This window comes from Dipodomys merriami, unplaced genomic scaffold (genome assembly GCF_024711535.1).
Source record: "Dipodomys merriami isolate MVZ:Mamm:240054 unplaced genomic scaffold, mDipMer1.0.p SCAF_263, whole genome shotgun sequence".
Classification (NCBI taxonomy): domain Eukaryota; kingdom Metazoa; phylum Chordata; class Mammalia; order Rodentia; family Heteromyidae; genus Dipodomys; species Dipodomys merriami.
The window spans coordinates 1,537,947-1,610,035 of NW_027204082.1; the positions used below are offsets into that span (position 1 = coordinate 1,537,947).

Sequence of the window (72,089 nt, forward strand, 5' to 3'; positions counted from 1 at the left end):
GTTCAACAGAGCTACAGTACAATATGGTAAGAATAGTAATAAGTACGTGTGTGTGTGTGGGGGGGGGGGTGTCCTGGTCCTAAGACTTGAACTGTCCTTGAATTTTATTTGCTCAAGACTAGTGCTCTTCCACTTGAGACATGACTCAACTTTTGGTTTTTTGGTAGTTAACTGGAGATACAGGTTGCCCAGTCTGGCTTTGAAATCACCATACTCAGCTCTCAACCTCCCGAGTAGATAGGTATTAGCCACCTGTGCCAGGGTAACACACATTTAAAATTGCTGATAGACTCTCCCTCCCCCCCAAGTCATGGGGCCTGAACGCTGTTCCTCAGCTCTTCAGCTCAAGGCTAGCGCTCTAGCGCTTAAGCCACAGCGCCACTTCCAGCCTTTTCTGCTTATGTGCTGCTTGAGGAATTGAACCCAGGGCCTCATGCATGCAAAGCAAGCACTCTACCACTGAGCTACTTTCCCAGTCCCAAGAGGATAGATTTTAACTGTTTTTCCCACCCATAAAAAGACAACATGTTCATTAGTTTGGTTTAGTCATTCTAGAATGTATACTTATTTATAATTTTTATTTGTCAATTAAAAAAATCAGCACTTAAAAGAGACCTGATTAACATTTGAAGGCAAAACCTTTAGAAAACAGTAATAGAAGTCAGTGTCTATAACACAAAGGGACAAACATCATGGTTTTCAATTTTACATTTTATTAAAGTACAGAGTTAACAAGCTTTGAGTTTTCTACTTAGGAAAAGGGGTCAAGTTCAGGTGCTTATAGAAAACCTACAATTAAAAAATCAAATACAAATTCATAACTGGCTCTGTGGCTAAAGGAGGAAAAACTACTATAACAGTTAGCAAAATCTAACCATATCAGACACCTTTATAAACTTCAAACAGTAGGTTTACCACACATATTACATTTTCAAATTCTAATATAGCAAAACGTAATCACAAAATTTAGCTATAGTTAATTGTCTGTGAAAAAATTTTAAAAAATTAACAAAGTATGACTATAAAATTTTGGTAGTTTTTCTTGCAAAGTAAAAAAAAATCTTAAATCTTTACTAAAGGAAAACAAAACAATCTTCTTAAATTTCTTATAAATAGCTCTCAAGACATATATTACGTATCTGCTGTAATCTTTCTTTACCTGAGAGAACTTCCCAGAATCCCCTATCCCACAGGGCAGTGGGAAAGACATCTTCCATCACAAACAAGATCTCATTTCTAGGGAAGTGGATTTGGATATATGCACTTTACTTTTCCTCAATTAAGTTTTATCTGAAATTTGCTTTAAAACAAAAACCCAAACTACCTCTTTGGTAAAAGTCAAATATTTCAAAATGAAGGTTTCTGTGAATGAAGACAAAAGGAGGAGAGGGGAGGAGAGAGGGACAGATCTAAGGTCTGTGAGCAACTCTACTTCCTATGAAGTCATAGGTCCAAAATTAAATAGCTCCTATCTGCTGAATAAAATACTCACTAAACTAGCAAGTTACAGAGAAATCCCCCAGAGAACGCCACAAGCCAAAGGCAAATGCATTGGCCCTGATGGAAGACGTTCAGGGTCTCAGATCAAGGTGAAACCCTTCTTGACTGGGGCTTGAACTCTGGGCCTGGGCATGCTGTCCCTGAGCTCTTTAGCTCAAGGTGAGTGCTCTACCACTTGAGCCACAGCACCACGTCCAGTTTTTCCTGGTGGTTTATTAGAGAACGGAGTTTTATGGACTTCTCTGCCTGGGCTGGCTTTGAACCAAAATCCTCAGATCTCAGCCTTCTGAGTAGCTAGGATTACAGGCATGAGCCACCGGTGCCTAGCTTATGAGACCATTCTTGATTATAGACAAAATCCTCTTTCATTGCCAAGAGGAGACATCAGAATGAGATACTATTTAGAAAGGCAATAAATGAAGGAAAAGGGCCCAGGACATTTAAATATAGGCTCAGGAATTCCCTTTTCAGGGTAACGTGAAGCACCAATGGTGGTGGTAAACCGTCTGGCCAAACATTAAATACATATATCACTTTTAAAAGGCAGAGGGTAACAGAACGAGGAGGCAGGGAATGAACACTACACTGAGGTCACTTGTCACAAAGGCCTCAGAGGAAGTAAAAGTACACAATTCCGTAAGTGGGGACCCCTCTACAGAGAAGAGAACTCCCCAAGACTCAATACCCACCTCGACCTCTCCTTGTCAAATCTACGTACTCTATTAAAAGCTCCAAACACTTCTGGCAAAACAAATCCTCAAGAGGATTTCCCAAGAAACTGTGAGGTTAAAACCAAAACTAACCATCTATTACAAAAGCTTGACCCAGTAAGGGTGTGGTAAGTTTCTTTGATGGATTATGATAGAAAATACTATCAAGTTTTGAGTTGGGTAATGAGTCTAAGCACAACTACACCCCTGTAGGATTCCCCCCTCCCTAAGCTTAAGTGTTTTACTCATGAAAATGAGTGAAGCACTTATTTCCCACAAATGCAGAGCACAAAAGAAACACACCTTTTGTTTTTTTAAAAACTTCAGCTTCCATGACTAAGGGAATCTGACCCAGCAGCTTTGGGGAATGCGCTTTCACAATTAGCTACAAAGACTTGTAGAAAGCAAAGGTGTGTTATTTTAAAAAAGAAAGAAAAAAGAAAAGAAAAAAAGAGTATTAATGGGTTAATCAAATACTATTGTCATCAAAACGCGAAGCAACTGGCACACATTTTCCAGTTTAAGTTGTAACAGCACAAAAGGTAGGTTTCTCTTCCTCCCTCCCTTCCTCCTTTCCTTTCTTGCACTCATTTCTTTTTTTTGTTGGTTGTAGGGCTCGAATTCTGGGCCTGACTGCTTCAGCTCAAGGTGAGTGCTCTACCACTTGAGCCACAGCACCACTTCTAATTTTCTGGTGGTTAATTGGAGATAGGGAGTCTCACAGACTTTCCTGCCCTGGCTGGGCAGGATCCTCAGATCTCAGCCTCCTAGTAGCTAGGCTGACAGGCATGAGGCCAGTGGCACCAAGCTCAAAAGGTAGGTTTCTTAAACTTATGAATGCTGACTTAACACCTGAGTATTGTTTCTTACGATTATAGTTAGTAAAGTCAACTTCTTACATACATACAGATGTACATACGTACTCTCAGCCCTCAGAGAAAATCTTGCCAGTGCAGTAGCGCAGAGTGAGATGGAGAGCAAGTGTAACTCTTCCTCTTGTGCCAGAGATTACAATTAGAAGAGACATATGCCACAGATCAGAATTTACGTAGCTGGAAAAGGAGAATGGGCTGGCTGGCTGAGGAAGGGCTAACAATGAGCGCCACTGGCACTGTCCTCTCGTTTGTATTTCTCTGAACTTCTTTCTGCAGAGGAAATGTGGCCAGCAAAGGCAAGTGTAGCAATGTCTGGCCTGGTCAGTGGGCCTTGACCTAGAATGAGGGCCAGGTCTAAAGTTATATTAGCTGGATGCCAGAAGACAAATCAGGGTTTTACTTCTCATACCACCCCTTGGGCTCTCCATTTGCTTCCTAAAGTTGACTTCAGCTCCTCAGAGCCATCCCCCCAAAGCATTGCCCCCGGACCCCCAGGCCTCTCAGGCCAGGGAAGGACCACATACAGCCCCCACTTTCTGAACCTCAAGGAACTCCCACTCCCTTCCTGCTGCTTAACCAGGGCTTCTCAGGGTTAGCATGAAGCTATTCCTTTGAACCGTTAAGTACAAATCCCTTTGAACTCCTGGTCTATAAAAAGAACTTTGATAAAGGTGACAAACAAAGCTTTCTCATGTGCACATATACTCATACATGACTTTTTAAGACTGAATCTCAAACACTGGCAAATAAGGCAAATGCCCAATGGAATTTTCCCCAATATTCATCCCCTCCTCTTTGGTATTCTTGGCAAGGAGGTCAAAGGAGTAGAAAGGAAGAATTTAACTAATTTTCCCCTCCAGCATTTTTGGCACGCCAAAGCTAGGCTTAGGTGTGTCCCCACTTAGCCCAATGTGTACACAAGAACACAGGAAAAATGTCTGAGCTCAGGAAGAATCTTTCCACCCTATACGTAACAATAATAGAAATATCTCCAATAGACTTCCACAGAGAAAATCTCCTGCTGCATTGAAAACATCAATACTGAAGATGCCGATCTTGTCTGTGGATGTCATGTATGGCTTAATTAAATGCCTTCAACCAGCCACCTTTTCTTCTAAGTATACACGGTCCCTTCCACAGCTTGACTGACAGTATGTCTGACCAGTCCTATTGAGGAACAGCCCCGGGATACACCTCTTCATACATCTACTCCAAGGAAAGCATGTAGACATTAATGGTGTGCTCATATTGCAAGCTCTTTTGCTCCTACAATGCCAACCAAGGACTTGAAGTGGAAGAGAAATGAGAGGCTGACCTTAATACCTGAAAGGGTGGTAGCAGGCTTCAGTCAAGGAATGACTTTTCTTTTAAGGTTCTTAAAGTATTATTAATAGCACAAACAAGGAAGAATGTAGCCCTCTGTTGCTGAGGCAAAGATAATATGAGTACTGTTCCACAACTGGGAACAGCAGCACAGATAAGCGCTTTGCTTATTGCAGTAACTCTGATCATGGAGTGATAATATGGTAGGAACCCCAAGAGCGGTGATAGTAAATTATGCTTTTCACATTATTACAAAAATGCTGAACCCCAAAAGAATGAGGAGACCTCTGGGACCAATGAGGCAAAGAGGGAAGGCTGTGATTCCCAGCATCACAACCTCAAAGGGAAATGCTGGGCGAGGGGGAACACACAGGAAGTGGCACTGAGGGTGGATTTGAAGGCAGGTGCTTCCTCTTGTGCCCTATAAATACCAGGAAGCTGTGAGCTGGGATCCTCTGGAGACCAGGTTCCAGGAGGCAGAGGAGAATAAAGGGGCAAGGGGCCTGGATTCTCTCAAAGGCTGAGTATTTTTAATAATAAGGATGAAAACAATACAGTAATTTTTATCCCTAGGAAAATGTGTTGTGTTCTAAGCTCTATTTTGGTATAAAACACATCTATGGAAAACACTAATGTAACTACTACCTAGTAAGTAGGGAGAAGACATAAGAATACATACACTACCCATAAATTTGAAAATTTCAGTTCCTTTAGGTCAAGTTTCATTTTGAATGTCAGAAAAATTAATCTAATTAATTAATCTCTTGTTTAAAAAAGTGAATACGGGGAGATTTCCTCCCCACCCCGAAACCTTTTTCAGACCCATTTTAGGCAGCCAGAGAATTTCAGCTTTTCGTAAGACAACAGTTGCCGCTCAAACCTCTGTGACACTTGTTCACAGGACAGAATTTCAGGGTACAAGCCTGCTGATCCACAGGCCTGCTGATGTTGTCACACAGAGAACTGCCGAGAAGGACAGCAGAGGGGAGCCACCAGCGTCCACAGGTACAACAGCACACACATCCAGCAGGAGGCCATCTTGACCCAGAAGATGGACCAGCTTCCACTGAAGAAGGTCTCAATGCTGGCACTCTCATAGCTGTGGGAAACAAGACACCCGGCTGTGGTCAGAGCAGGAGCAGAAGGTGGGAGCAGAAGGCTACCAAGTGCCTCCCCATCTCCAGCTCCTAATATCCTTCCTTCTCCTTTCTTTTCAGCAACTCAATGGAGATATAATTCATACTCTTTTCAAAAATACAACTTAATGACTTTTTAATATATTAATGGACTTGTGCAATCATCACAATCAATTTTAGAACACTCTCAGCTGCCCTGCCATTCCTACTACCTCCCATCACTTTGCATTTATTAACCTACTTCCTGTGTAGATCTGCCTTTTTGGCCATTGCATATGCATGCAATCATGTGGCCTCTTATGATTGTTTTTTCTACTCTGAATTGTTTCCAAGGCTCTTCCATGTTGTAGGAAGAGTATCTCTTAACTGAAATGCTTGGGATAAGAAGTAGTTTTTCTGACTTTAGAATATTTACATAGATGTTAAGAGCCAAGCAAGTCCAAAATCTGAAATGTTTCAAAATATTGTTTGACTGTCATGTCAAGATTTCAGAGCAGTTTAGACTTTTGAGTTAGGGACACGTACTCTGTATTCCTTCTTTTTTTTTGGGGGGGGGGGGGTAGGGGGTGGGGAGGTCGGTTGTGGGGCTTGAACTCTGGGCCTGAGCACTGTTCCTCAGCTCTTTAGCTCAAGGCTAGCGCTCTACCACTTGAGCTACAGCGCTACTTCCCGATTTCTGGTGGTTTATTGGGGATAAGAGTTTCACAGATTTTCTTGCCTGGGCTGGCTTTGAACCATGATCCTCAGATCTCAGTCTCCTGAGTAGCTAGGATTATAGCATGAGCCACTGGCGCCTGGCTTCTTTATTCCTTTTTATTGCTAATATTTTTCCATTCATCAGCAGAAGTACATTTTTGGCTGTTAAGAATTATGCTGCCAGGGGCTGGGAAGGTGGTTCAGTGGTAGAGCACTTGCCTTGCATGCTCGAGGCCCTGGGTTCGATTCCTCAGCACCACATAAGAAAAAAGCTGGAAGTGGCGCTGTGGCTCAAGTGGTAGAGTGCTAGCCTTGAGCTGAAGAGCTGAGGGACAGCGCCCAGGCCCAGAGTTCAGGCCCCATGACTGGACCCCCCAAAAAAAAAAATTATGCTGCCAGTCAGGCACTGGTGGCTCACATCTGTAATCCTAGCTACTCAGAGGCTGAGATCTGAGAATCACAGTTCAAAGCCAATCCAGGCAGGAAAGTCCGTGAAACTCTTATCTCCAATAAACCATCAGAAAACTGGAAGTGGCGCTGTGGCTCAAGTGGTAGAGCGCTACCCTTGAACTGAAGAGCTCAGGAACAGCGTCCAGGCCCAGAGTTCAAGCCCCACGACCCCACCCCACCCCCAAAAAATTATGCTGCCATAAGCATTTGTATACAATTTTTCTATGGACATATTTTTGTTTGCATCTTGGGTATGTACTTAGGAATGAAATTACTGAGACATATTGCAACCCTATGTTTAACTATTTACGAAACTGCCAGACTGTTTCCCAACCTGGCTGAATTTTATATTCCTACCGGCATAGTGAGAGTTCTAATTTCTGTACATTTTTTACTATCTGCTTTTATAGTTACAGCTTCCTCCATCCCTTCTTATGAGCCAAAACTGCCTAGGGATTTTCAAAGCATCATGAGAAAGCATTAAAACACATCCTCTCCTCTGTCAGGAAGATGTGTCTCCAGGTCGTCCTCACTGACACCCTGCAATCACTTTGGATCCTAGTCTGTCTCTTGGATGATAAACCCTGGGTGGCACATAGGAGCCACCTCCTGAATAAAAGCAATCCAATGCACAGAATTTATCCTAAATTATTAATCCAGCAATTGTGAAATAACTGAAACTTAGAATCTGTACAAAAGCGTGAACTTCCACAGAGGGATGAGGAATGAGGAAAGTTAGATTTACTAGAAATTTGAAAAATGGGGAGGGGGAAAGAGATATACAATATCTGAAGCAGAAACAAGGCATTGTTTCTCTTTCACAAAAAATAAAGGGATTTTTTTTTCTTCAGTTGCTACTATGTTTTTCAGACTGCCATATAGAGTTAAACTTTTCTTTCTTATTTTATTTTGTTCCTGGGTGGTTGTTTTATTTTGTTTCTGGGTGTTTTATTTTGTTCTGGGATTCAACCCAGGGGCTGAATCTTGAATTTTCACAGCTAAGAATATGCTCTACCACTGAACTATACTACCAGCAATCATCTGTTTTTTAAAGCTGCAATGAGCACCATCAATATCCAGGGTACAAAGGATGTCAATCCAGTGGTAAGAACTCTGAATTATTTGTTAAGAAGGCTGCATATATAGTAAGACCTGCAGAAGAGCTTAGCTGACTCTAGGAAGATGGGCTATTCCACGCTATTCTGGGGGCAGAGAGTAGAAGAACTATAGAGGCCAGCCAGAGGAAACAAGTTCACAAGATTCAATTTCAAGTAATAAAAACTGAGCATGGCGGTGAAAGCCTGTCATTCCATCTACACAGAAGTATAAAGTAAATGGGACGATCATGGTCCAAATTACTTTGGGCATATGTGTGAGACCCTATTTGAAAAACTAAAGCAAAAAGTGATGGGGACATGGCTCAAGTGGTAGAGCATCCCTAGCAAATCAAGGTCCTAAGTTCAAACCTCAGTACTGCAACAAGAGCAACTAAAAAAATCCTAACCAACCCTCCCCACCCAAAAAAAATAGCACATAACTTAATTCTTAATAATCAAATAGGCCACTTACTGGAACCAGTTGGTAACAGTCATCATTACATAGAGGGAAGCCAATAAGAACACAAAGTGGAAATAGGCATAGCTGTAGACAGTGCCTTTCTTCTCATCATAAATGACCCGTGGTCCTTCTTTCACATTCTGCTGCTCTTCCGTTTCTGTGAATCCAAGGGGAAGCAAAGTGCAATGAGTAAACACATGCACCGTTCCATTTTACAATGATACACTCACCCATTGCAGTTCAGGGGCTGCTGAGTAGACATTTGTAACCTCTATCTGTGTCCTGACCACAAGACTGCTATGACACACCTCGGGACTCCTAGACCAGATGAATTACCAAGAACATTTATTTTGGGAGAGCAGAAGAAAGCCCTTAAGACTATAAGCACATCAGAAGTTGGCAGAAGGTAGGAGTTCCCATAGAGTTCTCAAGGACCCGATATCTCTTCCAAGAAGAAAAGTTGAAGGCAAGGGCCCTCAAAATGAGCTATTGAAACAACTTGGTATTTTCTAGATCATTCCATTAAAAGTATATAGATTTTTTTCACTGTATAATTTAATTTCAATATGAATAGTGATTTTTCTGCCAGAAACCAACAAACCCAGCCACCCCTTAAAGAAGAATGTAAAAAGAATATAAAAAACAAGCCAGATTTAAATTCCCCTTCCAGGCAAGCTATTTAAGTGTCTGAATTGCAATTGCCTACAGTGAGAAATACCAGTCTACAGAGCCATGGCAAAGTCTAGAATGAAAGTACTCCACTTACCCTCTCCATCGGAACCAAAGCAAAAACAACACCGAGCTACCTGTGAGATCAAAGACAATTTAGTGAGATGCCTGTTTTACAGTTTCCTGTCACCCCACTAATAGGTAGTGCTTTCTTTTTTCTTTTTTTTTTTTTTGTTTGGTCGATCATGGGGCCTGAACACTGGGCCTGGCTGCTGTCCCTCAGCTCTTCAGCTTAAGGCTTCCAGCTTTTTTCTGCATATGTAGTACTGAGGAACTGAACCCAGGGCCTCATGCATGAAAGGCAAGCACTCTACCACTGAGCCACCTTCCCAGCCCCAAGTTTTTGGTTTTTTTATTGGAATAGAAAATGGTGAAATTGGAGCCCTAAACCATATAACTCATGTCCCCTTAAAAAGTTTGGCTAAGCATTTGTTTTTGTTCTGGTATGTTGAGTACTGGTGACAGGGAATACCATGGCAAGAGGATGTGCCACTCAAGAGCCCTTCAAAGGGACGGGGACTCACTCCAGCTACTGTGATTGCTGGGAGCACAGTCTCCAGATGTAGGCTCTTTTAGACTTGTTCAGCTACAGAGCTGCTCTAAGCTACAGCAAGCCCCTCTTGGGCATCCACCACCAAATAATGAAGAAGGCCCAGCCTTCAAGACTGGACACTCTTGAGAGATCACTATCCCTTGATATAACCCCTGGGATTAGTGAGGCTTTGTTCAGCCTGAACTGCCCTTTCTGTTCATCCTCTACCTGATTCTGTCCCCATCTTCCTCATTCTACTGGTATGTATCCTTCCTGGCACACTCTGCCTCAGTTTCTACTTCTGAAATTCAACCTAAAACATACAGTGGAGAGTACAAGGACCTGCTCTCCTCACACTTCCTTTTAGTGCACTGCTTACCAGGCTGTTTCCTTAAAACCTCTTCAATTTTTGAGCCTAGAATTACTATCCTGTTTGCAACTGAAGAAATTGAGATCTAATTGGTTAAAAGCTTGAAGTCCCAAAGTTAGCCAGTGACAGAGCTGGGACCCAAATGCAGGATGGAGACTCTAAGACCATGACTCATGGTGAGTGACATGTGGTCTCAGCAGGGAGATAGGGAGCAGTGCAGAGTTTGGAAGCACAAGGCCTGCACGTTTCCTATACAGTCAGGCTGCTGAACTGGCTGTGGACATGGCTGGATAGGATTGCTTGCCTCTGAGACATCTTCAGTGCCTTTTAAGTTTTATATCCTATCTTTTGCTTATTCAAAACAATAAACTTAATGAAAAGAAATGAAATTGCAAAAAACAACTACATTACGTAAAGACTGATAGTCTGGGAAGTGCTGGGTTCTTGCTACTTAATAGTAGAAGATATTTGAATTATCAAAAAAACAAAAACAAAAAACAAACAAACAAACAAAATGGAGCCAGGGCTGAGGATGTGGGATCTTGGGCCTTTGTTCCATTTGTACAGTTCAAGGCAAAGCCCTTATTTCCTTCCTGCACAGCAAGGAAACTTGATTGAATAGAGGAATCAGCCTTGACAACTTTTGGGTCATGTGATGTGGCCTACCACTCTGTGAGCCCAAGTGGGCTGAGGTCTTAGTTCTTTTAAAACTTGAATTATCACAAGAAAATATCAACTCCCTCTTTTAAATGTGTATCCTGTGAAATGTAAGAGCAGGAGAGCAAACCACTTCCTTAGAGGGAAACACTTCCCCTCCCAATGAGAACAATTTCCTCTCTTAAATCTAACCTAGAGACTAGCTGTTCTTTGAGCTTGAACTCTGTACACAACAGAGACATTGAAAGTATAATAGCCCACCCTCAGCAGGTGGCCATGTAGTCAGTGGTGAGAACAAGCGCCTGCCTTCTAGAGCCCATTCTCTTCAGTATACAAGCAGCAACCTATTCAAACCCATCCTTTAAGGGACTGAGTAAGCTGGTAAATGATGTTGGCAGAGTGACAAACCTTCATAATGGCCCACTATCTCTGGGTCAGGTTCAGGAAAGACCATCCCCAGACATCCAGCTGCAGAATAAAGACTGTCCTTTATCTGGACAGACACCAGGGTTCTTCCATCAGACAAAGACATTAGAGTAGAGCCAGTGGCTGGATGCCAGGCAAGGGCAACAGCAAGGACCAGAGAGAGCAACTGAGTCCCTGAGCAGCTGGTCAAGAACAGACTCTGGGCCACACCCTGGCAAAAGGAAGTGGCAAGTATAAATCACTTATCTTTTTCAGTTGTCTCCTCAGTGCAGTGAATATTAAAACAACTAAATATGCTTCCATGAGGATTAAATGAAACCACTTGTGTAAGGCTTAGAATACACGGTGCCTGGCACCTGGCTAGTGCTACACATATAGCCATCAGGAGATCTCTCAGACCTTGCCATTCTTGGGTTGATACTTTTTCTAACTTCCTTCACCTGAGTAAATCCTTCTGACTATGGTATATATCCATCAAGAACCCCAGAAAAAGACTTCTGTACAAGAAAGAAAATAAGATACCCTATCAACCCAGCAGCTGTGGACATTCAGGTAAATGGCTCACCAATGTGCTTCTTGTTCTCAATTCTTTACCCAATGACATATGTGCCTAATGGAATTGATCAGAGTTAAGGGGGTTGATGTATCTATTGCAGTCAGAAGCATCTGCATAGAACACACACAGTGCCTTCCTTTTTCTGCCTCTTATCCTTCAGAACTATTACAAAACCTCCTAGACATGCTGTATATGGAGGGTAAATCAAAAACTCTACCCATATTCTATTTCAGCCACAGAAAAGACCAAAGTGAAGCCTGACAAAGTTACCTGAACTCTGTTTGGTGGCGGACAGGCAACAGGATGCCAACAGAGGCCAACATTGTTGGAGGAAAGTCAAGAATTAGTTCATTCATTTTAATACCACAATGTATATGTGGAGCAATATTTCTTTTTCTATACATATTCTTTCTATACATATTTCTATACATATTCTATACATATTCACATATTCTTTCCCAAGCAAAAGAACAGGATCATGGAGTGCAGATTAATAAATAAAAACAAACACAAAAGGGCCTCCTCTGAGAAATGAGTTTTGTGTTGAAGCAGGACAGGAAAAGGAAAGCAACTTACTTCTAGCTCAGGAGCTGCATATCGCCCCTGCAGAGCATCAGAGCTCGATCTTGTTGTTGATGTCAAGCTAAGAAACAAACAAAAAGTCAGCAGGGCACAGTAACACTTTATGTCACCTGGAACAAAGGAGAAAACTGGCTGGCCATGTCCAGTGATAGGCTTACTGCACCTCTAGTCCCCATCTTTCAATGAAAACACATTACCCTCCTTATCCTCACCTGTGCATTTAACCAACCTCAGATAAAAAATATCTAAGAGTATGGGTGGATTCCTTACCAAAAAGGTGCAGATTCTTTTTCCTTGTCCTGTTTTCCCTAAACAATCTAGTAGAGCAGCCATTTACATAATACTAATATTGTGTCAGGTATATAAATAATCTGGAGATAATTTTTGAAATATGAGGAGGGCCAGTTCAATAGCTAGCATCTTTTTTTTTTTTTTTTTTTGTGGAATCATCTTATGCCAAGAGAAGTCTGCAATTAGAGAAAGATATGTCTTGGTCGTCTGTATTGATTTTCAGTATTGGCTTTTGTATAAACTCACTCAAAAGCCAGGATAACTTTCTGATTTCACTTTTATCTCTCCCTCCCTTTGGCCCTTCTCAGAGAGGATTAAAAAATAATGAAGGGGCTGGGAAGGTGGCTCAGTGGTAGCGTGCTTGCCTTTCATGCATAAGACCCTTGCTTCAATTCTTCAGCACCACATAAGTAGAAAAAGCCGTAAATGGTGCTATGGCTCAAGTGGTAGAGCACTAGCCTTGAGCTGAAGAGCGAAGGGACAGTGCCCAGGCCCAGAGTTCAGGCTCCATCACTGACAAAAAAAAAAAAAAAAAAATCCCAGTGCAGGCAGCTAAAGCCTCCTACACTGGGCTACACAGTAAGACTTCAGGCTACACAGTAACACTCCACATGAAAGCAAAGGTCTTAATCATTTCTGTGTTAGTCAGAAGATGGCAGAATAAAGTTTTCCATTTAGAAACTTAACAGAGTAGCAGATATTAAAAGTTTCTTCCCACCAATTTCCCCACCATAAAAAAGAAAAGGTGCTGGTGGTTCATGCTTGTAATCCTAGCTACTCAGGAGGCTGAGAAATGAGGATCGAAGTTCAAAGCCAGCACAGGCAGGAATGCCTGTGAGACTCTTATCTACAATTAAGCACTCCAAAACTGGAAGTGGCTCAAGTGGTAGAGCGCTAGCCTTGAGCTGAAGAGCTCAGGGACAGTATCCAGGCCGAGTTCAAGACCCATGACAGACAAAAAAGAAAATGTTATAAAATTTGGCTTGCAGGATTAAAAAAAATATTTTCCATAAAATAAAAATCAAGAAGACATTTTTTTTCTTTCTTTTTTGTTGGTTATGGAGCTCTGGGCCTAGGCGCTATCCCTCAGCATTTCAGCTCAAGGTTGTGCTCTACCACTTGAGCCACAGCACCACTTCCGGCTTTCTGTGTTTATATGGTATTGAAGAAACAAACCCAGGGCCTCAGGCATGCGAGGCAAGCTCTCTACCACTGAGCCCCATTCCCAGCCCCTCAGGAAGACATTTTAAACAAACAAAAAGTAACAATATTCCAGCTAACTCTACAGACTGATTTAATATTTAATAAAGATCTCTTTGTGTTCTAGACCCTATCTGAGTGCTGGGGACTCACTTGCAGTCTCAAAGCTACTTGACAAAAAGAGCTATGAGCATTATTGCTAATCTGCTAGTGGACAGGCAAGAATTAGGAGTCAAGTCATTTCCACAGATAAGCCTCATAAGGTAGCCTGGCCTTCTTTGCCCAGCCTCATCCTCTTTCCCAATGACAGAAGAGATAAATAAGCTGCACAGAAACAAAACAAAACAAAAGGCTTGTTTGCAAAGGGATCTCGTGGGACCCATGCACTGTTTTGCAGCTTCCTGAAATCCAACAAGCATCACTTTCACATCTGTTTTGAGCAGATGGATGCTAGTCAGGGCTCACTTCAGTCCTCCTTCCTGACTGTGAACCTGGTCCAAGAGAGGATGGGCTGTGCAAGGAATGCATTTATGAAGGCCTATATTTTGTGCAGATGAATCATATTTCATTGTAGTATAAAGTTTCCAATTGGGGAGGATGTAACTTCTAATTTCAGGATAAGATAAGCATCTGAAATTTTCATATGGAAAAATATGAATATTCTTTCAAAGCATTACAATAAATATTCTATTTGATATTTTTTTTTTGGAATAAGACATAGTTGTGGCAGTGCTAGGGCTTGAACTGAAGGCCTAGATGCTTTCTCTGCTAAAGGCTGGTATTCTATCACTTGAGCCATATTTCCACTTCTGATTTTATTTTTTTTTTTGGGGGGGGGAGTGGGGGAAGAAGGGTGTGTGTGTAGTAAATTTGAGATAAGAGTCTCATGGACTTTCCTGCCCAGACTAGCTGTGTAACAAGATCCTCAGATCTCAGTTTCCTGAGTTAGTTAGAATTAGAGGTTTGAACTGAATCTAGCATTTTTGCCACTGCATTTCTACCATAAGAATACATTAAAATGGGGAAAGTTTTATTTTTATTCTAATAACATTATATCCAGTTCAGCATTAGTGGCATGTGACCTCACCTTTATTCAGTCATGGCATTTCCCTATAAAACACTCTTCTTGGTAGCATATCAAGAAAATCCTAGCCAGGCATTGGAGGGGCGGGGGAGGGAAGGAATGAGGAGGGAGGGTGGGCAGGCATGAGGGAATGAGAAGTGAATCACACCTAGTTTGAAAGCTTTTAGGCCAAAAAGAAAATAATCTTATTGTTGGCCTGCAGGCTATGACCAAGATCCACCTGCAGGCTATGACCAAGATCCACCTGGCTGACCCTGCACAAATAGCTATAAAACAATTCCCAGGTTATCTTAAAGGTCTCTTATAGGGCTAAAGCATATGTAATTCTAGCCAATACTTTCTGCAGGGGAGCAGGAGATCACTAGCATTTAGTTGAGGCTTCATCTAATATCTAATATACAATATCTAATGTACCACAGCCAAGTACTTACTCTGTCTGGGCTCCACCCACCAAAGCCTCAGTGTCTTATTACCTGGAGACATTCCTTAAAACATGCTCCCCTCTTTCTCACTCCTCCAGAAACCACTGGGGTACTAAACCTCATCTATAGTGCAGAGAGAGGCTCCTCAGCCCTTCAGCTTCAGGTAATTCTAGAGCTGGTCAAAGTCTTCTGTGTCACAAAAACCTCAAAGAACACATCCAGACTTTTCTAATGGAGATCACAGATCCTGCCCTTCTTGACTAACTTACAGGGTAGGTCCTGGACACATCCCATGACCTTCCAGATTTTGCATGATGAAGTTCTATCATGTTCACATGGCACTACAGCCTGGATTCCTGCATGAGCTGGAGAAGTCATCTCACACTTGTGACAGTCGTGAAGATATTTCACTAGCAGGTTAGTCAGTGATAAGATTCCTGAAATAAAGCCACAATCTACCATACTTCCTTTCTTCTCTTTCTTTCTTTTCTCCTCCCCCCTCTCTCCTCCCCTCCCCCTTTCCTTCCTTCCTTTTTCCCTTCCCCATCCTCCTTACTTCTGGGGATTAAACTCAAGGACTCAACTTTACTAGGCAAGTGCTCTGCCTTCTAAACCACAATTCCAATCCTTTTTATTTTAGTTTTACAGCTAGGGCCTTGCACTAACTTTGCCTAGATTGGCCTAAAAGCTGAGAACCTCTTACCTCCACCTACTAACTTGCCTGAATTATAGGCATATACCATAACACCCAGACCGCCTTCCTTTTTTCTTGAACAGAAGAAATAGCAGGCCCAGAACATACCAAAAGAATAAATATCCCTCCTCAATTTGTTAGTTTTCTTAGTTTAAGCCAACTGTCTCTTGTGCTTATCGTCCTGTTAAACAAGGGCATCACTGGAAGCCAAGTGCGTGCGTGCGTGCGTGCGTGTAGATTTGGAGGAGTCTCCAATATGTCTCTTCATATACTCCAGCAAAAAAGATTCAAGAGAGGATTTTCTGAAACTGGAGTAGAAAGCTACAGAAACTATAGATTGTATGTACAAAAACAAGTGGTCTTGATCAACTCTAGGATCCTGTCCAGGCTCATGGCTTGAGCTTGAAGCCAAAAGAGTGACAAATTCAATCAAATCCAGAGACCAAGGAGAAAGTTAAGAAAAATTAGTAGAGGCTGGTGCTTGTCACAGCAAGGATGCAGGACTAGAAGGTTTGGGAAGGGACCTACAGAAAGAACAATCAGGAAACCCTGACAAGGTGAATGTCACCAAGGCCAAGGTGAGAGGTTACCTGAGGCCTGAGCTGTGGCTCTCCCACAGCAGAACTCCAGCCCAGGAAGGGGCTCTTATGAAAAGTTGCTTATGGGCAGAAAGCCAGAAAGTAAGTTCTGGCTGAACAGTTCTTTCAGGTGAGACAGTGCAGAGTAAAATATATTCTCAGTGAAGAGTCCAATAGCAAGCCCCTAAACAGTTTAGCTGTGTGGGTATGGCAGGAAACCTCCAGAGAGTTGAGAGGCACTCAGGGGCTGAGCCTTCTATAACCTTACAGAAAGTGACACTTACCTCTCTACCCCAAACCATCTGTGCCATGCAGTAAACACTGGTGATCTCTCATTTTTCTTAAGCCAGGGAGAAAAACACAAACTCTAGGAAGTCAAGACTTGAAAAGCCCCTCATTGAGCTAAGCATTTCCTTTCATCAGTGCCTCACTATGTCTGAACTCAGTTCCCTGTGATCTTGAAGCTAGTTTGTTTATAACATTCTTGAAGCTGACTTCTTGTGGGGCTCCAGTGGGTAATGATAGCAAACATTAATCATCAGGCTTCTACATGGAACTTCACTAACTCCTGCAGGGAATTCAACTGCCCATCCTCTCCATAGTGTATAAATTCCTGAGTGTTACAGAAATACACCACAGAACTGGCTGGTTACTCTGCATCTATACTTTGGGGGAGTGCCTTTCTCACAACTCCTTATTCCACGGGCCAGTACAGTCTTGCAGCTAAATTACCAGCATTCAAAAATAATGCTGATTGTTTGGCAGGTAGACAGATTTTTTTAAATAGCAGCTGTCAGCTTAGAAAACTGACATCTTTTGGGCATTATCACATTAGCCTTTGCCACCCTTCACTACGATGCCTCAATTCTGAAACCACAACAATTTATTTATCATCTTTCATACAAAAGGTGATTATTTTTCCCTTAGTACTGGGGATTGAACCCAGGGCTCTGCACCTGCTGGGCAGAGAGGGAGAAGAGAAATGGAAATATGGTGGAAGGGGTGAATCTGTTCAAAGTACACAGTGTGTATATATAAAATATCACAATGAGACTGCCTCATATTACAAGTGTATGCTGATTCAAAAATCAAATAAATTGGGCTGGGAAAGTGGCTCAGCGGTAGAGCGCTTGCCTTGCATGCCTGGGTTCGATTCCTCAGCACCACATAAGCAAAAAAGAAAAAAGCTGAAAGTGGCGCTGTGGCTCAAGTGGTAGAGCGCTAGCCTTGAGCTGAAGAGCTGAGGGACAGCACCCAGGCCCAGAGTTCAGGCCCCACGACCGGACTAAGGCTGTGGAGTGTAAGAAGAAAGTGTCAATGTGCTTGAAAAGACACTATTTATATAAGCTGTCACCCTCAGGATTGTTTGGTTTCGGCAAAAGAAAGATTATAATGTGCCCAGGACAACTTGAATTTCTTACATACTGTAACAAACACAACACAAAACACACAAAGGGAAAAAAATCTATCAGTGAAAAGGTTACTGTCAAAAGGAGGCTTGATTACCAGTGAAACACCTACCAGAATTAGTAGCTAACCATTTTGATCCTTGCCTTTTCTCTTTCCAGGAATCACTGAAATGTTCCAAAAGTACAGTAGCCCCCACCATACGCATCTGAAAACACAGTCTACTTGTATATATCTCACTGAGAAGACCTGCCTCACCCCTTTGCCGGCACTGTGGGGTTCAGCACAGAAAAAGTGGGACATTTCCTTTCTTGGACTGTGCCAGAATAACTTTTTGTGCAGCACTCTATCCTCTTCCCACCATCAACAGAACAAATGCTATTTATTTTGGGTGAGGAAGTTGCCAGAAGATTCTGGCACATACTATCTCTTCCTCACTTTGTGTTCCCTTGCTCTTCAAGAATGCTGCAGCCACTAATATTCAACTGTTTTTTAAGATCATTAGGCAACAGTGCTCCAATGTAGCATGTTTTTATTTTATTTGCCCAATCAACATTCAAGTAAGGTAAATGGAGCGCGGATACATAGAGTTCATGCAGTAGTACCGGCCTGTTACTTCTGTTTATTTTTCTCCTTCCCTGTTTGGCTGCCATATGGCAGTTGAAACTTACTTAAATTCTTTCCCTCTAATTTTACTTAAATTCTTTCCCTCTAATTTCCCTCTGCAAATTGGCTTCAAGAAGCGCTGAAGACTTACCAGGAATATAAGATACATGCAATCAGCAGGAAAGTACCTAGCCCAGTCACCAAGTTTTCATCTCTATACAGGTCTTGACCAAAGTCAGGCACACAGATGGTAACATTCTTTCCATGTTCATCTAGAACTTATAAAGAAAATAACCACAATCAAATTTTGAAAGGACTAATGTAGTTCATAGCAGTGTTCATCTTGAAAAGATTCAGTAAACTGTACTGTGACCCCTTCGAATGCTGAACCCTTACTATTAGAAAAATCTACTCTACAGCACCAATCTACTCAGGCTAGATTTCTGCTGTTTCAAAGTACCATTCATTCACATCAGAATACAAGTGGAACAAGATCCCCAAATTCCAGTATAGTTTTCAAGTTCCGAGAGTCAACAGTCTTGTTCTTTTTCAGCACAATTTGAATTAGTGGTTAAAAACAAACAACAACAACCCCCTCCCCGAAAAGACAAAAAAAAAAAAAAAACCCTAAAGTTGGATTGATATTTCACTGGATTAAGCAGCATCTGAAAAGAGGCATTCAGTGGTGGTCCCCTGATCCACAGGTGCACTGCCATCAGTCAAGACCAATTCTGTAGCAGGGCAGCACCGTCCCACCCAGAGCCTCTAACCCAGAGGGGTAATTATACAAATAACACAGCAGTCAGAGCCTCTTTTAGTCTGTAATGTGGTAACCTCCTTAGGTGGTATGAATTTTAGAAAATAGGAGGCTACATATAAGTATTTCTGTAATATTACCATCAGTGGTAATTTACATTTTGTCTAACACCATGTCTTCAATTTTGATGATACAACCTAGGTCTAATTGCCAACTTGACCCCAAAATAAGGAACATAAACATAAAACAGAACAGTCTAGCAACCATTCTGCAAACATTCACATTCTGTTTGAAGTCAGACTAAAATTAACAGTATTCTCAGTGGAAATAGTAACTAAGATGCTGTGGTTTAAAAAAAAAAAAAAATCACCAGGCGCCAGTGGCTCAATCCTGTAATCCTAAATCCTAACTGCTCAGGAGACTGAGATCTAGGATTGTGGTTAGGAGCCAGCCCAGGCAGGAAAGTCTGTAGGACTCTTACCTCCAATAAACTAATCAGAAAAAGCTGGAAGTGGGACTGTGGCTCAAGTAGAGTGGTACCCTTGAGCATCAAGAGGCTCAGGGACAGCACTCAGGTCCAGAGTTCAAGTCCTAGGACTGGCAAAAACAAAACAAAACAACAGCGACAAAAAACTATTCTCAGACTAATGAAAAACAGTTTTAGAAAAGAAACAAAACACAAGTAGTACCCCTGGAAATTAAAAGTGTTTATTTTTAAGTGACACTTGCTATTTTAAAAAAATACTGTAAGCTTAAACTCTATTAAGAACAGAGATTATTACATAAACAACCATAAGAGAAAACCTTACAGTTGGCGGGAGCACAGCTCAAGTGGTAGAGCACCTGCCTAGCAAGCTCAAGGCTGAATTCATACATCAGTAGTGACAAAAAGGCGGGAGGAGGCATAAAGAAACTAGATTTAAATAAACTTACAGAATCATAGTCAAGATGGAGATTTTCATTTAAAAAAAAATCCCAAATAGACTATACTTATCATAAGATCTCCAGTGATCCATTTCTAGTAAAATACCTTAGGAATTCTTTCCAAATAATCATGGCAACAATTCTGCAATAGTAGCAGCTATGTGTACACAGCATCTACTCTGTGCCAGGCACTGTCCTAAATTTGATTGATAAACATAGCTAGAAAAACATTTTCACTGAATTCTTAAAACCACTCTCTAAACCCAGGCTATAAACCCAGGCAGTCTGACTCCAAAGGTCACATTCCAAGCCTATGCTCTGTTGTCTCTGTAAATGAATGTCATTTAAGATGAGCAATATAAGATAGCCCACTAGCTGGGAGAGGATCTAATTCAAGCCCAACCTCCCTTATGTTCTTTCCATTCCTTTTATTACATCCAGAGAAATAACCTTCTGAAGGAAGGAAAATAACCAACTTAAAAAAGAAGCAAAAAACAAACAAACAAAAAACACTTTTCCTTTTTTTTGGCTGGTCCTGGGGCTTGAACTCAGGGCCTGGGCACTATTCCTGAGCTTTTTTTGCTTAAGGCCAGCGCTCTATTACTTGAGCCACAGCACCACTTCTGCCTTTTTCTGTTTATGTGGTACTGAGGAATCGATCCAGGGCTTTCTGCTAGGGGTAAGCCACATTCCCACCCCCCAAGCCAACCCCCCCCCCAAAAAAAAACTTTTTCATAACATTTTTTTTTTCATGAAAAAAATCTAGACCTCCTTTTCTTGGGGGAGGGCGGGGGGAGTTGGTCATGGGGCCTGAACCCTGGGCCTGTCCCTCAGCTCTTCAGCTCAAGGCTAGCGCTGTACCACTTGAGCCACAGTGCCACTTCCAGCTTTTTCTGCTTATGTGGTGCTGAGGAATCAAACCCAGGGCCTCATGCATGCAAGGCAAACGCTCTACCACTGAGCCACCTTCCCAGCCCTCTTCATTCATTTTTGATGTATTAATCTGTGATATTCCAACAACACATTCCTCCATAAATAAAAAAAAAATCACTCTACCACTTATGACCTTCTTCCTGAGGTTCACTTACCTACTTCTGCAGGTTTGCTGGACAGAGCTGAGAAAGTGAGGTATGTGACATAGCAGCTTATAAGCCCGGACTGCAGCAGCCCAGAGTGTGGCTGCCCTGGGAAATAAGACAAATGGAAGACAATTTTACATTTCAGTGGTAAGAGGCACAAGCCTCAAAAACAGAGATTTGACTCTTTCCACCAGAATAAAACTCCTTAGTCTGAACACCCACCTTTAGTAGAGAAAAGGGCTGCCAAGTGAATTTTTCAAACAAAGCTAAACTTTAGGAGACGGATAAACACTGACCTAGATAATACTATTGTGGTAACACCAAATTCTTTGAAGTTCTCCACCGCCTTATCAAAACAATAGGTATACTTAAACACAATGCTCAGTCTCAGACGTACATGCAAGAGCTATTAAAAAATAACAAAAGCAAAAAAGAGCAGGAGGCATGGCTTACATGGTAGAGCAGCTGCCCAACAAGGGTAAGACTAGAATTTAAACCCCAGTACCATTAACAAAAAAATGAAGAAGAAGGAAAAAACACCTTTCTTATCTGTAAATGGACAAACCATTCAAGCATCCTGTGTAAGTAACAGAGCTGGTCCAGCCTAAAGCCTTGGGCTTGTTATTAATTGTGAGAAGAGCTTTAAAGTGACAACATTTAAATTAAGCTTAGTGCTTAGATCATGTAGAGTAATTAAAGAATTTGGTGACAAAGATGGAATTTTTAATCACCTGTTGCCATGAAAGGATTCAGTCTTTCATAATGATTCAATTTGTTTTAAAATTAGTTTTAAGTTATAACTATCATTAAGGTATAGGAACAGACCAATGTTACTCTTTGGCATGGGAATGAGATTTACTTCCTTAGCAACTAATGTTATTAAATACTTCCAAACATTATCTAATGTTATTAAATACTTCAAAACATTATACCTGTTCTTAAAAAGTAGAATTTAACCCAAGGGAGATTTTTAACTAAATGCCTATAACTTAAGAAAAAAAAAAGTTTTTGGCTTGAACTCAGGGCTTTCCTCATACTCTGGCTTGGTTTTTTGAATACTTCTCTACAACCTAAGCCATGCCTCCACTTTCCACTCTTTGCTGGTTAGTTAGAGATAAGAGTCTCCTGGATTTGCCTGCTTGGGCTGGCTTTGAACCAAGATTCTCAAAACTTAGCCTCCTGTGGTGCTTAGCTGTTTCAGGAAATTCTTAAATGACCAACTTAGAAGACTGGACAAATAATCATCTCAGTTTCAGTAATGGAAAATTAATTTGCTATTTATTATCTTTTGGGGGGATTAGAGGGTAGAGCTAGTCTTAGGGCTTGAACTCAGGGCTTGGGTGCTATCCCTAAGCTTTAGTGTTAAAGGCTTCCACTCTCTACTATTTTAAGCCACAGCTCCACTTCTGACCTTCTGGTAGTTAATTGGAGAGGAGTCTCATATGCTTTCCTGCCCAGGCTGGCTTTGAACCCTGATCCTCAGATCTCAGCCTCCTGAGTAGCTAGGATTACAGGCTTGAGCCACTGCTCCCCAATTATACCCCATCATTTTAAACCACTAATTTTAGAAGGTTTTCAAAGGGGCTATATATTTGTTGTCTTTCTACCTAGACATCTGAATTGTAGAGCACATTAGTGTTCTACCGAATACATGTTTCTTATAAGAAACATCAGACCAGAGACAAAGGCCCAAATACATACAGGCTCCAAGAGAGCACTGGCTCACAAATCAGAAGTCATTTATACATGACAATTCACACTGCCATTTTCTGAAGCACTTTCATTCCCTATTGTCCTTCCCTTTCTGGCTTTGAAAAACATGAGCAAGGTCATGTTCACCAGCTTCCCTGCAGAATAACCTGGATCTGATGAAAGTTAGCTCATGAGGTGAGAAGCCACCAGGTTAAAATTTCCTGTTTCCTGACTCTTAGACCATGCTGTCCTTGCTTTCTAGTTCACCCTTAAATAAAAAACGGTCCTAGAAATACCTTCTTCTATTGTCCTATCATCCAAGTTTTACCCTGAGATCACAGGCAAAACTCATAAACATTTGCACAACATAGACTTAAGTTAATTTCACCACATTTCACTGTCTACATCCTTTGTCTTGGCTTCATTAACTCTGGTCTTTCTATCTATGAGGCACACTTGGAATATAAAAAGAGATGGGAGTTTTAACTTTCCTAGGTGGGCCCACCCATAGGAGGCTAAAAAATGACTCAAAATTCCGAACAACCATTGGGTTTCACATTTACAACAACATTAAGAATAGAAGAATAAAAAAGCCTGCTTACGATTCTGGACACAAGGTGAGATGGCTACCATTGAAATGAGTAGGCACAGGCCTCCATGCACTCCCAGGAGAATTTTGTTGTCCATGCAACCATCTTTCTGGGTATAAAATACTGCCATCAAAATCAAACCTCCGGTGGCAACAGAGTACATGATGAGTGTCACCAGGGACAGGGAGGCGTACCACAGCTTGTTAGTGGCAGTGCCTGCAGTCCTGTTTCTCCACAAGCAGATGAGACAGAGGAAACAGAAGACAAGTCAGTGAAGACTCCATTTTTAACCATATTTCAATCCTTCAGGCATAGACTGATGCTATGAGGTCACCCACTACCCAGAAGACAATTTTAGCAATGATTATTCATGTTCCACTAGATCGAAACAGTTCTCATAAATATGTTTCTTGGCTCAGGCCTAGAATCTTTTCTAAACACTAGAAGAATTTCCTTTGACTCAAGTATGCTCATCAACTAAAATAAATACCCATGGGCTTTACCCTAGCTTCTCTATTCTGAATGTGAAACCCTGCAATAGGTATTGGCAGCATTATGGTATGAAGTCAAGGTGGCTCTTCTCTGGAGTTCCATTCTCTCTGAGGACAGAGCCTGGAGGTGCTACAGTCTCACTCCGAGTGCTGCCAATGGACTACCTTCTTTTTGTAGAAAAGCAAATAACTTGATTCAGAGCAAGTTTTCCCTCCTTGTACTGAAAGGGGGATCTGCAGTAGTGTTGCTTCTAAGTAATATGAAGAAATAGTGAAGAAGAAATGATACATACACACACCAAAAAGAAAGTGAAAAGGCCAGGTTCCAGTGGCTCACACCTATCAAGAAGCTTAGATCTGAGGATCATAATTCAAAGCCGGACCAGGCAGAAAAGTCCACGAGACTCACCTCCAATAACCAGTAAGAAGCTGAAAGTAGAGATGTGGCTCAAATATTAGAGCAAAAAAGCCAAACAAAATCTTGAAACCCTGAGTTCAAGCCCTAGTACTGGCACAAAAAACAAAACAATCCCCAAGACTCAAAACAAGACCAAAAACAAAGAAACAAACACCAAAACAGTGAATAAATCATGCAAAGAAAAATTATATTGATTTATGATGAATAAACAGAAGAGAGCAATGTACTTTTTAGTTTCTATAAATATTAATAAGGGAATGAGCAAGATACATAGTGGTTGAAATCTATGGAAATTGCTCAGAACAAAGAGTGTTTATAAATACTAAATGAAGAAGACAGAACAAAAGAATGGACTGAATCATTGTCATCTGCCTCATGATTCAATTGCTCTCTGTAACGACATTCTTCCAAATCTTCAGAGAAAGCAACTTGTTTAATGTTTTCACAAAACTGGAAAGCATTCAAGCAACCCAACTGAAATGTTTTAATGATGGAAAAGTTACTGCTGCCAGAGACAAAGGAAAACAGGGAGGAAAGGCCAAAATGATAATGACCATCATATTCCTGAAACCAAGCCAGGCACATCAATGACCACATAATTATCTAATGTAAAAGGAACACAAAGGAAATGAGAGAAAAATGAAACCCAAAAAGAGTGAGACAAGAGGATCTAAGAGCCCAATAACAACAGATGACAAGGATACAGAGTGGATTATACATTAAAAGGTGGACATTGCTGGCTAGTGGGGAAGAGGGGGTCCATCCTACTTTTTCTCATTTTTTCCGTTACATTATTAGTCCACAAAGGACTAACTTTGACATTTATATTGTCAAAGTTAAATTTTTGACCCTAACCTCTTCCTTGAACTAGAGGGTCATATTTCTCAATGACTCTACTTGGAGGTCTTACTGTATCCAAAGCTTAGCTGCAGGCTGACTTCTCTATGCTCACACCTCTCTCCCAACCTCAGAGAACACTTCTACTCTTGCCGTTATTAGCAGAAAGACATGGAAACAAAAACAAAACAGAAAAAAACAAGAGCTGCAGTTGCTCTGTAGTTTCCCCTCCCCTCTGTACTTTCTCTCTACTTGATTCACCTTTGGATTATACCAGGATGTAACCACTGCTGCTAGCTAGGTCCAAACCACTCCTCTTTGAGTTGATCACCTCAAACTGGCCTCCTTACTTGTACCTGTGGCTCACTTTTATCTATCCTTAACTTTAAAATAGATAATCTATTATATTTTTATTCTCCTTCAATACCTTTATGTTCCCCAAATATCTCACTAAAAAAAAAAAAAAAACAAAGATTTAAGGAATGGACATGTCTCTCAGAGGTACAGTACTTGGTCATTATTGCAAGGTCTTGGATTCTATCCTGAACACACATAAAAATAAGTAAATGAGAATAAAAACCAAAGCCTTTACATTGGTTCAGAGATACCTCTAATGTCATCTTCTCCACTCTTCCTATACCATGAAGCCTTAGTCACAAATACCCCTTTGCTCCTTAAATGAGCTCAGTAAGTTTAATGCCAGCTTGAAGTGTTCTTTTGAGGAGTCCTGCTTGAAGCTCTCTTCTGAAAGAGGGAACCAGCTCCCCTGAACTCTCTTAGTCTTTAGTTTTCACAGAAGAGCCTACTGCGTATTTGCTTTATTCCATGTTGAGTATCTCTTTCCCACCAGGAGAATGTCCTGCTCGACAGTGCAGGCCATGGTCATGGGCTGTGCCACCAGAAAATGACAAGTGCTCATTGAATACTAAGGCCAAGATTGTCATCTGTTAAAAAATAACTTTAGGCAACAACATTAACAGTGGCTGCTGCTCCCATGTTTCAATATTTACTCTCTGGATGGAATTTTATTTTTGGAAACAGACCAAATAATACTATGACTGATTTATCTTTATTGTTTCCATGTCTATCACATTGGCATATGTATTCCAGAATGCTGACTGACTAAATGCTAAGTGAAATACAATGGAAAAGAGAAAGGCACAGACAACAGGGCAGAGGCTATGGACCCAGGAACAATAGGTACCAGGCTAGGAATGTTCTCTAAGCTCAAGGTTAGGGTTAGTATCAGAATTAAACTAAACCCAACAAAGTGAATTTAAAATCTGGTATGTTCTGAAAGTGAGATTCTATTCAAAACACCTGAACATACTAGTTTTGTTGTTATTTTAGTTTTTATATTGACAATTCAACTCGAAAAATTTGACTTAGAAAACCAAAAATCAACACATTTTTAAAAAACAAAACCATCTAGCCTAAATCAACCACATCATTCTACAAAATGATTGAGGTAAAAGAGGCCAAGGCCAATAGGTCCCAAAGTCAAATGGCAAGAGGAGAAGTGGCATCAGAATCTACCCTGTCCTGGATTCCAGGGCCAATGGCATCTATATCCTACCACTTTGGGGATCTTCTCTTCCATATATCACAGAAAGAAAGGGAAGTAAAGAAGGGAGGGAGGGAGGGAGGGAAGAGAGGCAAGAGAGAGAGAGAAGAGAGAGAAGAGGGAGAAGGGGAAGGGGAAGGGGAAGGGGAAGAGGAAGGGAGGAAGGAAAACTTAGAAAAAGTATCATCAGCAAGTTTTTCAAAACAATGAACTTATTTTCTAGATTAGCCCTATAAGCAAAAAACAAAACAAAACAAAACAAAAATATAGCAAAGAGGCAGGCACTGGTGGCTCATGCCTGTAATACTAGCTGATATCTATAGGTCACAGTTAGAATCCAGCCTAAGCAGAAAAGTCTGAGATGCTTATCTCCAATTAACCACTAAAAAGCCAGAAATGGCAAAATGGTTCAAATGGTGGAGCACTAGTCTTGAGCAAAAAAACTAAGGGACAATGCCAAGGTCCTGAGTTTAAGTAGGTGAGTAAATAAATAAGTAGACTAAAGTTGAAAAGGCTTCAAAGAAAATGACAATATTATGAATGTCATAGCTAATTCCTAATTTTATGCAGACCAACTAACTATACATAGGTTGATAAAAAAGGGTTTTGTAGAGTTTTCGGTCTTAAAGTCTGAACAATCACAACATTATTTGTTGCAAAGTTCAGAAGCCATTCTGAGTGGTTTTTAAAGCAACCAAATTCTTCCAAAATACCTTTTAAAACTAGGCACTGATACTTTGCTCCAGAAATTGGCTTCAAAATTAATCAAAGCATTACAGTCAGAGTACAGATCCTGCTATTTAATGGGTAAATCAGGAACTCAGTATCTAAGGTGTTAATATTTTACCATGAAGTTGACTACTTGAAGTATATCTGTGAAAATTTTAGGATGACATACTTATTTTGTCTAATACAAAACACACAGTGAAACTTCATACATTAAGAAATACTGAGGCCCAGCACATTGGTTCATGGTTGTAATCCCAACTACTTGGGATGCTAAGGATTTTGGTTCAGGGTCACCATAAGCAAAACGTTCATGAGACCTTATGCTATTCAATAAAAAGCTAAGTATGGTGGTGCTCATTTGTCATCCTAGCTCTGGGTGAAGTATAAATAGAAGAATTATAGTCCAGACCATCTCAGGTATAAAATTTAAGATCTGATGGGGAGGGGGGGTAGTAAAAACAGCTGGAGGTAGGGTTCCAGTGATAGAATAGAATACTCAGAACACCTTGGCACAAGGCCCTGAGTTCAAACCCCAGAACCAACAAATAAACAAAAGAAAAGGCTTATTTTGTACCAGATTAATTATTTTAAAAGCATAGAAACTAAGACAGCAATTCAGTGCTTTGTCCAGAGTCAACTTAAGACTTGGATCTCCAAGGGCTAGAAGTTGGTCTGGTTGTCATTTCATCAATGCAGTTTAGCAAGGAAAAAGTAGCTATTAATAGTTGGGCATTTCCTACTCAGCCTGGGATGGGAATTCTATTTTCAAGACATTTAGAAAAAGTCAAACATTTTAAAAGACAAGATTGGCTTTCTAAGGCAGAACAACACATCTTCCTAATAAAGAACATTTCCCTTCTTGGGAAGTTACAAGAAACAAAATTTATAAAAAGTACTGTATCTCATGTTGTTTGTAGAAGATAAGTCCTCAGCTACAAAATATTTTTAGGTTTTTTTTTGTTGTTGTTTGCTTGGTTTTTTTGTTTTTTTTTTTTTTTGTTTTTTTGTTTTTTGCTTTTTAATCTCCTGAGGGGTTGGGAGCCTACATGTAACCTAACCAAGTTCAAGCTACCCCAAAAACCAGAGACAGGACTGGCCGGGACCAGCAATGGTTTATAACATTGGCTGAGGCAAAGGCGAAATTAGAGAGCTCAGGGGAAAAGAATATCAAGAAGTGGAAAGAAAGTAAATGCAGTATGAAAAGGCAAAAAATGACAGAAAATCAGTAGTAGAGAAATAAGTGGACAAGGTATAAAGGGAAAGTAATGTACCAATTGTCTTTGGTATAGATGGCTAATCTCTAATAAGGAATTCAGAGTTGTTTTCACCAACAGTAGGCAATTTCTATGAATCAGTCAGTGAGTTTTCCTGGAAGTGTCCCATAAATGCACACACCAGTTCTTGTTCCATTTATGTGCAAACTCCACAATCAGGAGGAGCTGGATCCCTATGAAGATGAAACTTCCGATGGCTCCCACGTAGCGCCAAGCTGCAACAGAAGATCATCCAAGAGGCCATGAAATGAAGCTTCCAAAAATTTCAAAAGGATGTATTCATTTTTACTGAATAGTTATTATATGTGTAATACATTCAGTTCCCATAAAACAATACACAGTAGGAATATAATACTCACTTTCTAGTTAAAAACTGAGAGTCTCTGTGAGTTGACACAGCCTCATACTCAATAATAAGGGCAGTTGGGATTTGAACACAGGGAGGCTGATGCTGGAAAATGCAAGCTTAGCTGCCATGCTAAAAGACCAGGTGTAGTAATTCCAAAAATCCACAATGGCCCACACACATGGCCAGAAAAATCAAGGGTTTAAATCTTACTAAGCAGTCATCAATGTTTAGTGAGGAAATGAGGTGGGGCTTGGACTTTTAGTTCTGTTACAAAGAAGCTACAGCCCTGGATGAACAATATCCTGAGGGCTACAGGTGTCTAAAAAAAAATCACAAAGTGAAGCTGAAGACTTCTAAGTCTCTTCTCATTCTAAATAAACTACCCTAAATACACATAAAAGGACTTTAGTGGAGAATAGCAAAAATTAATAGTAATAGGTAAAAGTAAGACTTGACAGAACATAATTGTTTCTCTTTCCTTTTTTGGAGGGGAAGGCAGGACTTTATTATCTCAGACTAATCTAAAAATTATCTTCTTGCTTTCCTGAGTGTGAGGATTACAGGTATGCAACCATCATGTCTGTCTTGAATAAAATATTCTTAAGAAGTATATGAGAATATAATCAACATTACATAGAGACATTATATGCATGTAATGAAAAAACAATGAAACCTACTACTTTGTGCAGTTAATATATGCTAATAAAAATAAAATAAATTTTAAAATAAGCTTATTGAAAAGCTAGTATCATCCTAAAATTTTAGCTGGACCCTCATATGTAACCATCTGAGGGAATACGGCTGCTCCTTATCATTTGGCAGTGGGTTTTCACTATTTTAATTAGGAAAGTTAAGTCCTTTGGTGTTGAACAGAACATTGTTAAATACTGAAATCAGGTTCCCCTCTTTCCTGAGATCAAAGGAATAAGGAGGCCCTGTTTTAGCTATGACAAAAGTCTTCATATTAAATGAACCTTATGAGTTCTAGCAGAAAGGAATAAAATTTAATGTTATAGAGCTTCACATAACGAAAATTTTGAGCCAGGCACCAGTGGCTCATGCCTGTAATCCTAGCTACTCAGGAGGCTGAGATCTGAGGATCATAGTTCAAAGCCAGCCCAGGCAGGCAGGAAAGGGTATGAGACTCTTATCTCCAATAAAACCACCAGAAAACTGGAAGTGGTGCTGTGGCTCAAGTGGTAGAGCACTCACGTTGAGCTGAAGAGCTCAGGAACAGCACTCAGGTCCAGTGTTCAAGTCCCATGACAAAAACAACAATAACAACAACAAAGAAAGTTTTGCTAAAAAGAACAAACAAACAAACAAACAAAAAAACCTATGGTTTCCTGTTCAGAAAGAACCAGGTCTCTCCTTGACTAGTTCTCAAGCACATTTTTAAAGTTCATTTTCCCTTCAGGCCAATAACATTAAAATTATCATTTCAATTCTTCAGCTAATAAGAGTAACTGAAGGACCTTTCACAGGTTGCCTGGGCTAAGGGAGAGTAAAGAGAGGAGTATACGCAAGTAAATGGGAGGATTCTTTTAAGCCACCGAAAGTAATTAACAATATCAAAGTCTCCCAGCTACAGCTCTGAACAATTACACAAGATGGATAAAACAAAATAAACAAGTATCTCTAAATACCCCATGTATATTTACCATTCAGAAAGGTCTCCTGATCTGGAATGAAGAATGCTCCTGAGCACATGGCCCCCAGAAGCAGAAGCTTAAAGAACCAAAAGCTGAGAAAGAAAGAAGAGAGAGAGAAAAAAAGAGGAAATGTATTCAAATGATATTCAAATAAGAACAAAAAAAAGCTTAGACGGTGGCATGTCAACCCATGATTCTGCCATTGCTAGTGTGCTCTCCAAATGGAGGGGAATGCCTTTTCCCACAATTAGGCACACTTACTTTGACCTCTAATTACACAAAACTCCAGTTTACTGCAGAGGTGAAAATGACCCAAAGGGAGATGGGGTGGGAAGAGGGGGTGGTACCAGGAAGATCTTGGTGCAAGAAATAAATACTTGGTCTCTAACAGATTTTTCCTTATGGTACCAGGTGTTACAATAGCACTATAGGTCATAAGCCAAATAAGCATGCTTCTTAGGCCCAACTCCACCTTTCCCTAAATCAGTAAGAACAATTTTAACTGGAGGAGGAGCAGTTGAGATTTGATGAGTGGAATGTAATGGAGAAGACAATCTCCATGAAACAGAACAGATAACTTACCCATTGTGAATATGGGCTCTGCAGCCTTTGCTGGTGTTGATTTTCAGGGTGATTAGGCAGAAGACAAAGAAGAAACAAGCCATTCCAAAACAAACTCTATACACGGCAGAATACCCCACCAGCTTCTCACAAGTGTCACCAGCTTTGATGCCTTTACAAAAATCTTCAAAGAAAGGAATCTATGGAAAAATAAAGTTGAAGGGGTGTCTGTTATAACTGGATTAGAGACCGACCAACTGTTACGAGTCTTCATTCAGCCTGAAGTCAGAATCTACCATGGAAACTCACTGTGTGCACAATGAAACAGACCGAGATGAAAATCTATCTTCTAAAGACCTTTTCTTAATCTTTCTCTCAATCTGATCTTAAATTGTTATTATAAAGATGATGTACAGAGGGATTACAGTTACGAAAGTCAGTTATAGAAGACAATGTTGCCCTTTCCCTCATTCTCTCCCATTTCCCCCCTCTCAATCTTTAAACATACGTGTAATATAAGTACATATATATATACACACACACACATATACATACACATACATATATATTCACATAGTACTACATATAGTAGATATACTACAAATGATTTTTTAAAATAAAAAAGATGTGGGCTGAGAAGTAGGGTATTTGTCTACCAGGTATGAGTTTCTGGATTGGATCCTAAGTACAGACAGAGAACATGGTGGAGGAGGAATGAATAGAATATCTTATACAATTTCAACTAAACTTGTGGAATTTGCTCCCTCCAGTGATATCTGAAGTTGCCAGTGTGAATATCCAATTTAAAGGCTGAAAACTAGAATCTTTCTTGGATGTACATCAGCATTGCTAGTGGAACACGATAGTACCAGGATGGGGAATTTTGACCTACATATTTTGCAGATGGCAGAATAAGTTGATTAATGAAAACAATGAAATAGGAGCAGGGGCTATAAAAGAAGAAGGAAATAAGGAAGGAGCACAAAATTTTAGCATCCTGGCCTTATAGGAAACAGAAAGGAGAATCACCAATCCGAAAGTCCTCTTTAAGGACTCCTATTCTCCTTATTTAACCCAAGGCTAATCTCTGTAATAAGGAAGATGACTCAAGACTTCTTTAATGAAAAAATTTTAAATTTATTTTTATTATTATTAATTTGTATTCAGTGCTAGGGTTCAAACCTAAGACTAGGCATGCTAGGCAAGTACTCTACCACTGAGCTCTATCCCTAGGATCCTATCATCTTTAAAACTGGGTGACTGGGGGGGAATGTGGCCCAGTGCCTAGCATGCATGAAGCCCTGGGTTTGTTCCCTCCATACCACATAAACAGGAAAGGCTGGAAGTGGCACTGTGGCTCAAGTGGTAGAGCAAATGAAGCTCAGGGAGAGTGCCCAGGCCCTGAGTTCCAGCCCTAGGACTGGCAAAAATAAAAACAAACAAAACTGGGTGCCATCCCATAGAGAAGTTTTGATTTCTGTGAACCCAGATCAATTGTTTGTGTTGAGCAATAAGCCTTTGGCAGATAAGGTATGGTACTGATGGACTCCAGCCAGTAGGTTAGTTTTGATAGTCAGGGTCCAGAGAAGTGAATGATCAGTTTCTACAGTAACAACATCAGACCTATCACAAGTGTTAGAAGTACAGACCAGTGATCCAAAGCTCGGCTCAGCATTTGCGAGGTTCTATTTTGACCCTACTTTAGACCCACTGTAGTAAAACAGTCTTGCAAGGCTGTCCAACAGAACACACCAGCTACCTTCCATCCCAGTGTCCACATGCAACCAGTGCTTTCCTGGTTGGAGAAGATAGATAAGAGATTCCCCTTGGATTATTATAGCTGCCAAAGGAGTGATGTGTCTTGGAACAGGGTATTCACAGATGCCATGATCTGGTCAAAATGCTGTTTTTGGGTAAATCATATGGGAAGTCATCAAAAACAGTCTGGCAGCTATCAAAAGGAGACTAGATAAATGCAAACAATGGCGCAAAAACTCTCAAGGATGGTATGAAAGCTTATTCAGCTGGTCCCCAAGGATGATATCCCTAATATCAGCAAAAGCAGGACCCCTGGTCCTACTATTACTAATGTTGCTTTTGGCGCCCCTCCCCCCTATTATAAATGCCTTAATGTCATTTGTACAAAAGAAAATTGGAGCAGTAAAAATGTTAGTCCTACAGGCTCAATATAACCCCCTACAACAGGAGGACATAATTGGCTAAAGAGTCAAGGAACTGACTCAGTTTCAGGACCAGTTTAGCCAAAGTAACTCCATTTTGTATAAGCAGCCATCTAGTTTGTAAAAGGTCAGCACGAGCTGACCTTGCCCGCATCTGCTGTTTGTGCAGTAAGGGCAAGCTGACCCTGTCTGTAAGAGAAAAAAAGAAAGAAAAACAATTTTCAAAAAATGGCCAGCTCCCAGAGACGAAGCCATAAAGCAAGGTTGAGACAGACCAGGTGGAGGCATTCAATCAGTAAAAAACACATATGTAACCCTCCTGTTTTAACCAATAAGAGTTAATGATTAGTTAGTTTATGATTTGTGGTTTTGCCCTATAAAAGATAGCCTATAAGACTGGGAGGGGTCGCTCTCTCCATAGAGACAGCCCTGACCTGTCAGTTTAATTCTCGCTGCTTGGAGCAAAATAAAAGCTTTGCTTATCTTTTGCTTTGTGTCAGCCTCGGTCCTTGATCACAAACCTTATCACTCTACTCTAATATATTCACCTTGGCACCCTGTCCATCACCAGTAGCCCATTTTTCATCTTATCTTCTTCTTCCCCCTTCGTACTCCCAACCCTGCTCTCCTTTTTTCCCCTACGCATCAGCTTCTGTGCCACCATTCCCAGGATACCCCTCCCTTGATTGCTCCAGTCCATCTCTGTCTGCGCCCAGACAGGCTCATCAAAGGGCAATCATGTGGCACTGCACACTTCATCCACATTAAAAGAAGGCAAATAACACCTTTCTCCTAATACTAATCAAGCATCTTTTATGCTTTGTAGGTGACCTAGCACCATTTAGCTTTCACATAGTGAGTGGTAAGTATTTTTAGGCAAAGAAAAAACAAACCTCCAAGTTGAGCAAGCCAAAAGGATTTTTAGCAAGAGGAATTTGTTCTGATTAAATATTTGCTGTTCCAAACTCCAACTCAGTTTTGAAGAAAGAAAACATACATCAGAGACAGATTCTACACACAAGGGTGTTGCCTCTTAAGTCTAGTCTGGGCATGTGAGGACATGGAGGGTTAGCCAGGCTCAAACACTGAGTCTATGTGGTTTCTGCTCAGCCTCTGAAAACTATTTTTTCTCCCATCCTTCACAGTATCCAACTCTAAGCCACAAACCAAGTAAGAATAATAGTTCACGTGGACTTCCAATCCTGACTTCATTGCTCACTTGGGTAAGTCCTATCTCCCCCTTGTCTCAATTTCCCCATCTATAAAACGAAGTGATCTCATAGAGTTTCAATAAGAATGATATCAGATAAACCTTGTGACATGCTTACCCCAATTTCCAAAACTCACAGTAATCATTAAGCTTATTTCCTTAATTCTAAAGCATTATTCAATAAGTAAAAAGAACTTTCAGGGGATGGAGTCAGACTCATTGCCTAAATCACTGACTTATGGCTGCACTTCAGTCTAAATCTGGGAGGTAACCAAGCATCTTAGAACTCATTAGATGCCCTAGTCACTTTACCAACCAATTCCTACAAATTAACTTCAAATAAGGCAAATCCTTCTGTGGTACTCTTCGAGAAGAAATGAGTTCTAGCTGTGCGCCAGTAGCTCATGCTTGTAATCTTAGCTACTCAGGAAGCAGATATTTGAGGATCTCAGTTCAAAGCCAACCCAGGCAGTAAAGTCCATGAGACTCTTATCTCCAATTAGCCACCAGAAAACAGGAAGTGGTGCTATGGCTCAAGTGGTAGAGCACTAGCCTTGAACTGAAGAGCTAAGGGACAATGCCGAGGCCCAGGGTTAAAGTCCCATGACCGACAAAAAAAAAAAGAAAGAAAGAAAGAAAGGAGTTCCAGCCACATGTGGTAGTATAGGCTTGTAGTATCAGTACTTGAGAGAATTCAAGGCCAGCCTAGGCTATGTTAAGATCCCGTCTCAAAATACCAAGGGCTGTACTCACCTAGTACATGCTAGACCTGGGATTTAATCTCAAATACTGAAAAATAAATAAATAAATAAAGGAAAAATAGGAAGAGGAGAAAAATTGAGTCTCAATTCCCTCCTCCATAACAGAATTTAAAAAAACAAAAACAAAACACAAAAACAATATGCTTTTACTAATATAGTCACTTCGTGAAACATTTCCAATCATGAACATAAGTATTAAGCTCAAGGAGAAGGAAGCTAGGAAGCTCTACGTGATACATGACTCTGCTAACAAAGGAGAGATGCTAGCAATGACCGTCTCCCTCCCTGCCCCCAATAACTTCATTTGGGAGCAAACACACATCAAGAAATAGTAAGGGGACAACTAAAGAAAGGCCTTTTGGTCTAATTGGCCAGAGGACCAGATGTTGCCCACTTGGAAAATGTACAGCTGTGAGTGGCATTTACAGAAATGGCAAGGAAGATGATTGGGGTTCTGGGATATCCTGATTTGAGAGATGAAAACATGATACAAGTAAAACAAATTAGTTTTACATTTCTAGAGCAGGGAATGAAACCAAGTTGCTGAGAATGCTTTGGGCAGCTCAGCATGAGCAATAAATGAAACTCACAGAAACTAGAAGAACGAGATTTGCAAATTATTTAATCATCTCTTACTTCAAAAGAATCTCTGGTAAGCCACTCCCAGTCTCCTTTCTGATATTCTACTAGTTCGCAAATTCCCCAAGGTAGTGTTTTCTCTGTCATTCTAGGCCCTCTGATAGCGATGTTCACTTAATAGTGAATAAGAGCTGTGACATGGGAAAAAAATGAGTCAGCCTCCACCATTCCCTGGATAGAATGAACATGCAGGTCCAGTTCCCAGCGAGTGAGCATCCTTGAAGCCTTTTGTGGGACCTGAAAGTTATTTTAAAATGATAACAACAAGTACTCACATCCCTCTTGCTTAGGTACCTGGACATTTCCCTTTAAGGAGAAAAGTCTATCATGTATCCATAAAAAGAAGCCATGCACTAGTGGCTCACGCCTGTAATCCTAGCTACTCAGGAGGCTGAAAGCTGAGGATCATAGTTCAAAGCCAGCCATGGCAGGAAAGCCCCTGTAAGATACTTACCTCCAATTAACCAGCAAAAAGCCAAAAGTGGAACTGTGGCTCAAATGGTAGAGCACTAACCTCAAATGGAAAAAGCTAAGGGACCTTGCCCAGGTCCTAATCACTGGCACACATATGAGCATGCATACATAAGCATGATTTTACCTGACCTTGCCACCATTCAAACCAGGCATTTCTTGTCCCCAAACAATAAGTATTCAGAACATCAAAAGCATGCAACGATAGACACTAGAGTTCACAGCTTTTCTATTTGTGTCTGTCATGGCTAAACACTTAGAAAACAACTGGAATGTAAATGTAGTTTCAGTCCAAATGTTATCATGGGAGAGAGCCATTATAATGGGAAGAAGGGCTCTTCCAATGGAACAGGATAGATTCAGTAAAGTTTACCTTCCATTGAGAGAACTGTATAAAACTAAAGGCTGACCATATATGCAAATCATATCATATCATACCAGATTTTGAAAGAGAATCAGGAAAGAATTCCAGTGGAAAAAGTATGTAGCTCATGAATGAAGCAATAGCAATGAGAATGGGGACAATGTGGTGGACCCTCTTACTAGATGCAACTCATTCTGAAAATAAAGATAAATTAGGAGGTGTACCCAAGATTAGGAATCCTGTTTCAAGGCTGGAGGGGCAAATTTATGAGGGAATGACAGCATTTAGGGAGCAGGAAGTGGCAATAATTCATCTGGCAGACTATATTAAGAAAACTGAGCTACAGATAAGGATTTGAGAATAGCTATCAAAGATCCAGAAAAGGCAACCAGTGGGGAAGATCTGCTCTCCCAAGAGCAATGCATAAGCCAGGAGGAAGACAGTGGTAAGTCAGCCCCAAGCATGGGAAATGCAAACACTCAGGGACTGCTAACAGCCTAAGTGAAAAAATAAAACACTTAGCTAACTAAATCAGCTAACTTTCTTCTTAAGTGTGTAAAACTAGAGTACAGTAGTGACATATTATATTCAAATGCAACTACATATGTGAATGTCTCTGTATAATTTTGAAAAAAATACAGTAAAATTGAGTTTGCATTGTATTCTTCATTCCCTACTATACCTACATGATACAGATATATATATATATGTATATATATATATATATATATATATATACACATATATACATTACAGCACAATGTGTGAATGTCTACTCATTCCCATCTACTACCGACAGGTATTGTTTGAGGGATGGGGGATACAAGCAATAAATAGTTAAAATTTATGCTAAGATGTTGAAGACATAGCTTAGTAATAAGAGCGCTTGCTTAGCATGCACAAGGCACTGGGCTAACCCTAGCACCACAAAATAAATGAATAAATGAATGAATGATCTATACTAACAAGGAGTTAACTTCCAAGCCAAATGCTACATAAAGATGTATATACTGTGGCTATTTCAAGTATTTTCATGGTTAGTTTGAACTATTAATTATTTTATCATAATTTCATCAAAAGAATCTGCTATGTCTGTAGCAGATTCAAACACCTACAACTTTGAGAGTCTGGGAGTCCGACTAGGAACCAGCACAAGGCAAATAATTAGGTTTCTGGCCCCAGCATTCCTTCTCTCATTTTATGTCAGCACCACCACATCCTCATCCTCACTATGTTTTCTACTTTTTCTGTGTGTTGGTCCTAGGGCTTGAACTTAGACCCTGAGTCGTCCCTGAGTTTTTTTACTCAAGGCTCTACCACTTGAGCTATATCTCTACTTCCAGCTTTTTGTTAGTAAATTGGAGATAAGAGTCTCACAGATTCTGCTACCCAGGCTGGTTTCTAACTAAAATCCTAATTTCTCAGCCTCTTGAGTAGTTTAGGATTATAAGTGCAGGCCACCAACACCCAACTATTACTACTTCTTGATCACCAAAATGCTTGCTTTGGATTCATAAAAAAGTACAAATGAATTTTACTTGTAAATTACTCTCCATTTATTGCAAAATACCACGCAAAACAGCAGGTATATATTTGTTAAATGCATCACTTCATTTATTTATTGCTACACTTTTCTTGCCTAGTCTATCTAGCATGTGACTCACATAGCAACTACTTGCAACGTAGGCTAGAACTCTGGTACCAGCTTAAACTTTAGGTCGGTGAAGTTTCTCTTTCAGAGAGTAGGCAAAAATTGCATGTAACCCATATAGACCCACTGAGGGTGTAATAGAAGAGTCAGCATACTATAGCAAACTTCCTGTTCATGAAGTTTAATTGGAACAGAGCCACAATTATTTGTTACATATTGTTTGGACTGCTTTTGTATTACAATGGCAGCCCAGAGCCTGCAGTAGTAACTAGCAGGCTCTTCACAGGAAATGCTAACCCACTCTAGCGCTACTAGAAAGAATAATTGAGGAGTTGTACAGAACTGTTCACTGCAGAAGTGCCAATGCACATTTCAAAGGAGTGACAACTGGTGACAACTCGGTCCACCCATCTGAAGCCAAAGGCACGGCAGAGTAGAGTGGAGTAATTCAGGGGTTGTCCCAACACCCTACGCCTGGCTTCTGGCTTCTGCCTTGGCCTTCTCCTGGTGTGACTTCTTCCTCCCTGGAGCTGTCTTCATTCAAATGGAACTTGACTCTCAGTGAATCAAACTGTTCGTTTCCTACTTGTCATTTTTGGGGCAGCAAAGTATGTATCTTAAATTTATTTTCTGGAAGGAGTGGAAGGGGCTGGGGACAAACATGTCTCAGAGTCCCACACTGGGTTGGGTTTTTTTTTTTTTTTTTTTTTTTTTTTTGATGGCTCAAAAGCCCTCATCAGCACTAACTCAAGTCCTCACATCTGCTACACAAACACAGCCTGTGTGACCAAAAATAAAACCCACAGTGATGAAAGCCAGCATGTGGAAAGACAATTTTAGACTTATTTGAAGACTGTAGAAACTGTCTCCTCAACTTGGAAAAAAAAAAACCACCCCCAAAATACCCAATCTCTTGTCATTATTACCCCTCCTCCCCCCGAGCTGGCAAGGGCAAGACAGGTCCCTATTACAACTTCATCTAGGTTCCAGACAAGCACAAGGAAAAGGCATTCCTGCACTCCCACATGATCCCAAAAGTCAACAGAAGTAAGAGTGTAGCTAACTCCACTGTCTCTAGTACTCACAAATGCAATACACAGATTTAGCATTCAAACAAACATATGTGTGTTCAAGCACTCTAAGTGTGGTTAGGTACTCCTTCCTTACCTTCTTCCTAAACTGCTCTGCTGGTGTTGTTGAGACAGGGTCTCCCTATGTAATCCAGGCTGGCCTTAGACTTAAGATCCTCTGTCCTTCCCAGCTACCCAACTTCTAAAATTACAGGCATGAACCACCATAGCTGGCTGCCCAAATGCTTTTCTTTTCTCCAATCTGAGGTCTAGGTCAGCCCCCAGAACTATCTTTTTTGTTTGAGAAGTAATAGCAGACAACGATTATCACTTTATAGTGGATAATGATTTAAAAAATGAACTCAGTTAGGGGCTGGTCCAAAGGATGAATTGTACATCTTTGAAGCACTGGCAATCAATAGGCAGGCAGTCCAACTAAAGTAACCCTGGTAACTGAAAATATCTACGCAGCCAAAAGCCCTCCTCAGGGTAAGATCTCTACACCTGATATCTTAAAGCTGAAGCATGGTTCACAGACTGCATATCAATGGCTGGCACTGAGTAGATGGGGAGGAAAGTGTAGAGATGCACATTTGAAGTTCCACAGAAAAAAGTAAAACTTGCAGTAGAAAAAGAGAAGAAGAAAGGGAAGGGAGAGGAAGAGGAGGGGAGAAAGAAAAAGGAAGAGGAGAAGGGGGAAAAAAAAGAAGAAACAGAAAGAGGAGAAGAAAAGGACAGAAGGTTTTGATGAGGAGGAAACTTAAGAAAAAGAACCAGTAAAGAAATGTAAAACAACAAAAAAAGTTAAACTAGAATGGAAAAGACTCAAAACTGTAAACACTAATACCAAAAGGTCAAAATTATTTTTTAAAAAAAATCAGGTGCTAGTAGCTTACACCTTTAATCCTAGCTACTCAGGAGGCTGAGATCTGAGGATCATAGTTTGAAGCCTGCCTGGACAGCAAAGTCTGTGACATTCTCATCTCCAAATAACCACTAAAACTCCAGAAGTAGAGCTGTGGCTCAAGTGGTAGAGTTCTGGCCTTAAGCACAAAAAGCTCAGAACAGTGCAAAGGCCTTGAGTTCAAGTCCTAGGACCAATACTAAAAACAAAACAAAACAAAAAACAGAAAGAAACTCCTAAAATATTAAAAGACATTAGTTCTACAGAAGACATTAAAGCAAAAATGCAAGCAAGTATAAGAACAAGGTGATTCTCTCTTCAAAGTAGAAGTCACATCAGTTATGTGACGACTCACTTCTGAGTGACTGGCAGGAGGACAGTCAAGATCTCCAGCAGATGTCCTCCAGCAGTGAAAGACATCTCTTTAAGCAAATAATTTAAACAGTTAGTTGAAGTTTTCTCTTATTTTATATCTATGAGTTGGTATTCTGAATGTCCTTTTTGCAATGCAAAGTAAGAACTTTTTCTTACTATTTAGTAAATATTGCTTGAGTTCCATTGCCAAGAATGTGTTGTCCAAAATGCCTGCTGTTTTTAAAAATAGAACTCTAGCTTTTTATTTTTATGCTGGTACTGAGGCTTGAACTCAGGGTCTTGAGCTCTCACTCAACTAACTACTCATAGCTGGCATTTTGCCACTTGAGCTATATGTCTCCAGTTCCAGTTATTCACTGGTTAACTGGAAGTAAGAGTCTTAAGGATTTGTCTGTCCAGGGTAACTTCAAACCTTAATTCTCAGATCTCAGCTTCCTGAGTGTTAGAGCCCCCAAAAGCCAAGCTGTGAGATCTGAAAGGACTAGGAGGATGGAATGCTTCCTCTCAACATGAACTCTGAGAATGCTGAGAGTTTCCTGAAAAGGTCAATCAATCCTGGCTTGAAGAAAACTCAGATTTCTATCCTGGGTGTAGGCTAATTCCACACCAAACTTTCTGGGAACTTGGGGATAGGCAAAAATCTATGCTAACTGTAAGTCATTTATAATTTATACCTGCTTCTTAAGAAATTATTTATCACTTGAGTAAAAATATACCACATGATTGGTGCCTGTGAATGTAGCTTCACTTTCTGTGTATGCACCTGTACCCTACTCAATAAATACCTTGTAAAATGGACCCAGGACACCTGACACTGGAGGAAGACTTCAGGCCCCTGGCTCCCCAAACCTCAATTCCACAATCTGGTAGCTGTTATTGTCTTACCCAGGTCATCACAGGTTGCAACACTGAGCATGGTAAGTTTATGTCATAAGTATGATAAGTGCCTGGCTAGAACTCTAAGATCCGCTTGGTAATATAAAATGAAAAAGGGATGGGTGAGGGTAGGTGGTACAGCACTTGCCATAGCATACACAAAGGTTCCTGAGTTCAAGTAGGAAAGTAGTTAGAAAGGAAAGAAGGGAGGGAGGGAACGAGGGAGGGAGGGAGGGAGGAAGAGATATAGGAATGTAGGGGAGGGAGAAGAGATATAGGAATGTAGGGGAGGAAGGGACGTGTATCTGTAATCTCCAGGATTTGGAAGGAAGAGGCAGAATGATTGTGAGTTTGAGACTCTGACTTTAAAAAAAGAAAAAAGCAAATAAACACAAAAATAGGGATTCTAGAACATAAGCACTGTCATAGTGCAAAAGTCAATATGATAATAAGATGGCCACAGAGTGACTAATAGGTGGGTGATATATATAGTGTAGATACACTAGATAAAAAAAATGATTCATGGTCTGGACTGGATAAAGCAGGGTATGAGCAATTTAAAAATTATTTTGAATTGTTTACATCTGGAATTTTCTATTTAGATTTTGTGGATTTCAGTTGGCCCCAGGTAACCAAACTAAAGAAATCAAAACCTTGGATGAGTGGGAAGCTACTACATTACAATATTTAGAAACTGTTTCTTGTCCCATCTTTTTGATGCTACTTCATCTTACTTCATTCCTTTGCTATGTCATTAGGTCCCTCTTGCTCCACTTGTATAACTGATGGAGTTCATTTCCAACTGTAAATTCTTGTCTGTTTACTTATCTGCAGGTGTGTTGGGCCCCTTCAGTAGATAGTTCTTTAACAGATGGTTTTAACTGTTCATAGAAAAATGCCTTAGAAAAGGTCCATTCTCCCATCTCACTGCCAGACCAATCTTTAACAGACCCCAGTTAACATCTGGTGCTCTCCAAAAGGGTTCTGGATAATGGATCCTCAAGATCAAGGACAGTGAGTATTGTTTCTTGCCTTCTGGCTCCTGGCAAGCTCAATATTATTGGACAAGGGTCAAGTCTTTGGTTCAGATTCAAAAAATAAATTAAAATGCCTCCCAGTAAGATATCCATTAGTTCAAAGTGCCACCTCTAGTACAAAGCAATTTCCCACCCATCAAGTTCCTCCAGCCTTCACTGTGTATGGAAGGATGAAGCCCCACAGAGGGGGAAGCCAGGGGCAGGAATTCTTGCTTTCTCCTCCACATGGTGTTATGTCTGGGTGGAATTTAAACCAAGGATAAAACTGGTGAGAAACCTGTATCCTCACAGTCACTCATACAGGGAGGAGAGAGAAAGCAAATGGAACCTAGAGGATTTAATTTTTTTTAATTTTATTTTATTTTATTTGTGAACATACTGTACAGAGGGGTTACAATTACCTGGGCAGGATAATGCGTACATTTCTTACCAAGCATTGCAGCCTCCTCCTTTGGTTTACCCTTCACATCCCTTCCCAGCCTCCCCCCTCCCCCACAATCCCAATCCTTCTCCTTCCCCCCCCTTCCCCCCCCCCCCGCACCGACATTGTAAAGCTCGTTTTGGACATGACAACTTGTACTTCTCATTGTTGCAACAGGTCCGCCTGTATCCTTAAACAACTGGTTTTTCCCCATCTCCTCCACAAGTTATACTGACATCAAATATAGTGAAAGCAGGGGTTATACTGTGGGGGAGGGACATACAAAGCAACAAAGAGATAATCTTATAAATGCGTTAGAAACACATGCATGAAAGAAAAAAAAACATTAAAATACATATCTAAGGGTTCATTTTCCTGACATCACATTATCTGACCTTTTCCGCTTGACTCATACATATACTAGATATTGCAAATAAGGGAAACCATGGGACCTATGTTTCTTTGGGCCTGGCTTACTTCACTTAATATAATTTTTTCCAAGTTTTTCCATTTCCTAACAAATGGGGCAATGTCATTCTTTCTGATGGAGGCATAGAATTCCATTGTGTATATATACCACATTTTCTTGATCCATTCATCTACTGAGGGGCATCTGGGTTGGGAACCTAGAGGATTTAACAGGTGGTACCTCACTGTCACTTCCTTATAGGAAAATTCTGATGGTCCTTAGTGTCCTACAACAGCCTTGGAGTTTGACAGCCCAAACTCACTCTTAACCTTAAAAAAAAAAGCTTATGCCTGTAACCCTAGCTACTCAGGCGGCTGAGATCTGAGAATCGCAGTTCAAAGCCAGCCCAGACAGGAAAGCCCACTGAGAGACCAAAAATTAAGTTCGGCAGTAACGAAACTATAAGGAAAACATCTGTCATCTGTTTACTGGAGGATAAGTGTTAGCACCTGCTCCAAGACAATGTGACAGTATCAGCACAGTCCAAGAGGTCAGACCGCCCTGATCTGTCACCCCCAATCCTGTCGGGAAGCAATTTAGGACACAGAAATGAATCAGTATTCCTGTAGTTAGCCCTGCTTACCTGCTTACCCCTACCAATGACATGTTTGCTATATGTGACTTAACCTATCCTATAGCCATTAAGCTGGAAAGCCCCTACCCTAACTAATGAGCTTGAGACAAGATTCACCCGCGAACAGCCGACCAATCACATAACCAATGTTGTAATGACCCCTCCCTCTGCTTCATGTTCCCTATAAACCCTGCTGGAAAAGGGGTCGGGGCTCACAATTTCCAACCTGCTGCATTAGGGAGGGTTGTGAGTCTACAGCCTGGTACTATACCACAAGAGTCTTATCTTCAATTAACAACCAGAAAACCAGAAATGGTGTTGTGGCTCAAAGTGATAGAGTGCTAGTCTTGAGCTGAAGAGCTAAGGGACAGCACCTAGGCCCTGAGTTCAAACCCCACAACCAAAACCAAAACCATACAAGCAAACAAAAAACAAACTACTCTTGATACACTTGACTCTTACAATATACACCAACACACGGTTGGTAAAGATAGTTTTGTATGCTACGCTTTTGATTTTTTTGTCTTGTTCATTTATCTGTCTTTGGGGGGTAAGGAGGGGCATAGAAATGGAGGGCCAAAGGGTAAACAAGTGCAGCAGTGGTCCTTAATAAACACCATGTTGAAAACAAACTGTACAACTTGTGGGCAGGGGACAGTAAAACTGGGAGAGAGTGAAAGAAGGGGTGACCTTGTCCAAAAAGAAATGTACCCATTTTCTGACTTATATAACTATAACCCCTCTGTACTTTAGCTTAATAATATTTTTTAAAAGATACAACAGCACGAAGAACTCAGCAGCAGATTAGTAAGAGAACTTTTGAAAAATATTTCATCTCAGGTTAACATAAAATCCTTTAGATTCAAAGGACAGAGTTAAGAAATATATTTTTTAATTTGTTATTATTCTAGCTCAAAATGAGAAGGCACCTACTCAGAAAGGCCAGTTCTATCTGGGGCTTTGATATGCCTAAAACAAGTCTTTGGTAACACTGTACTCTGAACATTCAATCAGTGAAACACCAAATTAAATACCCAAGCCCAACTTTCCAACTTCAGCATGAATACCTGTCATTCTCCAGTGGGTCAAACTACATGGTGATTTGGGTTAAAGTGGAATATTTTCCAGCAATGATGTTTATTTTAAAAACCAAACACAACCTGTGGGCAGTTCTTTTCTACTTGTAAAGCCACTGAACAAACAAACAGTAGGTTTGGGGCTGCCCTAGTCTCTTGTCAGACCAACTGTCCTCAATGTCCCTAGAACTCTGCTTTGTCCCTGAAGACAGAAGGGGCCAGTAAGAAGATGGATATACTTTCTAGCAGGAATACTTCTCCCTGCCACTGTGCCCAGGGATTACTTTGGAATCCCATGGAAGGTGACACTTACTAAACAGCTTTCCCTGTTACTTGAGTGTCTGGCCAGCATGCAGGCCTAGTGGCACCAGCAAAGTAACACTGGCCAGGTGATCAACAGTCCTCAGTCTGAGTCTCAACTGTACCTCCTACCTCCACTGTGGGTAAGTCATTTCACTTCCTAGTTGGCTCAGGACTCTTCTACTTTAAAAACTCAAGTGATTTATTCAAATTTTGTTTGCTAAACATAATAACTATGAGCTATACCCCCTTTTTCCACTCATCTCAGTTATAGGATCCTTTTGTCAGGACCTTGATTCTGATACTTTTGGATCCCTGGGGCTAGCACAAGGGGGGCATCTCTCAAGCCACACTTACTACACTAAGCATCCAATAATCCCCGTAATTCTTCAGGCTAAATATAACAAACTCATCTACCAAATTACAGTGTCTCAAACATACTGCTTGAAAGATGTCAACTCCAGGAACCAGAAAAGTATTGTAAAATGTCACTCTGAGGTGACTAAGATGTATTTAGAACTAGTCTTTTGAAATCTAAGTTGTTCCTAAGGCAAGTAGCTTCTGTACTCATCCATAGTCATGGCACTGTAGTGTCTGTAGATTTTGGAAGTGGTACATCAAAAAAACAGAGCAAAGTCAGGCACCAGTGGCTCACACCTGTAATACTATCTACTCAGGAGGCTGAAATTGAAGGATCATGATTCAAAAGCCAGCCAGGAAAGTCAATGAGATTTTTATCTCCAATTAACCACCAGAAAACTGGAAGTGGCACTATGGCTCAAGTGGTAGAGTACTCTCACCTTGAGCTAAAGAACTCAGGGACCGGGCTGGGAAGGTGGCTCAGTGGTAGAGCGCTTGCCTTGCATGCCTGAGGCCCTGGGTTCGATTCCTCAGCACCACATAAGCAAAAAAGAAAAAAGCCAGAAGTGGCACTGTGGCTCAAGTGGTAGAGCGCTAGCCTTGAGCTGAAGAGCTGAGGAACAGTGCCCAGGCCCAGAGTTCAGGCCCCACGACTGGACCCCCCCCCCCAAAAAAAAAAAAAAAAAAGAACTCAGGGATCCAGGTCCAGAGATCAAGCTCCACAACCTGAGAGAGAGAGAGAGAGAGAGAGAGAGAGAGAGAGCGTTCTCAGGTCACTCATGGGATCAGTCATCTGTAAAAGAGGTCTTAGCAAAGCTGGGGACATTCAGGAAGTATCCAAGTCCAACCAAGTAAGTGGAGTATATAATGGAGGGAGCACAGCATGGTTAGAACTGATTAGAATATAGAATGGAAACTAATACTTTCAGGTTCTGTCTGGGAAAGTATATGGTCAGCACTGGCTCCAGAAATGAGAGGATGGAGGGAGAAAAAAAAACCATCAGTGTCTCTAGCCCTTACTGGTAGTTAACACATGGAGGATAATCAAAGCTAGAAATGAAAAGGCAGCTCCAGGGAAAGCAAGTGAAAAGGGGCTGGAAGCACTTAAGGAACAAGCAAAGAAGATGACTCCATCCACACTACAATGGCAGATAGGAAAGAAGAAAAGGGGAAGTGTTGGCAAGGGTGTCAAAAAGTTTGTATCTTCATACATTACTTCATTATGAATATCTCACATAGGGTTGAGGATAGAAAATGGCATAGCTGCTTTGGGAAAACAGTAACGCAGTTCCTCAAAAGGTTAAGTAAGGCACTACCATGCAGTCCATCAATCTACAGACCCCAAAGAAATGAAAACATGTGTCCACACACACACAAAAAAATACATGAATATTCATTGTAGCATTATCTATAAGAGCCAAAAGGTAAAACAATTTAAATGTCTATTAAATGATAAATGAATAAATAAAATATGGTATATTCACACAACGGTTGGTCATGGGGCTTGAACTCTGGGCCTGGGCACTGTCCCTCAGCTCTTCAGCTCAAGCTGAGCACTCTACCATTTGAGCCATAGCACCACTTCCAGTGTTCTAAGTGGTTTATTTGAGATAAGCAGCTCACGGACTTTCCTGCCCAGGCTGGCTTTGAACCATGATCCTCAAGAGCTCAGCCTCCTGAGTAGTTATGATTACAGATCTGAGCTACCAGCACCTGGCACATGAATGAATCTTGAAACATACTGAATAACGTGAAGAACGGAAAGGGGTATTCTATGTACCAGTCTGTTTTCTCTTGATAGATAACAAATATCAGGTAATGTATAAACAATAGAGGTTTCTTCAGCTCTTAATTCTACAAGTTGGGAAGTCTAAGATCATGATACTGACATCTAGTGAGGATGTTTTTACTCCACATAAAATGGCTGCACAGTATCACAAGCCAAGACAGAGAGGCATTCTCTCTCAGGTCTCTCTTCCTCTTCTTAACAAGACACTGGTATCATCAGAGGAGACTGAACCTCACTGCTTCATTAAACCCAAGTGCTCCACATGAATTGGAAATTAAGATTCCAACGTGTAAACTTTGGAGACCCATTCAAAGTGTCACTGAATAGTTCCTCTTATATTTAATGTCTCAAATAGACAAATCCATAAAGAATGAAAATAAACTAGCGGCTGCCTGGGACTGGAAGAAATGGGGACTTAATGTCAATGAATACAGTTTCTTTGAGAGTGACAAAAATGTTATGAAATTAAGACTGTGGTGATGGCTACATAGTTCTAAAACACTAAACTGTATATTTTAAGTGAGCCAATTGTGTGGCATATGAGTTATATCTTAATAAAGCTGTTCCAAATAAAAACCAGAAGTAATTGTGTGATGCTAGAGTTATCAATGCAGTTGTATGAGGTGAGGAATCAATGTGTTAAGTATTGTTCTAAACATTTTTCATGGGTTAAATCACTGAATTCACACAAAACCGTATAAAGCATGTTAAGGCTGACTGATTTTGCAGTACCAGTGATCAAACACAAAGCCTTGCACATGCTTGGCAAGTCTCTACCACTGAGCTACATTTCCAGCTACACAATGATTGTGTGTGTCTGTGTGTGCATGCGCACGTGTGTGTGCACTGTGCACCAATAATGGGGCTTGAACTCAGGATTTGGGCATTGACCCTTACCTTTTCCCACTCAAGGCTTATACGTCAGCCACAGCTCCTTTGTTTGGCCTTTTTGGTGGTTCACTGGAGATAAGAGTCTCATTGACTTTCTTGCCCAGCCTGGCTTGAGATCACAATCCTCAGATCTTAGCCTTCTGAGTAGGTAAAATTACAAACATGAGCCGCCAGCTCCTGGCCACACTCCTACCCTTCAGGGACTCGGGTAAGGCCCATTCTTTGGACTCCTTCAGTTCACTGTCTCATCTTTTCCATATAATCTTCTCTCAATACCACTAACATGCATAAATTTCCCTTTAGTACCTCTTCTCTCATGAGGGCACAGCAAATGTGAAAATAACTGAGAAATACAAACCAAATGAAACTACCTCGCCCCTATGCAATGTGTTCTAAGACACTGAATTTTTCAGATGAAAAAAAATCCTTTAAGCTCATCCTGCTAAGAGCAATGATTTTAACACCCGTCTGCAAGTATATCTAGTATCTCAAGTTTGTAGCTGTTTAAATATAAAACGAATGGCAAGAGCAGCAGAGCAGCCTGCAATAAAATGACTCCTTTGTTTCTTTTTTAGTTTTGGTACTGGGGTTTGAACCCAGTACCTTGTACTTGCGAGGCAAGCACTTTGCCACTGAGCTACATCCCAGCCCGTAACTCCTGTTCTGAGATGGGGAACTGCTTCAAGAGTAGGTAGTGCAACCATGCCCCCATTCAACCTCTGCAGGAGAGCCTTCAGCAAGTGGAGTTCTCATGGCAAAGAGTTGTTTCCCTGGTGAGAAGCAGGAAGAAGTTAGCCTGGCATCTCCTTGTACTTCCCTGTTACTGAGATTCACATTCAAGCCACACTTGGAAACCAAAGAACTGAACAAGAGCTGCCTCGTGGTCTCAACCCACACACTTTGGTGGGCCAAGTGACTCTGACAGTTCTTGTCTACTTGGTAGAGGCGAGAATGTGGGGTGGGAGGCGACACACCCCATTGGGGCCATGACAAGTATCCAGTTCTTTTCCCTCTGTCAATCTCATCCTCAAGCATTTCCACAGGCCAACAAAAGGGGTGAGGACTCCAGCAGAAACCCAGTGTGTGTCCCACAAGGGGACCTTTCAGTGACCGCCCTCACACACCGCCTGAGGATGAGGTCAGCCTCCTTCCAAGGCTATGAAACAAGCCGATTTTGTGGCCAGATGGTCCCCTGCAAGGGGAGAAGGATTGGTTTCACCCACAGAGACCTCATTCCCTATGCAGGAAGCCCAGCCAAACCTCTTTTAAATAGGTACATTCAGAGACAAGCATGGAAACATTTACAAAAGCCCCTCTGAGACATCAGTGTTGCCCTTTCCCTTCATCTCCCTCCATCTGCTCTCTGACCCCAAATTACCACCCCCCCCCAACATACACCACCTTCTTAATTTCTCCCTGTTTTCTCTGATGGCTCAGAAATTCATAATGGCTCCCCAACTGTCAACAGACTATGTTTAACACCTTTCTTGGCACTAAAATTCCTGAGAGTTTTTGGACTACCCCTATCTCTTCCACATCCCATACATACTTTGCCTTGCCTTTTCTCCTCCTCTAGTAACATCAACCAATAGCTTAAGAACACATTTGTCTCAGGTTCAAATCCTAACCCTACTACTTAGTTCTTAAGTACTACCTGGCACAAGATACTTAAATGACTGGATGCTCTAGTTTCCTCATTTGTACAGCAGGGATAATGACAGTGGTGATGAAGGAAGGAGATACAGGTAAACTACTTAAAACATATTTATTATTTATACAAGTCACTTCTTTCATGAATCCTACCTTACACCTCCAGTCAATATCTTCTATTTCTTGAATGCTTGACCAGCAGTCAGAAAGGACATCCCAGCTAGAGTTAGGGACTATTTGCTGGGGACTGTTTGCTGGGGACTATTTGGATAGTAATTAGATATTTAAATGATGGCATTCATGTTCTAAAAAATATGGTTTTCAAATTACCTCTACCTCTAGTAGCAATGTTTCACCTCCCAAAAATGCCATGTTTGTACAGTTACAAATCTTGTCTTTTGTATCCAAGTCTTTGAGTCTAGTAGGACTAAAAGCTTTCTGAAGAGCAGAGATCATGTCACAGATATCTAGGACACTGAATTTCCCACCACAAGACCTCAATGAATCATCAAGCCACTGATTATTGAGTTTAAGAGAACATTAAGCTATTACAAAATCTAAAGTAGTAAATGGAGGGCTGAGAATATAGCTCAGTGAGAAAACATTTGCCTAGCATGTGTGAGGCCCTGAGTTCCATCCCCAGCATTGCAAAACATATACCAAACATGTGAAATGAAGACTAAGTAGATCTTTGAAGTAAGTGTTTTTGTCTTTTAATCTACCCTTTCAGCATTCTAATTCCTGGACTTCTTTCCACAAATACATTGGGTTAAATATTGGTAAGAGGAAGGGAATGGGAGCCCAACAATTGAATACAGAGCAAAGCTGGCAAAGGCTCATGAGGCAGAAAAGTCCTCGGTCTCCTATTTCTGATGTGCTACAGAATGGCATCTATCAAGCCGGGGGCTGGACGCCTGTAATCCTAGCTACACAGGAGGCTGATACCTGAGGATCACAGTTCAAAGCCAGCCTGAGCAGGGAAGTCTGTGAGACTCTTATCTCCAATTAACCACTAGAAAACCGGAAGTGGTGCTATGGCTTAAGTGGTAGAGCACCTTCCTTGAGCTGAAGAGCACAGGGACAGTGCCCAAGCCCAGAGTTCAAGCCCCACGACCAACCGGGAAAAAAAAAAAGAAAAGAATGGCATCTACCGTTCTTGTGGCACTAATAACTTCCACCTATTTGAGGCCTCTGGAGAGTCAACATCTCTTTTGAGTGATAACTGTCATACTAGATACACTATAGTTCTGACTCTAGCACCTTCCTGAATATAAGCAGACAATCCAAAGTTACTGAGTTACTGACAGTAGTTTCCATGACATTCAAGACCATTATAAATCTACTACTCAGGAATAAGCTTCAAAGAGCTTACTGTAACTAATGGGCAAGGAATATACCACTCAATTCTAAGAAAATGCTTATTTGGGGCCGTGGATGTAGTGCAGCAATAGTGTTTGCATACCATGCATGAGGTACCAGAGCAAAAGAAAGAGGAAGACAGGAAGGAAGGAGGGCGGGAGGGAGGAAGAAGAAAAGAAAGAAGAAAAAAGAAGGAAGAAAGAAAGAAAGAAAAAGGGGGAGGGGAGGGGAGGGGAGGGGTGGAGAAGGGAAGAGAGGAGAGGAGAGAGGAGAGAGGAGAGAGGAGGAGAGGAGAGGAGAGGAGAGGAGAGGAGAGGAGAGGAGAGGAGAGGAGAGGAGAGGAGAGGAGAGGAGAGGAGAGGAGAGGAGAGGAGAGGAGAGGAGAGGAGAGGAGAGGAGAGGAGAGGAGAGGAGAGGAGAGGAGAGGAGAGGAGAGGAGAGGAGAGGAGAGGAGAGGAGAGGAGAGGAGAGGAGAGGAGAGGAGAGGAGAGGAGAGGAGAGGAGAGGAGAGGAGAGGAGAGGAGAGGAGAGGAGAGGAGAGGAGAGGAGAGGAGAGGAGAGGAGAGGAGAGGAGAGGAGAGGAGAGGAGAGGAGAGGAGAGGAGAGGAGAGGAGAGGAGAGGAGAGGCACTTGAACATATTTAACACAGTCATAATGTCAGCACCGGGTGGGGGAGATGGTCTTCCCAGGAGCAGTTCTTCACCAAGGGGAAGCACAGTATCATTAGGGCCTGCTCCTGGCTTCTCTCCATCTCCTTACTGCTCGATCCTTACTGCTTGGGAGGGTAGAGGGATAAGTGGTAATTCTCTAAGGGAGGTGGGGCTTGAATAGCTAGGTTCTCCTCTCAAGTTCCCTGGGATGAGAGCTGTCTTCATCAGAATGCTGCTGCTGCTGCTGCTGTTCTCTTCCCCATCAATGGGTGCCCAGGCAGATAGTCTGCCATGCTTTATGCTGACAGTGCCCAGTCTGGAAAGTCAGGAAGAGGAGGACCACCTCACTGCAGACACAGCCACATTGTCTCACATCACTTTACAAGGAATGGCTGTGAGGTTTGTCATCTCCTTGCTCCCATGTTAGTTTCTATTCAGAATAGAGAAGAAAAAGGAATGATATTATTGGACTTCTTCAAGACCAACACACACACACACACACACACACACACACACACACACACACACACACACACACACACACACACACACACACACACACCTAATCTTAAAAGAAGAGAGGAAATTCCAGGAAAAGATTCTCTGTCTGTTTCCACACACACACACACACACACACACACACACACACACACACACACACACACACACACACACACACACACACACACACACACACACACACACACACACACACCTAATCTTAAAAGAAGAGAGGAAATTCCAGGAAAAGATTCTCTGTCTGTTTCCATGAGTATCATGTATTTGTACACACTGCACACACATGTACACACACACACACACACACACCCCTAATCTGATCAAGAGGAGTATTCTAAAAGAAGAGAGGAAATTACAGGAAAAGATTCTCTGTCTGTTTCCATGAGTATCATGTATTTGTACACACTGCCCAAGAAATGTGTAAAAATCTACAATTACCCCTTGAGACAGACCTCTCTCCAAACTAACTTGTATCATCCTTTCCAAAATGGGCAAATTGTTTCTAACAGCTGCTACTTGAATACTGGCAGACATTCTTATGATGAAGGAAAAATGTACTGGTGTATAAACAAAGTCTGTACAGTTCATCAGAACAACTATAAACACAGCAAAGACAAAACCCACAGCCCTCTGACACACACATTCCCTACCAACAGCATCAGACTGCCTCCAGATCACTACTAAAGATCAAAGTTTGAATGGCTTACCTGCTTGGCCAGAAAGTAATAGAGAGGCTTCAGGAAATTTCAGAGAGAATAAGTATTCCTCAAAGCATGGCGGCATGGAACTCTGTCCTGTAACTCACATTTTCCACACACTCATCAAACATCAGCAATAGGAAGAACAGAGAAGAGGCAAACTTACGTGCTCCTTCACCTGCTTGGCCACGCTGGGCGACATCATCATGCAACAGAGGCAGACCACCAGGATGAAGTAGAGTGCGTACATGAAGCGGGTCGTCCTGGACTGTCGGACCTTGGGGCAGCAACCGCAGCAGAGGGAGCAGCCAGCAGACCCACAGCAGCAGGCCAACTAGAAAAGGACACAAACATACTCTCAGAGTGTGGTATTGTGACTTAGCAAGAAATGCTTATTTGGTCTTTATGCCAGGTTCTTAGCACTAAAGTTTCTAAAGCCACTGGATTTTTCCATGGAAAGTGGTATTTCACATTTTTATTATTATTTTTTGGTTATTATATAGGCCATGTATGGAGGAGTTACAGTTACATAAGTCAGGTAAAGTGAACATTTCTTTTTGGACAATGTCACCATTTCCCTTGCTTTCTCCCAGTTTTTCCTTCCCATCCCCACCCACAAGTTACATAGTTCATTTTTAACACAGTGGCCAAGGAGTACCATTGCTGCATTTGTTTGTCCTTTGTCCCTCTATTTTTGTGCCTCCTCTTATACTCCCAAAGGGTTTTGTTATTTATAATGAACCCCTTTAAACCACATTTGAGTTTATGCTAATGATGACCTTTGATGACTTCCCCAGGTCACATGGGGATGAGGGCTGGTTGTCCCAGGAAATCAGCTGTGTGACTTGAAGGGTTGGAACATTTAGCCCCCTTCCCCCGTGATTCATAGTTCCCAAGCTACTGAGCGGTATATACATGCCCCTGGGAATGGATGCTCCTGAGCTTCTAACACTTCTGAACCTCAGCCTATGGACCCCTTTAACAGGCTGTTCATTTATATATTTATATTTATATCTTTTATAATAGACAGGTAAATGTAAGTAAAGAGCTTTCTTGAGTTTTACTGAGCTATTCCTGCAACACTAAACTCAAGGAAAGTACAATGGGAGCCCCCAGATTTATCTCCACCCAGAGAGGAATGGGAAAGTCCAGACTAAAACTGGCATGTGAAGTCAGGGCACTAGGACCTTTACTTGTGTGGTCTTCCTTAAGGTAGTATAGAGTTGCATTAAACTTTAGAAGAACAAGCTGACATCATGTACTAAGCTATTACTTTATAGACATTCACCCCAGCCTTAGGCAAGCCAACCTTTCAATACACAAGCTGACGATCCTTCTAGGCACCCTGACCACAGGGCACACAGAGGAGTTTAGAGAGTGATGACATAGCTTTCCAGAACTGGTCTTTAATGAGCACTTAATGGCTTGGGAGATGGCCAATAATAAACAGGAAAGGCACAATTCATTAGAAGTACCACAATCATTGCTCTTCAGCCAAAAAAAAGATTTCTGGGAATGGCTAACAGGAAGAAAAGAAGGAAAGAACTTGACAAATGACAAAGGGAAGAAGAACAAGAAAAACAAGGAATTGGACTCAAGAACAGGACCTGATAAAATTGAGCCGCCAACTATAACAACAACAAAAACAAAACTGTATGAGCCTCAAAACATGCTGGGATGGCCAGGGCTTTACATAGTTCTTCATCTTTAGAGGACACAATGGAAGTCTGCAACCTGAAGCCCAAAACACACTATTTATCAAAACCTCATGTCTCTAAGGGTAAGCTTCCTAGGCTGGTCAGTGGGGCATGGGCCCAGCAGAGTCACAGAACTCCTGATGCACAACTATCACTATATTCACCTCTTATTTGGGGAAAACTAGGTCTTTAATACAGTATAACACAGTAGATCATAGGATTAGCAGCTAAGGCACAAAGTTACACTGTCAAGTCTGTACCCAAGCTTGCTACCTACCACTGAGTAAGTTATTAATCCTTTTAAGTCTCTGTCTCCTCATTTATAAAGCAGAGATGGTAAAAGGACTTAGGCTTACAGTCTCCTGGACTCTCCTTAGATGTTCTCACTTGATATACATGCTGTGTGGGAAGGACCTACAGTAACCATTAAGGAATTTCACAAGGGATTATCCTGGTTGTCATTACAACCAAATCTGGGTGGACTAACACTATATTCCATAGCAAACTGAAGTCATACAGTTCAATTTCTTAATAAGAATTTACATCAAAGTTAGGGCCTTTGCAAAGCTTCAAAACAAGCATTGGTTAAAATACTACATTATAAATATAACATGTAATGAGACTATATTATAGGTTTACAGGTAAGATAACAAATTATAATGCTGTAAGGTTTAGAAATCTTGTCATTTCCCAAGCTGTCTTATTCATTTCATGAAACAGCCACCATTTGAGCCCTTTGTCGTTCAGTATTAATTTTCTACCTCAGAGTTTGCTAACGTCTTCCCTCTCGTTTACATCAGTAATACAAGCCACTTTTTTTTTTTTAAGTTTGAACTCAGGGCCTCAAACTTTCTACGCAGGTACTCTACCACCTGAGCCACACACTAGCACTTTTTGCTTTAGGCTTGTCTTTTTTTTTTTTCTTGCCTGTCCTAGGGCTTGAACTCAGGTTCTGGGTACTGCTGAGCTTTTTGTTTGTTTATTTGTTGCTCAAGGCTAATGTGCTATCACTTGAACCAAAGCTCCCGTTGCAGCTTTTTAATGGTTAGCTAGAAATGAATCTCATGAACTTTCTAGCACAAGCTGGCTTCAAATCACAATCCTCAGCTCTCAGACTCCTGAGTAGGTAGGATTATAGGTCTGAGCCATCAGTTCCTGATGCTTTAGTTACCTTTTGAATAATGTCTTGCATTTTTGCCTAAAACTGTGATTCTACGTATTGCTTCCCACATAGCTGATTTGACAGTCATGAGTCACTATGCCCCACAGTTTTAAATTTTTAGTTGATTTGATATCTTGAAAACATTTTGCCCAGGCTAGCCTCAAAGTAATCCTTCAGGTCTTAGTTTCTCCAACAGCTGGAATTACAGGCATGAACCACCGTGCATGGCTCAAAGGACGGCTCCTGATTTCTAAGACTAGGCCACTGCTTTGTAAAATAAATTTTACTCAGGCTGAACCAAAGGATCACACATATGAAATCCTAAACTACTGCTTGTATTTGTACAGGCTAAATCCTCCTTGTAATTCATTCATACATATTTTTAATCTCCAATTTTATTTATCTTTTCAGATTCACATGCCCAACTTTCTCTCAAATACACATTCTCCCCAGCTGGCTTGACTCTTTGGGCTGTCCTTCCTCGGCCTCCTCAAACTTTTCCCAATTATCTTCCTTCACTGGTTACTCTTAAGCCAAGGCCACAGGTAACTTTTCTTACTATATTTCAATTTTAAATGTGATATCCTACTTAGGAATAGAAAATATTTAAGAAGCAGAGCACATTGCTTAGATCTTAAGTGTCCTCCCAAAGTAAAAGCTTGGTCCCATTATGGAGCTACGAAAAGGTGGTGAAAACTTTAAAGAGATAGAGCCTAGTGAGAGGTCAGTGAAGGGAACTGGGAGACCCTGGCTCCCTTCTTGTTCTCTTTTGCTTCCCAGTCATGAGGTGAGTAGTTTTAGTCTGCCATATGCTCCAGTCGTGATACGCTGCTTCATCACAGGCCTAAAGTACCAGGGCCACCTAATCATGGCCTGGAATCTCCACAATGGTGAGCCAAAATAAGCATTTTCTCTTTATAAGTTTATTACTTCCAATATTTGTTACAGTGACAGAAAGCTAATACCTCCCATAATAGAAGTTTCTCATCAAGGAATCAATACTTAAACTTCCTATCACCACAGAAGGGAAAATGAGTAGATACAAACATTTAAAGGCAAATAAACAGTGAGAAGGGATGTGATCATGGAAAATGTGAAAATAAAGACACACTAGTTGATCCTACTCCTCATTAAAGCCTTATGTCACTGTATAGATTACATTTTTCAAAGTTCACTTTACCCTATATAGTAAAAGAGTATGATATGTCATATTTATCAAAATATATACATGTACATACATACATACACATATTATACTGTGAGCTGGGGGTAGGCAAGGCAGCTAGGAGGAGTAGGCAAAGTAGTGTATGTAAACCCAACATCCCCAAAATTAAAAGATATATGTGTATGTGTGTCATTACTCCTCAAAGCAAACTGCCAATAACCAAGAGCATAAAGTAAATACTACTATATACCAGATGGAAATTCAAAACAGTATCCACAAGGGAAATGTTTGTGTGAGCATTCCTGGAAAGTCTTCCAGTCAAGCTGACTCACTATTTGGTTCTGGAAGAACATAGCTTAGAATCACTCACCTGGACCTTTCCCTTCAAAACTGGAAATCAATTGCTGGGTGTCCTAACTCCAGGAATATCACAGGCTTGGAGAAAAGAACACAGCAACTTGCTGTGCCTGGCTCCAGAGGATGTCTTTTGCTAAACAATTCAAGGCTTAGAAAACAAATAAATGTAGGAGGTACAGCACTAAAAGTGAACCTTGGAGTAAACCACAGGCTCTGGGAGATGAAGATGTGTTAGTGTAGGCTCACCATGTAACAAATGTCCCAGGCTGGAGGAAGGTGACCATGGTGGAGGTTGTATATGTCAGATTTGAGTATATAGGACATCTCGGTATTTTCTGCTCACATTTACTGTGAACCTAAAACTGCTTTTTTTTAAAAAGCCAATGTTTAAAATAATAATAAGACGAACTAAACAGTGCCTGCTCATCTTGCCTGAACAAATGGAAGCTGGATGAATAATGCATGGTAAAATAATGACAGCACCACTCCTCAAACAAAACACTGGCAATCCCACTCCCTGGGGCCATCACCACCAACTGCCAGCTGCACTCTGAACAGCTCGCTAAAATTATGTCACAAAGAGGATTAAGGGCTCCAAGGGCTCCAATTTACACAAGCTGCACACTCCCTTCTACTCAGAAGGGAGAGGTGGGGGTGGGTGCTAAGGGTGTAGCTCAGTTGTAGACCACTTGTCTACAGGCATAAAGCCCTAGGTTCAATCCCAAGAACTATTCCCTCCTCCCCAAAAAAGAGGTCAGATAATCTCTGGAGGTCAATGCTTTCAAGTCATTCTAGAAGTTCGTCCTGATGATACATTTCCACAAGGGCAGAGTAATTTAGGTACAAACATTGGAAAAAGCCTTATTTTTCATCTATATAAGGATGAGGGTTAAATAAATTCTGGGCCATCTATACAATGAAATGTTTCTAAAAAGATGAAATCAGTATTTATGAGCAGAATTCACATCTTATGTAAAAGTCATTATTAACAAGCAATTTATATGTTGAAATACTAACTCTCAGTACCTCAGAATGTGACTATATAGGGAGACAGGGTATTTAAAGAAACCAATAAGGCTAAGTAACTGGGATAGTCCTTGTAGAAAAAGAAGAGGACACAGATACCCATATAGGAACTCCATATAAGAACACATGGAGAAGTAGCCAGCTAGCTATAAGCAAAGGAAAGGCCTTAGAAGAAACTAACCCTGCCAACACCATGCTCTTGGATCTCTACCCTCCAAATGAGAGACTCAGCTTCCATTGTCGAAGCTACATGGTTATTGATAGTTTATTCTGGAAGCCCTAGCCAACTCATACAGCTCCTGTGCCCCAATGTATTCTACACATGCACACAGTTCCATGGGGTGCTGTGGAGATAGAAAAAGCTATTCAGTGGTCACCTGTGACAGGGGGAGGGAGAAATCTACTTCAGGTTTGTTTTGTTTTGATTTTGTTTTGGGGTCTGGTTGTGGGGCCTGAACTCTGGGCCTGGGTGCTGTCCCTCAGCTCTTCAGCTCAAGGCTAGTGCTCTACCACTTGAGCCACAGCGCCACTTCCAGCTTATTTTTCTTCTGCTTACATGGTGCTGAGGAATCGAACCTGGGGCCTCAGCATGCAAGGCAAGTGCTCTACTACTGAGACCCCTTCCCAGCCCTCTTACTGTTGAAATAGAAATAAAAGAGAAATCTGGCATGAGGGTTGAAGATATTGCTATGGATACTCTTGCAAATGTGGTATGGAGTTATACAACTTTCTTCCCTTCTAAAGAACCTTCCTCTCCCCTAAAGAAAAGTCTTTCCTCCAAAAAGCCTCTCTACCCACATGCTTCACCCCACCCCCACTAACTACAAACAGCAAGGGCACAAACGGCAAAGCCTTTCATAAATAAAAGGCCTTCACCTGTGCAGAGACAAAATGAAAACATAAGCCAGCTGCTCACTACTATCTGACACTGGGCATCCCCATACTGTTCCTTTGGTTCTTCCATTCCACCATCCAAACACATTACACAAAGACTAAGTGTCACTTCCCTGCCCTGGCTTCCCCACAGACCTCCTTCCAAGGACTGAGAAAATGATCACAGAACCATTAGGGCTGCCAGTGACTACAGGTAATCTGGCTAAGTAAAAAGGAAGCACAATATCTGTATTACCTACATCCCAGGAGGCAACATAACCAAGTGGAAATAGTCAGGCATCAGGCAGAAAGCCAACAGGAGTCACTGAATAAGCATGGGCACACACAGGTCCCTTATTTGTAAGAGTCATTTTTCTCTCCTTCTTAAGTTTCTTGCACAGTTCCAGGTTTTAAAGACTGCAACAGGCAGGAGGGACACAGTGGTAGGAAAGCACTCTGGTCTGAAAACCAGAGAACCTGGGTTCTGATACTGGCTTTTTGTCCTGGCTTTCCTTTTGTAATTTGATGGAGCCCAGCAGACACTGGATGGTCCATCCCATATCCACCTGACATGGGTGGCTATCTGCAGCTCTGGGTTTAAGAGGAGTCTAAGCAGGGAACAGGCATTGATCAGTAAGTGCTCTCTGCTGGAAGCATAGGAAGCATCTGTGTCATATTCTTCTGGTGATAAACACCTGTAATCTTAGCACTCAGGAGGTTGAGATAGCACAATCATGAGTTTGAGGCCATTCTGGGCTACATAGTGAGTTCAAAGCCAGCCTCATAGTAGGATTCTATATAGTAGGATTCTATCAAAGAAGGAAGGGGAAAAAAAGTAAAGGAACATATCCATCAGCCATGAATTTTTAAATGCTGAAAAACATAGCAGCAGCCAAGCATATGGAGTCAACTCCAAAGCAAGAAAAGCAAGGAAGAGAGAGAATGGATTCAAGAGAAGCAAAGCTCACAGTGGAACTGCTCAAAACATCCTCAGGCATTGCCAGCAGCTATGAGCATGACTGTGATGTTCTGTGCCTATGTTCTGCATGATGTCTTGTCAATGTGGTGGGGTGATAACCCACATGTATAATACCCCCAGCAACACATTCCTTCCATGAACTGAAGGCAAAGGACTATATAAAACACTCATCGCAAGAACCATCCCAAACATGGGTCCCATTTCCAGGTTCAGGGCTTAGGTTTGAGGTGTGTAAAGGCCTCAACAGTTCAGGAAACACCAATGCTGAAATTAGTACTCTCTGAGGTTCCTGGATATTCCAGTTCATTTGAATGTATATTTAAAAGGAATTCTTAAATTTGGGCCAGGTGTGGCTTAAATGGTTGAGCACTTTCTAGCAAGCGTAAAGCCCTGAGTTCAAACCCCACTTCTACCAGAGAAATCTTCAAATCTGACACCTTCTTCAGGCCCTTTTCTCTAATTTCTAGCAACATAAAAGCCCTAGTAAAGCTGAGGAAAAACATAAAGAAATTTTTGCCAAGAATGGTAATTAATACTCGCTGGGCACTGGTTGCTCACACCTGTAATCCTAGCTACTCAGAAGACTGTGATCTGAGGATTGCGGTGTAAAGCCAGCCCGATCAGGAAATAAACCACCAGAAAACCAGAAGTGGCACTGTAGCTCAAGTGGTAGAGTGCTAGCCTTGAGCTGAAGAGCTCAAGGACAGCGCCCAGGCCCAGAGTTCAAGCCCCATAACCTACCGAAAAGAAAAGGAAGAGGAGGAGGAGGAGGAGGAGGAGGAGGAGGAGGAGGAGGAGGAGGAGGAGGGAGGAGGAGGTGGAGGAGGAAGAGGACAGGGAGAAGAAGAAGGAGGAGAAGGGGAAGGGGAAGGAGGAGGAAGAAAAGGAGGGAGGAGGAGGAGGAGGAGGAGGAGGACTGCAGGGCATCAATGGCTCATGACTGTAGTAATCCAAGCTACTCAGGAGGCTAAGATCCAAGAATCATGGTTCAAAGCCAGCCAAGGCAGGAAAGTCTGTGAGACTCATCACCAATTAATCACAGAAAAAGCCAGAAGTGGGTCTGTGGCTCAAGTGGTAGAGGGCTAGCCTTGAGCAAAAGGAGCTTAGGGACAATGCCCAAACTCAGAGTTCAAGCCCCAGGACTGGGAAGGTGGGGTGGGGGAGGGGGAAGAATGGTAATACTGACTAGAGGTGTCAATCAGTGGTAGAACTTGTTTAGCTGCTAGAAGCAGGAGTCCCTAGACATGCTAGGGGGTTACAACATCAGAGAAATCGAAGAAAAATGGACAAGACATAAAACAGAATGTTCTCTATGCTGAAACTACATTTACATTCCTCATCATTCAGTAGTATACAACATCACCTGTTCTGAATAAGTGTCACTTCCTTCCTGTTTCTAAGATAAGGCTTTGGGGTTACCTTTGAGGTCCCTAAGGTTGGCAGAGAGGAAATGAATGATTTATTCTGCTTTCAATAACCTACAGCTCCTAACCAACCTTTTACAGCTTTTTCCTCAGCTAAAGCTCAGAGATCACTTCTCAAGAGCAGAGATTAGGGTAAGGGTGCTGCCATGGTGCCAGGCACCATCCTTTCCCAGTAGCTGAACAACGGAATGACGGGACTAAAATGAGAGCATGAACAAAGTCCCCTGCCAATAAAGGAGTCTTACAGTACGAACTAGTGCCAATCATAAAATGATTGTGTCCTAGAAACACCCCCACACACAGGCAAGTTCCTTAATAGGGGCTTACAGTATGTTTATCCCAGATAAACAAATATAGCTTACTTTATAGTATTATTAGCTAACAACAGTTAGTACTTGTTAACCTCTTATACTCTTCAAGTGTCGAAGAAAATTACTGCTATCCATCATCATCATTTCTGTTTAAGAAAGATATACCCAGAGCTCAGACAGTATAGGCAACTTAAGGTCACAAAGCTGGAGAGTGGCAGAGCCAGGGTTTAAATCTGGCACACTGCCACTATGCTCTACTCTCTGTTGGCATACGTGAGTAAACAAGATGGATCACACTGCCCAAAATCAGCCTCTGATCTTGATTTTCTCTAGAGGAGGATCATTGTGCTAGGAGAAAGAAGAAAAGCAGGTTTTCTTCCTACCTTGTATGTACAAGCAGTTGGGATATCTGAAGATGTCGTCTCCCTTCTAGCTACAGAGGACAGGGAAAATTCCCGAGCCTTATGTCAAGCTGTTCAACCATCAGGAACTAAGCGTCCTACCTTCCCACCAAGTCCTGTCCTGTATTAAAAGCCCAGTTCCAAAGTCTGTATGAAAACTCAGGCCAGTCACTTACTCAGCCAATCTATTAAATTCTATATCTGCTATATACAGCATTTGTTTTTGGTAATACAGTGAGTCAAGGACTTTGTTTCTATCTTCACTAAGAAAGAAAAGCAAGAAGCAAGACAACAACAACAACAAAAACAGATAATAGATAAACAGAATAAATAAAACCATCTGCATGTTATTTAAGAAGAGAAAGAGGGAGTAGGGGTTAGGCTCAAGTAGTATAGTACTTGTCTAGCAAGCTTGAGGCTCTAAGTTCAAATCCCCATACCACAAAAAGAAGAGAAAACAGAGGAGGATAAAGGAAACTTAGACGCCCTAAAGAGAGTACACTACTTAGATTATGGTATTCATTGTATTCAGTGTACATTAGGGAAAAATTGAACTACATAACTTGAGGGTAGGGATGGGAGGGGAAAATGGGAAGAACAATGGCAGGAGTGACATTGATCAATATGTAGTATACTTATAACTTGACTTATTGAATTGGCAGCCTCTTGGTACAACTACTTAATAATAAATTTTTAAAATTAAAACAATATAAAATTCAAGATTTTTCTATAATTTCCATAAGAAAAAAATTATATGCAGCCACTGAAGTGATTATTCCAGATATACAGGGAATGTTGTGGGATGTTCCACTGTATTAACTGAAAATAATAACAACTAGCGAAGAATAAAGCAGCCTTTGGGATAAAAATATAATAAGACACTGATCAACAATAACAAAAAACTCCAGAAAGATATAAATATGTCAATGGTAATTAAGAGTCATAAGAGTACGAGTGATTATGCTGCTCTGTATTTTCTGAGTTCTACAACACACATATCTTATAATTAGAAAAACGTTACCACAAGTTTCTATTTGGGAGGAAAACAAAACAGCATTCCTGTTCCATCTTGTAGGTGGCAAGCACTCAAATATTTGTTAAATGAATCAGACAGTACATAAATGAAACCTACTTCATCTGTGAGATTAGAAGGGGAAAAAAGCATGTTGTGTCACTGTAACTGAGGCCTAAGAAAAATAAGAATTCTCCCTGCGCTGCCCACTTACATATGATAAAGATCTATATTTTGTCACCTATTTCTTATCACAAACAAAAACATAATTACTTAACCCTTCCACTACCTTTAGAATTTACCTGATAGAAATAAACCTCTATTCAACAGAATATGAAGTAATTAAAAATGAAATGATAGCTAGAGGTATATTGAGGGGTACGTAGAACACTTACCTAGCATCCCCAAGACCCTGAGTTTAATCCTTAGCACCACACCAAAGTGGGGAGTAGGGACCAGCACTCAAACATGAAAGATAAGCTATTGTTATGTAACTATACAGCCCAGAAATAAACTCTTGTATTTTTCTTTTTTTTTTTTTTTTGGGGGGGGGGGTGGGGTCCAGTCGTGGGGCCTGAACTCTGGGCCTGGGCGCTGTCCCTCAGCTCTTCAGCTCAAGGCTAGCGCTCTACCACTTGAGCCACAGCGCCACTCCTGGCTTTTTTCTTATGTGGTGCTGAGGAATCGAACCCAGAGCCTCATGCATGCAAGGCAAGCGCTCTACCACTGAGCCACCTTCCCAGCCCTTTTGTTTCTTATATTTTCTTTCTGACATCAGAGGATCCCTAAGTCACAAGGCCGTCACAGTGATTCCAGCAGGAAGGATCCAGGATCATGAGGGCAGAAACAGGAATTTCCTGCAAGTGATTTCTCTTAGAGTTATCAATATTCTAGAACATGCTAGTTTCCACCCTCTATCATGTTTCCACAAAAAGTGCAGTTTAGGCCATCAGAACCAAGTGTTAGCAAGCAAGAAGGGGCTAGAAACACACCCACAGCCAGTAGCCTTTGGTTTAAAAGTAACTCTATTCTTTTGGGACTTTTTCTCACAAGGTTAGAGTTACTTCTAACACCAAAAGAAAGTTTATCAAGTTTTCTGTTCTCAGACATCAGTTGGATGCTTTCGCTCATTCCTTCTAAAAAATTCCAGATGACGGCTGGGAATGTGGCTCAGTAGCAAAGGGCCTGCCTAGTATGCCCTGGATGAAGCCCTGGATTCGATTCCTCAGTACCACATAAACACAAAAGGCCAGAAGTGGTGCTGTGGCTCAAGTGGTAGAGTGCTAGCCTTGAGCAAAAGAAGCTCAGGGACAGAGTTCAAGCCCTAGGACTGGCAAAAAAAAAAAAAAAAGTTTCTCTTTATGAGTCAATATAACCCAAGACCAAAAGCATTAAATGAAAATTTCCAGAATTAAGCAATTCAGAAGTCTTAAATAACCTTGATCACAGTATATTGTGATAATTGTTCTTAAAATGATAATTTTATTTATAATGAACAATACTTTATGATCATTGTTAATCTTTTACTGTGCCTAACTTACAAACTACACTTTATCATATACATAGGAAAAAACATAGCACATATATCGGGCTTGGTACTCTGTGGTTTCAGGCATGCATTGTGGGTCTTTGCCATAGCTCTCAAGGATAGGGGAGGACCACTGTACATGTTAGTAGATTGATGAGAAGAATCTATAGAATTTAGGGTCAAGTAACCTCACCCCATTCTAACAATTCAACAGAAAACAAATATTCCTAGATCAAGAGCAACTTTCTCCAGGTCAGTCCTGTGGATGGCTCTTCACTGTAGGGCTAACCTGTGAGTGCTAGGGGGCCAGCAGCCTCCTTCTGCTAGAAGCCAGTAGCAACCTCCTTCTTACTTCAACCGAGAACCATCAGAAATGTCTCCAGTCAACTGCTCCCATTGGGAACCACTGATTTAAAATGGATGGAATCAGTCTGTCTATGTTTCCACCCTATAGTCTGGGCCCAGAACTTAACTCAGAGGAGAATGTCTCAGCAAAGTAGAAAAAGCTGTTCTGTGTATATAAAAACATTTGCCACATGCTTGTAATCAGGCTATCATTGTACCTTTATTACCACTAGGAGAAAACATGGCTGCGGGAACACTCATCTGCACCCACTTAAGTAATAAATACCTGCAGCAGAATCAGGCTGGCAAAGGGGAGATCAGAAGGAAGGGAAGAAAATAAAACCGTAATAAAAAATGGAAAAGTATAAGAAAATGAGAGGAAATGAAAGTATTCATGGTATTAAATTTTTTAATTAGTTTTAAATATTCTCATCAAAATCTCAGTTGTTCTATGTATGTATAAAAATAAATAAATAACAGCTACTGAAACACTAAACCCCGAATCTGCCTCACTGTGTCATGGAGATTATGCTACAATAGAGAAATCTGGCAAGCCCTTTCTAAGAGGTGCCATATGCCAGCCCAAAAAGCCCTGCCAAGCCACAGAGTGCTTTCCAGGCTGGTGACAGAACCACAGAGCCACGGAGATGAAGTACACTCTGGGATAGGGAACAGAAACAAGTTCATTTCATTGCTCGCAGAAAGCTCTAGCAAGGAGGAGCTCAGTGCTCAGAAGGGCCACATTTCATGGGCTTCATAGGAAGTATATCTCTATACTTACCGAAGAAAATTCTATGTGATATAGAAGACACATAGATGCACAGTATACTGCTACAAAATGTAGTTATATTTCCGTACAACAAATGTTTGAGTGCCTCAGTTATAGGAAGATCTAGGCTATTTTGGGGAGATAGGAACTTTATTTTAGACCAGCCATCTTCGGAAAGAGAAATCTCAAGCCCAGAACCACCAAGCCAAGGTGTCTGTTTCTTCCCCCCCCCCCCCCCCCCGGTTGGTCGTGGGACTTGAACTCTGGGGCCTGGGCACTGTCGCTTGAGCCACAGCACCACTTCCGGTTTTCTGGTGTTTAACTGAAGATAAGAGCGTCACAGACTTTGCAGCCCAGGCTGGCTTTGAACCGCGATTCTCAGATCTCAGCCTCCTGACTATCTAGGATTACAGGCATGAGCCACCTGCACCCAGCTCTGTTCTCTTTATATAAGCAGTTTGACCACCACAGGTCAGCTCATATTTTAATTGTGATTGGCTAAGCAAACTGGCCCAAGGTTTGAATTTGCTGCTGGGGCAGATGAAGAAGGGACACAGGACCAGGTGGGTCTTAGCAGGTACAATGGGGGAGGGGGCGCTCCCCAATGGAAATCTTTGTAACTACAGTCTTTGTTCCTGTCCCGGGTAACAGTTGTAGTTGTCAGTGAAGTACACATGTGCAGGGCTAGTTAACACCCTCAGGGTAGGGGATTTATGACCAATTTCAGAAAAACAGTTAAATGGGAGGGAGGGAGGGGGTTCGTCTTCAAGGAGCAAGTTGTATAGTTCCTGCCATCATGAAGGCCATACTCCAGTAGATTTTGTTGTTGTTGTTGTTCCAGTCCTAGGGCTTGAAGTCGGGTGCTGGGGGGGGGGGTGGTGGTATTGTTTTGTTTTGTTTTGTTGTTGTTCCAAGCCAGCACTCTACCACTTGAGCTACAGCTCCACTTCCAAAGATTCTCACAAACTTTTTGCCCAAGCTGGTTTTGAACCGATGTGGTGACCCCCACCAAAATTAGGGCATCTGAGCCATGGTTCACTGGCAGGAAGTCCTTCCTGCTGTCTGGCCTCAGTCCCTCTTGCTACAGGAAACTCACTCTCTCCTGAGCCCTCCTCCCTTGGGAGAGGAGGATTGAGTGCCCTCATAGCTTAGTAGCCCACTTTCCCAGTTAAGACTGCAAGCTTCCAGGTCTATCTCCAATTAATATTATCCATCATTCTGTAAATCTATTTTCTAGTCACATTCCCTCTGAACTGCCAATACATATTGTAAGAATGGGGCAAACATTAAAGGCAGAAAACCTCCTTGTAGAAAGAAATTCTAGGTTAATTATTGAAGAAAATTCTCAGCGGTAGAGACTCAAAGTAAATTAGGGAGTTGAACAGGCTAAGTGTGGTAAATGACAGTGAAACTCAGGAGACTGGAAACCTGGAAGGTGCTTTGATTTGGGGTGTGTTAAGTAAGAAGCCTGGAATGTATTTTGGTAACTGTCAACTAAACGCTTATCAGGACTGAAACAAAGGGGGAACCCTTTGCTTCCATGACCTATTGCTTTACTTATTGAGACTCTATTTGTGATTACCAACTGCTAGTTCTGCTTCTCTAAACCTGCTTGCTATCACATATGACCACCTGCCCACCTGCGTGTGGCTTTAAAACCCTGCTGTAAGAGAGCTTGGCTGCTGTTCTTCACTGTCAATAGGGGAGAGCAGTTACTGCGGCTAATAAAGATCCTAGCCTGATGGACTGAGTGTCGGTGACTCTTTTTGCTGATAGTGGGTCCCACCAGGAAGTTGGGATACTTCACAACCCCCAGATCTCAGCCTTTGAGTAGCTAGGATTACAGGTGTGAGCCATTGGCACTGGCTTTCTAGTAGATTTTTAATTAAGGTCAGTAGCTAGAGAGTTCAACCCAACCTGGGGCATATGTGAAAACCTAGGTGGAAAATCTCAAGTCTAGTCCAGTTCTCTCATTTTCCTGGAGAAAGAACTAAGGCTAGAAAGGAGAGGGTACCAGTGGATGAGCAAAAAACACACTGGTGGGCTAGGAAGGTGGCTCAGTGGTAGAGCGCTTGCCTTGCATGCATGAGGCCCTGGGTTCGATTCCTCAGCACCACATAAGCAAAAAGAAAAAACCCAGAAGTGGCGCTGTGGCTCAAGTGGTAGAGCACGAGCCTTGAGCTGAAGAGCTTAGGGACAGTGCCCAGGCCCAGAGTTCAGGCCCCATGACCGGACCCAAAAAAACACCGGTGTAAACCACTCATTCACTGGATTCCACATTCCACTCAATTCAAAAGAGCTAAATTAATTCATGGCAAATAGATTTTAAACACTCTGATGATCCTAGCAAGAAGGCAGTAAGTAATAACAGTGTTTACCACACTTGGAAAAGTTTCTATCACAACACAGTTAAAATGAAAAGTTGATGAACAAAAGCACCAACACCAGGGTAGTCAAAAATCTGAGTGGTCTGGTGACTAAGGCTGTGTGTGCCGAGATCAATGTCCCCTTCAGATGCACCTCCCTTTCCCTACCTTTTGTTGTATAGGAGCAAGTAAGTCTCCACCCACTACTCTGGAGCCTTCCCAAAACGCAAACTTCTCAGCCAGGCACTGGTGGCTCACACCTGTAATCCTAGCTACTCAGGAGGCTGAGATCTGAGGATCACAGTTCAAAGCCAGCCCAACCAGGAACCTCTGTGGGACTCTTATCTCCAATTAACCACCAGAAAACCGGAAGTGGCGCTGTGGCTCAAGTGGTAGAGCACTTGCCTTGAGCTGAAGAGCTGAGGGACAGCGCCCAGGCCCAGAGTTAAAGACCCATGACCGACCAAAACAAACAAACTTCTGGCCACTCCCAGGCACTGCAGAAGCAGGCACTGTTGTCCAGAGACAAGGCGTTTCTTTTTCGATGGCAGTCTAGCTTTAAGGGGTTCTATGAAAGGAGAACCCTATAGACACTTTACTGTCCATGTCAGTCAGAAATCCATATATTCTTACATTTTAGGGGCTACAAGATGCCACATAGAAAGTTAACATTTTCATATAAATGAGTACATAAATTGAAGAAGCGTAAGATAAAAAGCATCTGGTTTGGAAAATCACCACTCTGCCTGCATGGAGACAGTGTTCAATGGCTCAAGAGCAGAGACTGGGGAAGGAGAAGAGGGGAAGGCCCCCCCAAATTCCCACGAGGTCACCTTCACCCCTCCTAACACATTCCCGGATGAAAAGCCGGGGGGGGGGGGGGGGTGGAGACAATGAAGGGTCAATTGGACAGCTTTCTTTTGGAGTTGGAATAACAGCTCCACTGGTTTCCTGCAGCTGAGAAAACACTTTCTTTCTTTCGTCTTTGAAATTCATCTCCTCCCACTTCTAGCTTGAAGAGGAAGGAAGGAACAAGTACACAGGTATAAGCTATTCCTTCCAGCTAAGAGTGCAAGTTCCTGGCCTTTTTCAGCTGCAGTTCTACCCAGTCACCCAGTAGATAGCATTCTCTACCTTCTTCTTGTCATGGAAAAATGGGCTGGTGAGAGACCAAGTGAAACACTCAAGGAAGTAGGAAAATTCAAATTTAAGTAGGAAAATTCGAATTTATTATTACATGGGTGGGCCCAAAGTCTTAATAGGGTTCCATAGAGAGGTGGGACTACTAGAGCTATGCTGTTAGCTGATAGGTGAGTTTAAACTAGGGGAGGGGGTGGCTCAGGCAGGAGCTGGGAGGGTGGTGAGAAAGCATGTGGCCCTGAGACTGTAAACAGGAGCAGAACCCAAGGGTGTGGCCGTGTGTAAGAATATTACAGCCATTCCATTGATTAAAGTTAGTGCACTTGGGTCAATTGTCATTTAGAAGTCAAGCCCTGGACTGTGCCCTGCAGAGGTCCTGTCTCATTTCAGATTTCTGTGCTTCATGTCAGTCAAGCTCCTTGACATTCTGAACTAGGTCATCATACCAACCCTAGGCGCCCCATCTGACAAGGCTCACATTTGGGGATGATACCAGCTGGCAGAGAACTGTCACACACATGGAATTCCCTCCAACTTTTGAGAAGCAGCCTGTTAAGGTTCTTAAAATATACTTGCAAAAAATTCCAGACTCTTCTTGGGGGTGTGGCTCAGGTAGAACATTTGCTTACCTTGAGTAAGACCCTGGGTTTAATCCTATCCCCTGCTCCCCTCCCAAAAAGGAGGACCAAATGAACAACCCAGGAATCCTGCTTCTAACACTATATCAACAAAAATGAAAATAACCTCAGATAGTGATCACCACAACTCTAGTCACTTACCAGTCCTGTCACATCCAACCTTTACTTTCCTACTTTTAATTCATTTTAAAAAGAAAGAAAGAAAGAAAGAAAGAAAACATGGAATCAAAGGACAGACCTAAGGTAGGAGGCATTCTTTTCCATGAAACAAGTCATTGCTCACATTGGCCATGTTCCATCAGCTTTAAACTGTGAAGGCCAGCACCCTGGCATCAAAACCAAATGTGGGCCTCAAAGCTGGGCTGTTGTGCACACTGAAGGAACTGTTATTGGGCTACAAGGTAAAAAGGCCCAAGGGGGAGGCAGTACAGGAAACAGATCTTAATTACTGTTATTTGAGTCAAACCTAGCCTTTCTGCAGCCAATTGGGTAGAATGATGGGGACCGAGCAAACAGGGCTCCTTTGAAGACACTGGACTTGTCTCTTTACCTTCCTTCCTTCTGTCCCCCAAGGAACCCAATGCTTTGGTGTTCAGGTAGCCCGAAGATTGAATCAAGGCAGCTGAATTAAGGCCCTCCACATAGAGGGAGGAATCAGACAGCACTAGGCCTGTCCTCTTAGATACTAAATGAAGACAACGAAGTGGAAAAACTAGGATCCTAATTTGGTGGGGAGGCCTGGGAAAAGTTTGCTGAAGTCAGCTGGCAGAGGTGTGGCAGCAAGGTGGACTCCATGCATACAGATCAGTGAGGAGTGAGGGTCCTGAAGAGCCCAGACATGAGATGGAACAAGATTAGCCATAAATTAGCCCAGAGCAGAACAGAAGCAGGATTGTTTCATAGCAGAAACAGAGAGCCCTAGAAGACTTCTAAAGCATCTTAGCTCATGGTACCCCCAAGTGTGGCTCAGTGGTTAGTCATCACTGAGGGCCAATGAGTCCCAATAGAAATCTGAACCATATGTAAGATGCTTCCACGAGGTCATCTGAAAGAAGCTCAACAGCAGGTCCAAGTTAGTGTTCAAAACTGCACCTTTCAGAAGTCTGTGCTTAAATCATGACTTTTGACACACTTAACCAGTTTCTCCTTGCTATTCACTTAAGAGCCCCTTCTGTAGCAAATAATGAAAATGAGTTTCCAGTAAGATCAAAAACCGCTTCAATCTAACAAGATAAAGAAAACATGACAGACTAGCATTCAGTCCTGGAAGATGTCTTTAATTAGATGTCTTTAATTAGAATAAT

General features: G+C 41.6%; 1 protein-coding gene across 1 annotated transcript; it reads right to left on the reverse strand.

Annotated features, from left to right (window-relative positions):
- Window positions 1-693: 693 nt before the first annotated feature.
- Window positions 694-56,481, reverse strand: LOC138837146 (serine incorporator 5). Its single transcript, XM_070035944.1, has 12 exons — window positions 56,461-56,481; window positions 53,759-53,926; window positions 31,320-31,498; window positions 30,747-30,829; window positions 28,858-28,951; window positions 23,436-23,647; window positions 21,151-21,246; window positions 18,533-18,659; window positions 12,094-12,160; window positions 9,014-9,053; window positions 8,260-8,404; window positions 694-5,507 (listed from the first exon to the last, which is right to left on the reverse strand). Exons 1-12 carry the CDS (start codon window positions 56,479-56,481, stop codon window positions 5,360-5,362), a joined length of 1,380 nt encoding a protein of 459 aa, XP_069892045.1. The 3' UTR covers window positions 694-5,359.
- Between the last annotated feature and the right edge of the window lie 15,608 nt (window positions 56,482-72,089).

Excerpts from the sequence above, each read along its gene's own strand:
- LOC138837146 (XM_070035944.1), bottom strand. The coding sequence starts at position 56,481 with ATGCAAGACATTATTCAAAAG. Across the intron at positions 12,161-18,532 it reads GCATGTATCTTATATTCCTG|CTTGACATCAACAACAAGAT; the intron begins GTAAGTCTTCAG and ends TTTGTTTCTTAG. Across the intron at positions 9,054-12,093 it reads ATGCAGCTCCTGAGCTAGAA|GTAGCTCGGTGTTGTTTTTG; the intron begins GTAAGTTGCTTT and ends TTGATCTCACAG.